The sequence below is a fragment of the Cuculus canorus genome, chromosome 23, assembly GCF_017976375.1.
Source record: "Cuculus canorus isolate bCucCan1 chromosome 23, bCucCan1.pri, whole genome shotgun sequence".
NCBI classification, from domain to species: domain Eukaryota; kingdom Metazoa; phylum Chordata; class Aves; order Cuculiformes; family Cuculidae; genus Cuculus; species Cuculus canorus.
The window spans coordinates 7,001,033-7,061,980 of record NC_071423.1 but is presented as its reverse complement, the minus strand read 5'-3'; the positions used below and the strand labels follow the sequence as shown (position 1 = coordinate 7,061,980).

The 60,948-nt window shown below is 48.3% G+C and overlaps 1 protein-coding gene across 9 annotated transcripts; it reads left to right on the top strand.

The window, feature by feature from the left end:
• The first annotated feature begins 13,364 nt into the window (after positions 1-13,364).
• Positions 13,365-38,118, top strand: TRIM29 (tripartite motif containing 29). Of its 9 annotated transcripts, none has more exons than XM_009569888.2 (9): positions 13,365-14,521; positions 22,453-22,548; positions 23,759-23,992; positions 24,340-24,538; positions 27,638-27,721; positions 31,172-31,231; positions 32,470-32,568; positions 34,498-34,574; positions 37,143-38,118. In XM_009569888.2, the coding sequence occupies exons 1-9, from the start codon at positions 13,664-13,666 to the stop codon at positions 37,203-37,205; spliced, it is 1,770 nt and encodes a 589-aa protein (XP_009568183.1). In that variant the 5' UTR covers positions 13,365-13,663; the 3' UTR covers positions 37,206-38,118. The 9 variants fall into 9 exon arrangements, with proteins under 9 accessions (XP_009568183.1, XP_053943061.1, XP_053943063.1 ...); XM_054087086.1 differs by having other exon boundaries at positions 32,467-32,568; XM_054087088.1 differs by lacking the exon at positions 31,172-31,231.
• Positions 38,119-60,948: the final 22,830 nt, after the last annotated feature.

Below are 60,948 nucleotides of genomic sequence, written 5' to 3'. Positions count from 1 at the left end.
TCCCACAGCAGCAGGTAATGAAAGCAGAGACAGGCAGGGGCTGAAGCTGGCGAGTGCTCTGTAGTCATTTTGCTGCTTAGCACAGCACTACTGTGCTCTCTGACTGCTGCCCAGCAGCAGCACTGCAATTTTGTCATCCCCATTACAACAAATCTCTTCCCAAAGCAGTGTTGGTACCCTGATGCTCTTGACGAGAGATGCTGTGCCAGCAGAGGTGCCATCTTTCGGAATAAGACGTAAAACCCAACTGTCTGACAGCCTGGACTATAGAAGTTCCTTTGGAAGCTTCTGCCAGCGTTCTCCTCCTCCCTCAGCCAAAATTCCAGGTTAGAAACCGAACAAAGCAGTAGTGATGAGCTGCCAGTATTTTAATGAGCAGTTCCCACCGACACCTTCCTGCCTCTCCCTGTGATGAAACTCCGCAGCACAGGTGCACGTGTGCTCTCCCAGAAAGGGAGCTGTATTTACTTCTCATTTGTTCAGACAGCAGCAGCTACAAAAATCCTCTCACATAACCATCACTCAAGCCGGGAAGTGGCTTATTTGGCAAGGAAATTGTCATCAAGAGCAGTTTGCTGGAGATGTTTACACTGTGTTTCTGAGAGTATAATGAGCAGGCTGATAAGATAGCGCAAGAACTGGCTAACTGGAATGAGGGGGTATATGCTGATGGGGAAGCTGCTAGCAGCATTCTGCAAGGCATATGGGAAATACCCTGCTGGCACCCTACAGAGGCAACAGCATTTACTCTTGAGCATTTATTTCAGGCTGCTTAGGGAGAAGGTCTTTCTAGGACACAAAAGCAGGGCTGGGAGAGCTGGGGTTTCCAGGATCATGGGGTTTTTTTTCCGCCCAGGAAGGAAGCTGGGGTGTTTTCCTTGCTGTAAACCCAACGATCCCTTCCCAGCATCTGGGACATTCCAACAGGGAGGAGGAGAGTAACAGGTACTGCCAAACCCCCCAGGAGCCCCAAGTACCTGCTGAAAATTAACAGTGAAGGCACTCACCCCACCAGGTCCACGTGGGACCCTGCAGGACAGGCATGGACCAGGGGATCAGCGTGAGAAGAGGCTGGCTCCAACACAGACCAGTTGTCCTCGCTGCTGCTGGTGCTTCGGGGCCTGGCTCAGCTCCTCACTTGCTCATTGGGGCTGGTTGCATTTCACATGGAGGGATTTACCTTTCTAGCACAGTAAAGAAAAGGCAGAAAGATTAAACCTAGTAATGCTCCATCCCCGTTCTCAGCACAGGCATGGAGAAGTCTCTTCCTACTCTCTCCCATCCAGCCTTCCAGGGACATCAGGGATGGATGGACACGTCCCTTCGGGATGCCACCCTGGGCAGGTCCAGAAATCCATCCTACTACCAAAGACATGGGCTTGAGATCACATCCCCTACCCCTGCTCAGCCCCAGGCACTCGCTCAGCCCTGTGCTGGGAATGGAGCTCTGCCAGGACAGGCGCGTCCTGTCCAGGACGGATTTTCCATCATTCCCCATATTTTTGGAAGCCCCTTTCCCTATGGGGCTCCTGCCACCCGTGTGCGGGCCACGGAGGACACCTAGTGGCTGGCAAGCCGGTCTGGGGGGACACTTGCCCAGGGCAGCCCACCTGCTGGAACAGGGTGGGCAGAGTGCCCTGGAGACACTCACCCCATCTCTGACCCAGGTGGGAGTTGCAGCCCTGGAGATGCTCCCCCATCACACATCTGGGGTGGGAGCAGCAGGGCCAAGGGCTGCCAGGAGCTCCTCTCCCCATCTTTAGTGCTCGCACACAAGTCCCAGACCCAGGGCATGGTCCATAGCGTGGAGGGGGAAAGTGGGATTCAGCACCTATGGCATCCTCCTAGAGCATATCCTAGCCCTTCCAGTACTGAAAGGGGCTCCCGGAAAGCTGGGGAGGGGCTCTAGATCAGGGCGTGCAGGGACAGGGCAAGGGGGAATGGTGGCTGCCCCATCCCTGGAGGGATTCCAGGCCAGGTTGGATGGGGCTTGGAGCCCCTGATCCAGTGGGAGGTGTCCCTGCCCAGGGCACGGGGTTGGAACTGGACGGGCTTTCCAACCCAAACCATTCCATGATTCTATTTGGAGGTAAGTGACAATATATTCTATCAAAGAAAAAATGCAATGACCTGTAAAGTTTTGGATGTGCAGGATGAAGTTGCCTTCCTGCTGTAGGAACAGAGCCTCTGTGCTGCAGAGGATGGGAGATATGGGTGGCCAGTGGGGCTGCTCCAGCAGCCTACAGTCTCCTCTCCGCTGCTGGGATGCTCTATAAAAATATCACTAAAGGGGTTCTGGGAGGGATCTCACCCATCACTGTTTCATTTTGCCTTGCTGTGAGGGCAAGAGATGAACAATGAGTCCAGGAAAAGCTGCACACTAAAGCCCTGCAGACGAGAGATGTAGAAGCCTTCCAGCAATGTCCAACAGACCTTCAGCCATCAGAAACACTGTTTACAAATCAGCTGCTCTTCAGCAAGACTGAAGATGTCCATCACGTGTGCCTACACACTGCCTCTCAGCCCTTCCCGGGGCCAGGATCGCCAGGAGAGGTACAAGCAAGTACCTGTAGTGGCAGAGGTGGCCCTGGGTCCCCTGGAAGGGGGAACCCACCCCAAAAGTGAGTTTGAGCCATCCCAGTGGGCAAGATCATTGCTGCCAGGGCTTATGGAGAGAGGCAGGGAGTGCAAGGCAAGGGTAAGCGCGCCCTTCCCTGTACCAGAAGAGAGCTGCAGCTGCCCCAGGCCTGCACCTTTCTCACCCAATCTTCCTCCACCCCCTTGGCTTTCCTTCCTGGGTGCCAGCCAGCCCCGTGACGCTCCATTAGGCTGCGTTTGGACTTGACGGAGCCTCAAACTTCAATGCAATTAATGTAATAAAGGCCAGCAGCCAGTGCATGCGTGGAGCCAAGCAGAGCAGCAGGGACCTGAGTTGCCCAAGCTCCAGGTGTTCCCTGCCCATGCACAACAAGCAACAGCCCTTCTCCACTCCCTGGCATTCCTGTGGCCCACGGAGCTGCAGCGCCAGCACAGGGCTCAGAGCTGCCTGGGAATCTCCCCCATTATTTTATCCTCTTTCACAACTCTACCACCAACGAGGAGGATGAATCCTAGCTCGCTGCTGCAGAAGCAGGCTCTGCCAGGAGGCAGCGAGGTGGGGAGGCAGGAATGCAGGAGCTTTTGGGCCCTCTGGGTGCTGGGCACTTTCCAAAGCTCACATGCAGCTGCAGAGGAGTTCTCTGACCTGACTGGCCATCAGGCAGGCAGAGCGACAGCGCTGGCTGGCACGCAGGGAGGGTGGCAGATGCCTGGCCTGAGGCTGTGCCCCTTGCTGCTGCTGCTGCTGCTGCTGCCAGTGTCAAGGCTGCTAACCCTGCACCTTATTATGGGTACTTAGCTCACCACAGACAGCCGCTACCACAGTGACAGAGCTGCCACCAAGCCTGGGGGAGAGCTCCACACGTAGCCACACAGAAAGCCCTGCCCTGGGGAGGGAGGTGAGAGCACAGGATGGACAGGCAGGCGTCTGCGGGCAAGGATGCAGCAGTGGGTGGCCATGCCTGTGCCCCCAAGAAGCCCATCCTCTGCCATCGAGTTAGGTCCTGCTGCAGTTAGGTCCTGCTTGAGCTGCAGAAGCCTTCAGAGGTATCTTTTGCTGGGCGGGGGGAGAGGGGAACAGCTTTTCCTTCCACCAGAGCATACAGGAGTGAAGCAAAGAGGCCCCCATGTAGATGATAGGAAGATGTAGGCTGGTTACGAGAAGGCTGAGGTGGATTTGCGATGCAGGTGACCCTTTGGGCTCAGGATGCATGTGGAGAGAGGCGGGAGCTAGGACAGAGAGCTGGGATAGCAGGATCAGACGTGAAGTATGAGCTCCTGCCATCTAAAGTAGGGCTTGGAAGAAGGTGTAAACAGGTGCCGAAGGACTGTGAGCTCAGTGCCAGTGACGTAAGAGCTACTGTGATCAACCTGTCCCCAGATCCTTTCCAAGGCATACATCAGACATTTTCCATCAGACACCGCTCTCCTCGGATGCCAAATTTCCCTCCCATTTGTGCAAGCCAGGACCAATATCCACATGCACCCACTGAACTGCAAATCCCTTCCCAAGCCCCAAACACTGAGCGGCCCCTGACAGGAGCAGAGAAGGGATCTAAGGAGACAACCTGTGTCAAGGACTGTCTGCTCCCATCTCCACGGGAATGTCAGCAACCAAAATACAGTTTCTGCGCTGCTGCTTGGAGAAAAGCAGCCTTGCTGGCCTTCTCTGCAGCCTGCCGATCCTGTTGTTTTCCCCTGGAGAAGGGGATGGCACGACACAGCTCTTTCCCAGGCTGTTGCCACCACCCTAAAACCAGAGAGTGGGATTCGGCTGCAGAGGGATAATGCTGACCAAGGACAAGCAAGTCCATGCAAGTCAAACAACAGAGCTGCTCTGATGAGTAACAGTGGTGGATGCTAACCCTCCTCGAGGTCTGGTCCTGACCCTTGCCCTGACTCGGCTTCGCTCAGGTTGTCCTGTATTTGAGGCAGTGAGTAAGGGCGGCTCAGGCCCCAGGTTCACTCTCTTATCTAGGGTCCCTATTTCTCTGTCCTGATTGTTCTTCTGTTTCTTGTTCTGATCTTTTTCTCTTTTTCCCCTCTTTTCCCAGTGTTTTCTCTTTCCTTTGTCTCACTCCCTTCACCTCCATCTCATTTTTCTTTTGCTGTCCTACTTTTTTTTTCCTTCTATATTTATAGGGGCAGGGAAGAGGGGAGTAAATCAAGAGCCACACGCGCACATACACACACATGCTGGATATTTGTCTTGCTAAGTCACAGAGTGAATAAGCGTCCTTGTTTCAACATGTTTTCCCATTAAACTTCCCAAGGGCTTTTCAGAATAAGAATTCCTCTGAACAACCAGACACAAGAGCTGAGCTTACAGTCATTTGCTGTGCGCGGTGGCCTCATTCCTCAGGCTTCCCCCCATCCTGCGCTCTGATTTCCAGGAACTCAACAATGACACAGACTGGGGCGCACCCACCGCCTCCCCTAAAGCCTCCCCACTGGGCAGGGAAGACCAGCAAGGTCAGGCTGCAGCTCCTCAAGTGCTGAGCTGTCCCTTGGCATGACGGAGCGGCAGCCTTCATGCCGGCAAAACCTCCAACTGATGTTTCCACACAGGGCAGAAGCCACAGGCAGCTGAGACCTTGCCTGCTAGGGTTCTTCCACAACCATGGGACTGCTCAGACCAGTCCTACTGCCCTGGGTCGGTGATGGCTCCTTGTCCCTCTTCCCTGCAGGAGGGCTCATCTCAGGAGGCTTCCTTCCACCCAGAGTGCCAACTCAAGACACGGAGGCTTTTTCAAGAGACAAAGAAAGATCTGGAGGAGACAGCACTTCCTCCTAGTGAGGAAGACGCTGGCCAGGTCTAGAGTTGATCCCACAAGGCCACAAGCTTGCTGTCACCCCCAGCCCCTCACCAGCCCCTGGCACGGGACCGTGAACAGACACAGCACAAGGGTAGGAAGCCTCTACCCGCTCCTCTGTCCCATCTGCAGCGCTCTGGGGACAGAGGTTGCCCCATCCTGCTCTCCCTCCCACCGTGTGGGGCTGCTCAGTGGCCACACAGAGATGGACACCTCGGGAGGGACAGAGCCACAGTTTCTGTCTCCAGGGCAAGCCAGGGCAAGGAGTGCTCCTCCATGCTCTTCATGCTACCCCTACAAGAAACAGCCACTGCCTGGAGGAAAGCTTGGCTTGATATTGCCAAATACAGGGGATTTCAGAGTAGTTCTTGTTAGGGCGACTATTAATAGCTCGCTGTCCTTTTCCTTCTTTCTTGCCTGTCCTTATTCTGCCCTTCTTCATTCGTCCATGTTTTGCCCTCCTTCTCTCCACCTGCCTCCTCCAGGCTCAGCACTGCGCGTCACGCCCTGTCCCACCAGCTTCCCTTGCTTTCATTCCCAGAGCTCTCCAGGCAGCTGGAACTTTCATCTGGTGAAGGCAAAGCTGACAGGAAAGCTGGGGAACAGCTACGGACCTGGCGGATCACAGAGGCTTGGAGCAGGGAGATGGGGAACCACAGGATTGCAGAGAAAGGGAAAGAGGCTAAGGAAAAGCACGGAGTGATGCTCCTTATTAACCACCTTTTATGATCTGTCTCGAAATGCAGAGCTTCGTCCAACCCGTTAGCACAGAGCCTCTGGACTCAGCCGTGCAACGCTAAGCCTGCTTGCAGCACACCATGTGGACTTGTCACGTCTTCCCTATCACAAACCGAACTCTTATCAGTGGTGCTCTGAACCCTTTCCCAGCCCGGGCTCCATCCCGCAGCTCCTCTCTCCCAGTCTAAGACTCCAGACAGCCGTATGACAAGGGAGGAGGGAGAGGAGCGGGCCTGCTCGGGGAGGAAAGGACTGCACAGGAGCAAATGTCAAACCTGCCTGCCTAGAGCACGGGATGGGAGGAAAGGGCCGTAGAGGAGCCCCAGGCACGTCCCAGCAGCCTTTCCCACTCTGCAAGAAGCCTCCTCAACCTCCTGTATGTCACAGATCAGCAAAATAGGAAGCAAGTTTTTAAGCAAAGGGGCAGGGGCAAAAAGGTTTCTCTTTGGGGATTTCCAGTCTCTGCCTCTGGCTTGGCTTTGGCAGGCTTTAGATTCCCGAGGCAGGAGAGAGCAGGTGGCATTCCCCTGCCTTGCAGAGTTTGACGCAGGGGATTTTTTTGCTGAGATGCAAACACACAGAGAACTAGACCCAATCAAGTAATTCCTGCTGCTGGGGACAATAGCACATCATGCTAAAAGTTGTAATTTCCAAGCATCAGAGGAAAAAGAACATCCTCACAAAGAGATCTTGGGGGCTACAGACCCATGCTACCACCTATAGCCCAGGATCAAATCTTTTTCTGAAGGAGTACAATCTGTTGCAGCCATCCAGATTTAAGTAAAATCATTTCTGCCAGCTGCAAAAGACGGTTATTACTTCTTCTAGAGTCCCCAGACGATAAGATTATATCACAGAATCATAGAGTGGTTTGGGTTGGAAGGGACCTCAAAGCCCATCCAGTCCCACCCCTGCCCTGGGCAGGGACACCTCCCACTGGATCAGGGGCTCCGAGCCCCATCCAACCTGGCCTGGAACCCCTCCAGGGATGGGGCAGCACCACTGCTCTGGACACCCTGGGCCAGGGCCTCCCCACCCTCACAGCAAAACATTTCTCCCTAAGATCTCATCTCAACCTCCCCTCTTGCAGCTTAAAATCAACCCCCCTTGTCCTCTCCCTGCCCTCCCTGATCCAGAGCCCCTCCCCAGCTTCCCTGGAGCCCCTTTCAGTGCTGGAAGCTGCTCTAAGGTCTCCCTGGAGCCTTCTCTCCTCCAGGCTGAACAACCCCAACTCTCCCAGCCTGTCCTCGTATGGGAGATGCTCCAGCCCTCGGATCATCTTTGTGACCTCCTCTGGACTCGCTCTAACAGATCCATTATATGAACTATCAGTTTTATGTTAGTAATACCTATCTCTTCTAGGATGCTTTGTTCCTGAAGGTCTCAGAGCACTTCAGAAGGTTATGAAGAGGCGGGAGCAGAACAGAGAACAGAATCATGATCTCGTAAGTTTGCATGTGAAAACATCCATAAAATCACATTTGCGCAGCTACTGAGGCTGACTTGAAAACCACCAGTGGCTACACTGCAAGGAAACCGAAAGAGAATATGCCATCCTACAGCAAAAGGTAAAAAAGCTGCAGTGGTCCTTGCCAACCTAACTAAGGAATATTCCTTCCTGATCCCAGACTTGGAGATTCTGTTTTAGTGCTGAGCAGACACCTGAGAGGAGCAACCAGCTCCACCCAACTTCCCCATCTCGGGTTGTGCCGATCTTCAATGCATGAAAAGGAGGTGGAAAAGAAAACAAAAACTGAAAAGCAATGACACAGAAACCAAGTTAATCATCAGAAAGGGGGGAAAAAATCCTTCCTGGCCTCTAGAGGCAACCAGCAGAAGCCTTGAAACACAGGCTTAATTAATTAATTAAAAATAATATGAACATGGTGCAACAAGACTCGTAAGCACATTGAAGGCATACAGTATCATCCGTACTCTGTTATGCAACGTGTGGATGACTGCAGCAAGCTCATCTTGAGTCCAGTTTGGATCCTGGTGCCCGAGACTGTGTTTCAAAGGCCACCCCTGAACTCTGCTCCTGTGATGTCTAGAAACCGTCTTCTAATTTCTCGCCTCTATTTTTAAATGAACAAATTCACCTTATTTGATCTTACACCAGTGCTGTCCTTTAATTCAAATAGATTTCCTTCTTCAGCTGGTATTCCCTTTCCTGTCCTCCACGTGAATTTAATGCTGAGTAGTCATTATCCCCTTCAGCCTTTTCGAAGTTGAAGACTCAGCATAACCACTAGAAAGGGGTCCTCCCCGAGGCAGCACATATCCTCCAGTTAATGCCCTTGTCCCGTCACACACCCTCTCACTCCTTTGGTGAATCACCCTCCTCCTGCACACTCGCTGAGTATCGTTCTTACACAACAGGCTTTTATACCCTGCCTGTAACTTGTTCCAATAATTAAGACTCCCCATGGTCCAGCTCATAGCCTCCAGGCCTGGTTTAAGCCCTGGGAAGCTTGTGTCTGGCCTGCCCCGGTGCCCTGGAGGAGATCCCCAGATGCTCACATTGCCCTAAAAAGCCAAGTCCTTGTGTCTGAACTCAGGTCCTGACCATCTCCACCGAGCTCTTACTTCAACATGGTCCCTACCATGAAAACGCATCCCCCAAACGACGGGATCCTCCTGGTTCAGTTCTCGTTCCCTTCAGCATCTACTCTGAGACACAGAGCTGATTATCAGACGGAGGTGGGGAGCCCAAATTGTCATAAATATCTGAATAAATTCACTCTGTTTTGTATAAATCACAGCTTGGAGAGTGCCTGTGGATCCTGCAGCACTGTTGTTTTTCCCCCACGCGTTCTAAACCAGGCCAGCTTTGCTGATCCACCTGGATCTGATAGGCGTGAAAGCAAGACGAAGCCTTGAACTCGTTCTGCCTGCTCTGCTGTTACAGTGGGAGCAGGTTGATGCATGGTCATTGCTCAATGGTGTCTACATGCTCGATGGATTGATTTCCTGCTTTCTTGCAGCAGGAATAGCCAGCATTACATTTTCCGAGCCCTAGACTTGTTTTATAGACAGGTATAGGAAATGAGAAAGGACTCAAACTATGCAGGATGTGAAAGGGAGGGTGGATTACTGGATAGAGCACACAATTATCAGACAGGTTCCCCGCTCCTAGTTTGGCTGGAGCTGCTGTGAGAACCAGGGCCAGTGAATCATGGGCTGTTTGATCTAATTCTCTACGACTCTCCATGACTTCACCAGGCATCGGTGTTTGAAACTCCGCTCCGGAGCCTGGCTAAAGGAGTGCCCCAGGGTTGGCTTAACTGTTTCTGTTCTATTTGGTTTGAAATGGACTCAGTTTTTTCACTTTTATCATCCCAGGGAAATCTTTGTGCAGCACATTGCAGAGTGGAAACCCTTTGATATGAACAATAAGCTACCCAACCTGGGTATACAAGCAAAAAATGAAGTTCAAAACAAGAATAAAAGCATCACGGATTATAAAACCAATAAATATCGAGGATTTAGAGGGGTCTCTTTATTTTTATTGAAAAATAAAGAGAATGAGGAAACATAATCAGAAAAATTCCATTTTTGCTGGAAGTTTTCAGTCTGTTCCAGAATCCCTGCCTCAGTTTCCCTAATTGCTACATGGGGTTAGCAACCCAGACTTATTTTGCAAAGGTGTTGTCAAGTTTAATTTGCGAACCTTTGAAAAACGCTCCGAGTTTTCAGATGAAAGGCGCTGCAGATGCCAAACGTGGGTGTATGCTCTGAGTCAGAGGCACAGACATGGGCATACTGTGTGATCGGCTTGACGCACCGCACCAGATAGGAGACAGTTGTCCTCTGCAGGAAACATGGGGATGGCTGGTGGAAAAATGACAGATGAGGCTTACACAAGTGTGAACTCATGCTACAGAAATCAGGAGCCACTCTCTGGGAGGTGCAAAGATAAAACCTGCAATAAAGAGACGTCCAGTCTGTATTTATGCTTTGAAACTGCCCAAAATACATGTGTGCGCTCCAGTCGTCTAAGTACGGTTGGGGACTGAAGCACAAACTGTCTAACAAACTACCCTTTAGCTAACAAACTGCTCTGTAACTCCAGCAATCCTCCTGGGATTCCCAGGCAGAGTTAGGCAGCACAGGCAGTGGTTACGAGCACCAATAAGACCCCGCGCAACCCTAATTTCAGACTAGTGGGAGCAGTAGGTTCCCCAGGAGAGGCCAGAAATAACAAGGAAGAGGTGAGCCCCACCTGCAAACACATTTTTGGCATGAAAAAACATGACGAGATGGGACGGGATGCAGACAGACGATGGGGGAAAGAGTGGGTTTGGCCTTGGGCTACGGAGCGAAGCCACAGTCCCAGGACGCGTGGCAGCAGAAATGGTGCATTCAGCTCTCGCTGGTCACACGTGGACCTGCCACGGTTCCACAGGTCTTTGCAAGCAGGATGTGCCCAAGGAGCTAATGCTGGGCACGTGGGATGCTGTAAGAGCGAGCCGAGGTCGAAAAGGGCCCAGGGAAAGCGGCATCAGGCAGACGTGACTGGCAGCAGTGGGGAACGTTCCTCACACACACGTGAAGGACATCCTTCCATTCTCCCTGTAGACTTGAGGGAGGTTCAGTCCAGACAACAGGCAAACAGATTCCTCTTCAAGAAATCCAGTTTACACAGGCTCCGTTGTATCACCACGTGACCTCTCTCTCTCTGTCCAACACAGAGAATTTAAGCTGAGGATTCTCCAAAATTAAGCAGCAAGGACAGATGCCACCCAAGCTACTCAAAAGCCAAAGCAGAACCTGCAGCTTTATGGAACATAGTGACTGTCACGAGGGCTGATAACAGCTCACCCAAGTCCAACTGGAGCAGCATTAGGTGATAGATGTCACAGTGTCTGATGTCTCAAGGATGGCTACACTTCACCAGTACTGCAATGAATGGAGAAGCTAAACCCATGGATTAGGTCAGGCAAACCACAACCCTAACCTGACTTATCAGAGGGTGCCAGTCTTGCGAGTGCCTCTGCATGGACAGAATTAGTGATAAACCTCCTCTCGAGTCCAGTCAGCCCAGTCTGTTTAGAATAACTGAATTAAACTCATTTATTCTGCTTTTGCATCAGTAAAACCAAGATGAAAAAATCACTTCTTAATCTTTCGACTGCCTTAGCTTCTCCAAAATATTACCAAAGTGTCAGGAAAACAGGAGAAAACAAGGCTGCCTTCTTCCAAGTTAGACCTCTTCATACAAATGCTTTTTGTTTCTTCAGCATAGCTTGGAAGAGCTCTGCTGAGCCTTTTCTGTACACGTGAGAACAGGCACCTCCACCCTCCAGTATTTTTAATTACTTGGAGATCCATAGGAGTGTCGATGTTATAAAGATCAGCTCAGCCCAGGAAGCCAAGGGGAGAGAAATACATATATGTCAGCCAATCCGCCTCTTTTATGGAATTTGGTTTTAGAACACAGCGTTGCCCTTTCCTATGCCAGTGAATGACTCTGACTCATGAAAGACTACGGTCCTAATTAATAAAAAACCCTGTCCATTAGAAAGGACTGCAAAAGGCGTAGCCTTTCCCAACAGCTATTATCCCCCAAAATACTGTATACTGAATCATTTCTCATATAGAGAGAGCTGTAAGGACAGATGGGCAGTAAGAGGGACTGGATCTATGAGCCGGGGGTCCCAACTGCATTTCAGTTGAGGAGAAAAAATGTTTCTCTTTCCTTTTCTCCCATTTTGCTCAGACAAAGCCTTTAGACACCATATCCGTAAGACAGGCACTTCTGGCTGTCTCTTAGGAGATCCCAGATGGATGCTGTTCCTGGTTTGGGCAGCACCTCTATTTCCTCCTCACCTAAATAAGAGCTGTAAAATGCAGACCTGATTTTTTTTCCTCCACTACTTACGAAAGCTCCAGAAGGGATTTTGTTACAGATCTCTAATGAGAAATTATTACAGGCTAAAAATCACATTCGCCAGCAACATCATCAGTGTATTCTGTGAAAGTTAAATTAACCACAGACCTCAGGCATGGTTAATTTACACTGTGGACATGAATCGCCGAGAATCTCACTGAAATTCAGAGTATAATCTATGTTATATTGATATGATATGAGTGGAAGATCAACCTTCTTCTTTTGAAGTCTACAGAATTCCAACAGTGCTTATTCAGCCTGGAGAAGAGATGGCTCTGGGGAGACCTCAGAGCAGCTTCCAGGACTGAAAAGGGCTCCAGGAAAGCAGCTCTGGATCAGGGAGGGCACGGAGAGGATGAGGAGGAATGGTTTTCAGCTGGAAGAGGGGAGATTGAGATGAGATCTTAGGAAGAAATGTTTTGCTGTGAGGGCGGAGAGGCCCTGGCCCAGAGTGCCCAGAGCAGTGGTGGCTGCCCCATCCCTGGAGGGGTTCCAGGCCAGGTTGGATGGGGCTTGGAGCCCCTGATCCAGTGGGAGGTGTCCCTGCCCGTGGAAGGGGGTAGGACTGGATGGGCTTTGAGGTCCCTTCTAACCAAAACCATTCTAGGATTCTATAGAGAGACATTTTCTTCTGAGATATTTTTCCTGGTTTTGTTGCAGGAAATATTTTGTCCATCTAGCTGTAAAATATTTCCTCTTCAGGGATGTTACAGGTCGGTTGAGTGGACATTTATGGGAAGGGCTACACAAGGTACACCTGAACTCTTATTTCAGTGAGAACATGCAATGAAATACATGATGGGTGTTTTGTTCTACCAGTTGTGTTAGTGGATGGCCTGTGGGAAAAACAGGACTAGCCAATTTTTACTTCAGGTCAGCTGTGCTCATCTGATACACGGTTGGGTATTTCCAGGTCTGAATGGATGGACCTTGCCCAAACCAACATCAAAATCAAAATAAAGATAATAGGGTCTTTTAAACCCAGTATTATCCGTACATTTTCCCTCTCTGTCCTCCTGAATACGGTAAGCCCTCAGGGGAACCCAGTTTAAGAATGCTTTATTCTAGGCGTTCATTTTAATTACAACCATAATTATTTTTGTGCATGAGCATGACCCAGTTAACAAACCCATCTTTGGCATCTCATGGTCTCTCTGACCCTGCCCATCTCTGCAAGGAGGTAACCTCAGCTCCTGGCAGTGATGAGTGAACTTATTTTTGAAACAAGCGGTCAAACTGGTTGCTACATCTTAATGAAAATGTGTTTTCTTTTTTTTTTTAAAAACATTTCTATGTATATAAACAGCCCTTCCTCCCAAACCTGGTTAGACAAGAATGTTCCTGGGTGTGGACTGCCTTGTATAATTAACTGCACAGCTGTAGCTTCTGATCCCCTGTAACGTCTGCTCCTTTCTTTCTCCTTGCGTCTACCTAGCATAATCCAGGCGTTCTCCTCCTCCTCGCAGGAGCTCCAGGTGCGTCAGTTGGGCAGAAACTTCTCTGCATTCCACGGTCATTCCTCGCTGAGACAACAACCAGGCAGACGTACCCGCTTTGTAGAGGGTTGAGCGACAGGAACTGGAGGAAAGACTGAGCAGTGAAGCCAATTCGCCCTGTTTAGACGATGGAAACGGGGACTGCAGCAAGGACAAACGGTACCACTGGGAAGCCAGAGGATGTGAAGAGTCCATCTGCCCCCAAAAAAGAAGAAGAAGTGAAGAAGACCACAAACACTAGTGGAGGTGAGAAGGAACCTATGAAGGGCACTGGCAGTGCTTCTCTGGAGACAGGACAAATCAAGAGCTCCCTCTTCTCAGGGAGTGACTGGAAGAGGCCCATCATTCAGTTTGTGGAGTCGTCCGATGAGAAGAGATCGACCTACTTCAGCATGGATTCAGCAGATTCAAAGAAGATGCAATATGCCAGTGGACAGATAGGAGACATGAGGAGACCACCTCTCTCCTTTGCAGAGAAAGGCGATCTTCGGAAGTCCCTCTTCTCCTTGGATTCCAAAAAGAGCTTCCTGCCTAGTGAAGGGGAAGGGAGGAAGTCATTGTTCTCTGGGGGGCAGATGGGAGACCTGAAGAAAACTTCCCTTCCTCTGGTGGAGACAGGGGACCTGAGAAGACCCACCTTCAACAAGCTTGACAGAACAGCTGGGTCACGGCCCAGGGTGAAGCTCGAGGATGTTCTGTGCGATTCCTGCATCGATAACAAGCAAAAGGCTGTGAAGTCCTGCTTGGTGTGCCAGGCTTCCTTCTGTGAGCTGCACCTCAAGCCCCATCTGGAAGGAGCAGCCTTCCGGGACCACCAGCTCCTGGACCCCATCAGGGACTTTGAAGCAAGAAAATGTCCTGTGCATGGGAAGACCATGGAGCTGTTCTGTCAGACAGACCAGATGTGCATTTGCTACCTCTGTATGTTCCAGGAGCACAAGAACCACAGCACAGTGACAGTGGAGATCGAGAAAGCAGGAAAAGAGGTAATGCTCTTTTTTTATTGTATGTTCCCATCAGTCTTTCCAATGGATCTCAATATTTCACCATAGCTTTTGCTCTGCAGCCTACAATCTCTCCTATAATCATGTCTGAAATGTAATTCTGGGATGCAGGGGTGATGGGTGGGAAGCATTTAGTGGAGAACCGATATTGCCTGTGTTCTGCTGCGATGGGATTGTTGTTCTAATGGTTGGTTCCAGCAGCATAGCGCTGGTGTTGTGCAGCAGACAGGGTTGGGGCTGTGGAGAACCTGGTTTCTGCCTCTGGTTGCACCACTGACTTTCAGCAGAAGGTGAATCAAAGCCCTGCGAGCTGAGTTTCCAAAAAACTGACTCAACTTTTGACAGTGTTTGTGCAGTGTTACCCAAAGCCAGAAGGGTGGAGCACTGCTTGAGTTCAGGACCTCCAGAATACAGGAGGTCACATCAGTGGTGCTCGAGTTACCGGTGGCTGCTAGGTTACTATTGAAAATTGCTGTCTCAGCGGCTTAGTGCGAGATTATGGTTTCTTGTTTTTCTTTTCTGTTATGGATATAACACTGTTGAGTCACACCTATGGGAAGAGTCTTTCGAAGCTTCAATGAAGGAAAAATTCTGGTGCAAACAGAAAGTCTAATCATTTCCTCTGAAGTGTTACTACAGTAGTTTCAGAAGATGGACATCTAAGGAGATGAGGCTGCTGTGTGGAACAGTGCTTCCCCTAATGAAAAGTCTTCTGTCTTTGTCTGCTTAAAGTCTCCTGCTGTTTGCTTTCTGGGTGGATGTATGATCATTCCTGTAGCTCTAGTCAAGATCAGGGTCTCACCATGCGCAGAGCTGTACGTCCCCAAAGTGAGAGCATGTCCCAGCCTAGAGACCTTCTGATCTAAGCAGACAGGGCAGGTGAAATTACAGAAAGGAGACTCATGAAATGGTAATGTAAAACAATTTGCCTAGAGTCACACGGGCAGAAACTGGAAGGGCACGAAGATCTGCTAAATCCCGGTCTAAAGCACAGTCCAAGCCAGCACTCTGATGTGGTGAACGGGCAAACACAAGTACCTGCTGCAGAAGACCTTGAGTCATCCTTAATTTGGAAGAAGCATTTAACTCTTTCCAAGGTGCAGGGAAAATTTATCTCATAAGGCTGAGAGAGCATCTTACCTTTCTCTTCCTGTGCAAATGTTTGGTCTTTTCTTGCAATGTCACCACCAACTGCAGCCTTGCTGAAACCAGACAAGGTTTCTTCCATGTCTCAGTCTCTCCCAAAGCAACCCCTGCAGGGCTTGCTGGCTCTGCTGCTTGTTTCATAAGGGCTTGCTCTTATGGTTTTGATGTCAGCTGATGCCTAACTTTCACAAACCTGTGTCTGATGCCTGCCACATTGTCCAATTCCTCTTAGCCATTTCTACTGAAAAGAGGTTAACAGTTGCTCACCGAAGAACCAAAGCTGCCCAGAGCCTTCTTCCTGTGGTTGGATGGACCCCAAACACCTTTCTTTTAAAGAGGCAACCATAGCTGGGCAGAAGAGACTTTACCTAAGATTTAAATGATGTTTGATGTCTTTCTCAGAGCCCTTGTGCTGCTTGTGTTAGCTCCATGCTTTAGTTCCTGTGCTGTTTCTGCTGCTGCTAAGCCGAAAGGATTTGGGGTTTTATCAACATGAATCATACACATGCGCAAGTTTCTCCTGACAACAAGTTTTGATCTTGTTGTAACTTGAGTGAGCATTCACTCAGACAAAAACAATTAACAGGATAGCTGTTAATGCTTACAAATGCTTATTCCTAGCCCTGATTTATTCACCTTTGGTGGAGCCTTAGCAGCAACCACAGAGAGGAATGAACATTTCCAAGTCCCTTGTGCGCACCACCTATTCTTTTCAAGTCTTGCAAATCAGCCAAGCTGGAACATGACCACAAATTAGAAGAGTGGCAAAGTGTGACTGGGGCTGCCAGCCTTCGTGGAAAGAATAAGCAAGAACCCACATCAGGTCAACCCCATTCCTGCCTCGTTCACATCTTGGCATTTAAGCAGCTCCATGGTAGCTTCTCTGCCTCCAAATCTGTGAACTGTGCCACTGGACTGGTGACCAGAACACAGCTTTATCCAGACAGACCCTTTCTCACCGTGCTAGTTGTCTAGGAACAACTGGTTTAGCTGCAAGGGTTTCCCAGTTCCTGGCGATAGGGCAACTCCAAACCTGGAGAGGATTCCAGCTGCACTGGCAGCGGGGGGATGCTGCGATGCACTTGAGCCTGACTGTCAACCTGGGTGTGCAGCAATCTGGTGGCACAAAATTATCCTGTAGTAAGGTGTAACAAGCTTGTTTCAGGTACATCTATTCCTTTTGTAGTGCAGAATTAACACAGGTTCCAGACTCTTTCATGAGTTTATCTTTGTTATTGGCCTGTAGGGAAGAGAGGTGCTGTGTTTCAGTGCTGGGAAAGCAAGGGAGAGTTTAAGATCCTTCTGTGGAATTAAGTAACTCTACTTGCTTAAGAGAAGAGGAATGCAAACAAGCCAGTATGCAGATACCTACTGGTTAGAACATTTAGGCGAGCAGCGGAAATCTTGGTATGGCTCTGTCTGAGAAAGGGAGGGAAAGCACAGCAGCATCTCGCACTCTGCAGGAGCCTGGGGTGAGGGTGCCTCATCCCCCTTTTCCTGGCGTCCTGCTGAGCAGGCAAGGGTGAAAGGCATAGGGGGGCAAACAGAGACAGCTCAGCAGAGAAGATGGACCCTTTCTGAGTTTCCACCCAGCGCTACTGTGTATTTTACCCAGCAAACCTTTAATACCTTCCCCAGATCCACTTTGCATTATTTTCCTGCTACAGATTTAAAGGCAAATTAACACCCCCAGCAGAATGGGGTAAGAAACAACAGTCACCTGTGATGCTGGGTAATAACCACACCCTGGTGAAAAGTGAAAACTCTCAATAGCACCTTGTACAGTCCCATAAAGCCCTCTGGGCAGCTTGATTGATCAGCAGAACCAGAGCCCCCCTTTCACACAGCATCCTTCATTTTGAAAGGGAATCCTTCATTCAAAACCTGTTTTACAGGGCTGTTTTCAAAATCAGACAACTTCACACGTGCTTGGCAGTCACAGAGCTGTAAATAACCTGGTTTTACTATCCAGTACTCAGCACGTTGGGTCAGTTCTAGTGAAAAGCACTTTGATTTTTTTTTTTCTTTAATTCTTTAGCTTTAAAGAAAAGTTCACACTGCACAGTGGGTTTAAAGAGGCAGCAGAGCACTGCCGTGCCGAAACGGGTGTTCCTTGTTTCAACAAAGCGACTTTTAAAAGGGGAGACTTCACAAAGCCTGAACTGGGCTTTGAAGTCAACCATCCACAGAGATGGATCCAGAGGGATTTCCATCGGAGCCCTCTCTGTATTGTTTTCCCTGTCTAAATAGAGAGCAAATAAGACTGTATCAATACAGCAGTGGGAGGATTTTTTGTCCTTTCCCAACGATGTAAAGTTAAGGCACGATGTGGCTGTGAGAATTTATCTACACCAGCTGTGGTTGTTCTGTGGACACGCTGAAAATAGATGCTCTTTCCCCAGAGATGGTGTGGTTCCCTGCAGGACCTTCCTAGCTGGAAGGCTCTGGAAGCTGACATGCTGCAAACAGTGATTTCGAGTAGGTTTGCCTGTCTGCCTATATTCATAGAACCGTAGAATCACAGAGCGAGGGCAGAACCCAAGAAAAATCCACCAGTCTGCAGGTAAGGATTTCTCTTCCAACTGTGCAGAGCAGAGCCTTTCCTGGCCTCAGCTCACACAGCGATGGGGGGCATTTTTGCAAGGATGTTGGCAGAACCTCTGGAGACTGTAACTCACTGACACCCACCTCGGCTTAACAAAAGTTTAAGTAGAAAAATGTAAAGGCACAACCATCAGAAATAATATCTCAAACCATTTGCTGATTCCTCAGCCATCTCACTTCCAATAGGAATTCATAGAGTGGTTTGGGATGTTTTGGGTTGGGCTGGAAGGGATCTCAAAGCCCACCCAGTCCCACCCCCTGCCATGGGCAGGGACACCTCCCACTGGATCAGGGGCTCTGAGCCCCATCCAACCTGGCCTGGAACCCCTCCAGGGATGGGGCAGCCACCACTGCTCTGGGCACCCTGGGCCAGGGCCTCCCCACCCTCACAGCAAAACATTTCTTCCCAAGATCTCATCTCAATCTCCTCTCTTTCAGCTGAAAACCATTCCCCTTTGTCCTCTTCCTGCCCTCCCTGATCCAGAGCCCCTCCCCAGCTTTCCTGGAGCCCCTTTCAGCACTGGAAGCTGCTCTAAGGTCTCCCCACAGCCTTCTCTTCTCCAGGCTGAACATCCCCAATTCTCTCAGCCTGACTGGGACAACTGGTTTAAACAGCTCTGCTCTGGCGTCATTATTACATTTGGTTGCTGCTGTCAGATAATTAGCACAGCTCTTCCAGGGTAGTGGCACAGGGGTGTTCCTCAATTCAGGGTTCCCAGACCATTAAGACATGATGATGCTTGTATTGCTGCCTTGCAAAAATGAGTTGCCTCACGACGCAAGACTCATAATGTCACATTGTAGGTCCTTCACAGCACACGGGCTGGGTTCAGTTGTTTAGGTGTATACTCCGAACTTTCACTTAGGCTTCTTGACTCTCCTAAGTAACTTAGACTCTAACAGGGAATCCTCTCTTAGCTCAAAGACTCTTGATGCCAGCACTTCTCAACTTGCTGTGGTCAAACTGAATGGTCTAAACCCGTATTTCCTAGATCTTATCCACTGTTATTGCTATTTCTGCACTACAGGGAGTCCCCCACTGTATTATCTTTCACTAGAAGCTTCTGAGTGTCAAGCCTCACCCAATGAATTTTATCTGGGTGATCTATCACATAAGAGGATCAGGACTGTTGACCCTAGAAAATCCAAATAATGTTAAGAAAGATAGGAGAGAAGTTTCTTCATAGGGAATGAAGCTGTGAAGTTGACTCCCTAGTACGTGTAACCACACTACTGTAAATATAACACAGGATATACGCAGACAGCTAAAACAATCTTGCAGCCAGCCCCAGGCTGAACAGGACCTTAAAAACATCATGAAATTACTTCTGCTGAACCCCCTGCCTTATGGTCCATGTCCAGAGCATCCCTATCAAATCTGCCTCCTTGTGCCCCTGTCACCAGTTCCTGTACTATTCCATAGTCTCCCTGAAGCTCTTTTCCATGGTAAGTCTAGCTTTATTGTCTATCATCCGATGAAACACCTCCCTGCAGCTCCCTTTGCCTTGTGGTGTTTGTACTGCCGTTTCCTTCTACCTCAGTATGGGCATTTTAACCTCAGCCAGACCTGGATGACTGGGCTATTTACATTCTGGCTATTGGAACTCTCTCTTTAATTTCCATTTGCAAATCATAATTCTCACTCTAAATGGTAGTGTGGATCTGTTCTTAAATAGTTGTTACATTCCATCCCAGAGGCACCCAAACTAGCTTTCTGGGTGAAGGGATATTATATCTACAACAAGCTGCTAAGTTAGCTATCACTTTTGAGTTCGCAAAATTCCTTTAAGAGCCATCTTTATTAAAAAGTACTATAAAATATGATATTGTTATCATGACCTTCCAAGCCACCACTCAATTCTTTTTCCTATTACCTTTCTTTTCAAACCCCTTGGGAGTGTCTACATGGCTATGAAAAGTCTACTCTTCTCAAAAAAAACCCTCCAGTCCCTCTCTGTATGATTTCACTCACAGTCTTGTCATAAGAATGTCCTGATGTTTAAGGATGAGAAGGGAAACAGGACTTCCCATGGCTCAGCAGATGTGCTTTTTACTTTTCTAGCAATTAATGCCATCTAGATGTAGCTCTGTGGCTCAAGGAAACAACTTGCATCACGGCGTAATTTCTCACACTGGTTACTGCTCTATGATGGATATCTGGTTGTAAAATGCTTTTATCTCATTGCATTTCCCTGCTGTGCAAAGATGGTTGCACACCTTTGCGCCTTGATGCAGAGGACATATCACAATGTACATGAGAATGGAAAAAAGCATGCATTCCTTCAAGCCACTGTCTTGAAAATGTGAAAATTATGGGATCAAGCTCATGCCTTTTCTCTCTTGAGCAGTAGTAGAGTGAATTTTCTCATCTTGATACACACATGGTTCCTTTGATGGTCTTGTACTGCCAAACCCTTCCATGTCTGCTCTGAAACCCTGGAGAGTACGAGCTCATGACTGCACTTTGTTGGCTCTCAGGGTGTATGGAGAATATTTAGAGGGTCAGTACTTTCATATCTCTCAATCAACAAGGACAATTAGAATGAAAGTTTGAGGATGCAGCTCTTCTGGCATTGAGATACCTTTGAGTACCTTTGCCTTTTTGTTCCCTTTTCTTGTTTTATAAGGCAATAAAACAACTACCAAATTCTTTCCCCTCTATAAATAGAGATTCTCTGAACTGGAACATCTAGAGTCAATGGCTCTCAGAGGCAGCTGTGCTTGGTTCAAGCTCAAGAGGATGTTCAGACACTAAGTTGACTGACACTAAGACAAGAGCCCTGATGGGCTGATTTCTTTGGTCTGAGCTGGTTGACAGTTTGTTGACTGCTCTTCATCATGTGATGCTGTTTTCTACTCTTTGAATAGAGAATTGAAACCACTTAAACTTCCACCTCGGGGGCAAATGTGATCACAAGAGAAGACCTGGGTTTTCCTGTTGTATTATGTTCTTGGATGGGTGGCAAAGCAGTGGGAACTACATTGTGTTTTAATAGCAGGGAGACCTCACTCTGTTAGTGGCTGTGTGAGTGAATTTATCCACACCTCATCTCGCTCACTCTTGGCCTAAAAGTCAGTAATTTTGGGTAACAGAACCATTTGTTAAAGGATCCCACATGAACAGCAGGGTTATAGAACTTTCCTAACACGACACAGTTCGGTTGTGGAATACAGGGAATTTCTGCCAACTCTGTAGTTCCTAAACAGCTCTGAGGGTAGATATCCCACAGCCACATCGCCTGTAGTCATAGTTATGACCAACTTGTACACACATGAAACACAGAAAGGGCTTCAAACACATAAACAAAGGCTTTGTCATGATCTGTCGGGCAGGAGTGTGGTGAATATGAACGACTGAGGCAGGGGTTGCCCAGAGTTAACGGCGCAAGGCGTTAGTAAACAGCCTGGTCGTGGTCTGCTCCGGCACGCACACCAGCCGGCAGGAGACACCATGCACCACGCCGGTCCTCCAGGGGCTCCGGTCTGTGAACCGCCTCGCACACAATTGTCTGGTCTGAGCTTCCTTGGGAAGCCAGTGCAAAACCAAATGCAAATGAATGCCAGTGAAGTTGCTGATCTAAGGCAAGTATGGTTGACTACACCTCCTCCCTCCTCCTTTTGTGCGTTTATTTATTTATTTCATTTTTTTTTTCCAAGCATTCCCCAGCTTCATCATAACATGAAAGCTCTCAATTCAGAGCAAATTAATCCACAATCCTGTCTAAACAGAATTCCTGCCGGAGGCATCGTCCTCTTGTTGCAACACTCGTCAAACGTCATTCCGTAATTACATGAAAACTGTTATTGCTGCAGAGGCACACCCTGGGATGGGCCCTTCGCTGCATACACAGCTGAATTTTGAAACAGGCCTCTTCCCCCTCCAGCTAATGACTCTAATGTGATTAAAAGCGGCACCGTGACGGTAGCCGAGGAGGTGGGTACCTCTGCTGCTGTCTTTGCTGAGGGAGGCGAATCTCTTGACCCAGCCAGAAGCTCTGGGATCTTGTCCAGTGCCAGCACATGATCTCCATTTCAAGCGGTGCCAGGAACCTGTACCTCCCAGCTGTTATTGTTCAGGGCCAAACGCATAAGTGGAGGCACAGCGCCTCTTTGAAGTAGGCCACCCTCAACCCCAGCTCATGAGACTCTCTCTCTTCCCACAGGCTGAGCTTTCATTGCAGAAAGAGCAACTGCAGCTGAAGATCATTGAGGTGGAAGATGAAATAGATAAGTGGCAGAAGGAGAGGGACCGTATCAAGGTGAGTACGGGATATTTTAAGCGCACTTCTCTGCTTCTCCCGTACTTAGCACTTTCTTTTTCGCTGCCTCACACCGTGTGCCTTTCCTCAATTTCTCTGACGTACCCAGCTCTTACTCACTCCATCCCTTACCCAGGGGATCTTATCGCTCTCCCAAACGCTCTCATGCCAAATCTTGGAAACAACAACTCCTGCTGAAGTCATCTTGCAACATACCCTGCAGGAGATCAAGAAGAGGCAGCGCAGCCGTGTTACAAAACGATCCAAGGCACCTCCCTGCCTTGGGTCCCTTCTAGTTATTCAGTCACCAGTAACCAGGCGGATTCTGAAACACAGGTGTGCTGCTTCTTTCCCTGCTAGACCGCACACAAAACCGAACTCCAGATAGACTCTGGATTGCCAAAACCAGGAACAGACGAAGTTACACCAACAAACATCTTGTTTATAATAGAACAGCTTATTTCCATACTGATATAAGGCTCCTTTATAATTCTTTCACCATGCTAAGGGTTAGAATATAGTAATGGTTGTGGGTTTTTTTTTCATTTATACCCTAACCGAACAGAGCAGTGAAAACACTATTTGGAGACACCCCAGAAAATTTGCATAATATTAATAGGCAAAGCTATTCTTCTCCCTTTGATGTGGTACACACACATTGGCTTGCCAGTTCTGCCTTTCATATGCTTTATTATTATTATTATTACCACTAGTATTACTATTATTATTATTATTGGAAATCTGACCTAGAAATTTTAACTCTGAACTCAGCCCTCCTGAGGAATATTTCAGAGGCACCTAGAGGTCAGGTTTGTAAAAACTGCTTCAGCACCTTTCATCCTTTGAAACAGTGGGAATTCGGTCTTCAAATTCTTGAGGAGCCAGAACTGTGATTTAGAAGGTTAAACAGTGTTTTTTAAATACCACCTAAGAGCGTAGTTCATGAACTGAAATAAAAGATATGTTCTTATTATCAGGAAGGCAGCATGCCCTGTCGATCACACACACAATTATTGCAAAAATAGAAATTATTTCTCTTGGCACAACCTTTCTGGTGCTGAGTTACATACCGAAGTCTCCATAGTCACAGACTAGATGCTGAAAACCCCTGGATGTTTCCCTCTGTATCGCTCTGCTAGCAAGTGACTCCTGGAGAAGTTTAATATTTCATTTCCCCTGTGTCTTTCCTGCTGCCCCCTTCCCTCCACAGAACTACACCACCAACGAGAAAGCCACAGTGGACCAGCATTTCAAAGAGCTGATCCGTGACCTGGAAAGGCAGAGGGATGAAGTGAAGGCTGCCCTGGACCAGAGGGAAAAGATTGCATCAGAGAACGTGAAAGAAATTGTGGATGAGCTGGAAGAGAGGGCAAAGCTTCTGCGGGAGGACAAGGAGAACAGAGAGCAGATCCACCAGATCAGTGACTCCGTGCTCTTCCTGCAGGTAACTGAGATCTCATTCCCCTTCTCTTTTTTCCCCATGAGGACAGGATTTGTCCCTAAGACAAATGCCCAGTTAGCATAAGATGTGTTAAACTCCCATTCAATGCACGTGTACAGCAAGAACCAACTCAGATATTTGAAGGTTTCTGTGCTCTGGTACGTGAAGAATGAACTTAGGCATGCAAACACCTGATCTTTTGTAGAAGGCTACAGCTCAAAAGCAGAACATTTTGTCTGCTCCCTCCATTTTCACTGTTCTCCTTTGCACCTCCTAATATCGTGAGCCTAACTTTATCCAGATCCCTAGGTCTGGTCTCTCAGTAACGACTCCTCCCTTGTTTTTGACAGGAGTTTGGGGCTTTGATGCGGAATTACGTCCCTCCTCCGTCTCTCCCAACATACAGCGTGCTTCTTGAAGGGGAGAGCATGAGCCCATCCATGGGACTCCTCAGAGATGACCTCCTAAACGTCTGCATGAGGCACGTGGAGAAGATCTGCAAGGCCGACCTTGGCCGCAACTTCATAGAGAGGAACCACATGGAGAATGGTAGAGTATCCTAGATCTGCCCCTTCCTTCTTTCCTCCCTGGGCAACACCTAACTCAGAGTCAGAGGAGATGAAGTGTGATGAGTGTGCTCTCACAGAGGAGAAAGTAGGCAAGGACCTAAGGAAAGTGAGAGAAACACTACCTATAGCTGAAATTCATTCTGGAGTATCAGAACTATCCTACCAGAGCTATGTGGGGATGGAACCAGTTGAACTACCAGGTATTTAAGGTGTTTCGTGAGTAGGGGACTGAGGGATCCCAACTAGCCCCGCTTCCCCGACTGCTATTTCATGTTATGGTGCTGCAGTGTTTGATCAGTTCAGCCACATCCCATGTGGGACTTCAAAGCAACACTTAGGGGTCAGCAACAGTGACCCTTCCCTCTTGGCAAAAGGCCAGTGGGGTCACTCTGCCTTGTGCCAGGCTCCAACAAGCCCCTGAAAGCTCAGCACAACAGTATCTATGAGGAAGATGGCACAAATATGCTAAGGCAACTCAGTGGTGCAGGAGCTGAATTGAGAAGGCAGTGGCAGAAACGCGATGGTGGCCGCCTCAGTGCTGCACTTCTGAAATCCTGTCATTAGCCCGTGTGTACGGCTCAGTCAGCACATTTGCTCTGCTGGTACAACATAACATTTTACAACAGCCTGTTTCAGCCACTGCTTACCTGGCTGGAACATGAAATACCCTGCAAGCACCTGTCACTGAAAACCTAATAACAGATTTTCCAAGGTCTCCATTTTCATGTTCAGGTCAAGCTATGACTTGAACCTGCATAACTCTCTGATCACGCTTCTCTGCATGTTCCACTGGAGAAAGCTTTATTTCCTGCCTTCCCTGAGCAACGGTGTTGAAGGGACGTGCCTTGCCGAGTGGTCCCCATGATTCTATAATGTTTAAGGATGGGTGACATTTAATAGGTTAATGGAGAGGTCACGGTCCACCACGGCACTCTAAGGAATCTTCTACATTTTAGAACACTCTGTGTCTCCCAGTTAGTTCCATGGAAAGAACTTACTTTCCATAAGATTAGGAGGACAGGGCAGTAGAATGGAACTCCAAAACAGAGGGAGGTTCCCTTCCCAGCTGTGCCACAAACAGCCTTTGTAACCTGGGGCAAGTGATTTAATGGCATGAAATGACCTCTTGCACTAAGAATAATAGAGAGGGGAATTAATCGTTATCTTACCAGGCTGCTATAGGGATATAATCTATTAATAACTGTGGAACCCCAAATACCAGAACAACAAAGGTCAAGAAGCTGGATAGGTAACACGAGGATAAATGGCACTCTGCTCTCCAGGAGGACGCGTGACTTGAAAAGATGCAGGAATGATCTCAAGTCCACTTCACACAACACAACGCTGTCACAAATCTGCAAGACACTGTTACTTCACAACAACTGAAAACTGGATGAGCAGCATAAAAGCACTTTGCATTCCAGTTACGATAACTTAGGAAGTCACCTTCTGTCTGCTGAGGTGTTTTTTGCCAATCCCATTTTGCAAATACATTTTACATCGCAGGGCGGTTGGAACTAGATGATCTTTAAGGCCCCTTCCAACCCAAACTATTCTATGATTCTACTTGGCCATTTGTAGAACCCAACAAGAGTACGCACGTGTTCAGTTCTAATAGCTCTGGATAAAGAGTGACTACTTCTTGATCACTTGATCACTTTTAATTAGGGTCCTTTCCATGTTACTGATGCCAAAAGTCCTCAATGGTTCTTGAAATCCATGGGATTCAAGTACTAAAACATTTCAGAGCAGGGTAACAATTAACTGCTGCCAGAAACCTGGGCACTTTCAGAAACTTTACCCAGGATTTAATGGACACAGCTTGGAGTCCACCTAATGAGCAGAACAGTGGTATCCACTCAGTTGGGAAATGTTATTTAAGGTGAGTCTCAGAAACTTCAGAGCGCTCTGTTTTTCAAACCACGGTTACACTTGAAAGAGGACAGCACTCCGCATCTAGTGACTGCAAGGAAATAACTCCACAATTACTTAATGGATTTAATTAACTCAGACTCCCCCTGAGTCATTGCAACAAATTCATTTGCAACCGGCTTGATCTTCTACTGTAAAAAAACTTCCCAGGAAGAAATATCATATTAATGGAATGAAACCTGCTTAATAGCAGACTCCAAAGGGAATCCACTCTCTCTTAGTTGTCATAACAGCTACCTACTTAATAGTGTGGCAAGGAGGCAAATAATCAGAGCGCATCCAGGGAGTTTAAATAACACAAAAATAAATTGGAGAAATAACAAAAGTTTCTTCAGTGACTTAAGAATCAAAGAATGGAACTATTTAATCATGGGAACCAAATTTACCCCCTTGCAGAGAACAACAGGTTTATATAACACTTGAGGCCTTCACAGAAAGTATTTTCATGAGCAACTGCACTGATAGGGCATCATTTCCTGCCGATCGGTGTTGGAAAACCAAGACCAGGCTGCGTAATACCTGGCAAAAGGGTATGTTTCACCCACTTTGCACAAAGTCTGAACCAAATGCCCTTGTCCAAGCGTCCAGGAAGCCAAAGCCATTTGCATCTCAGGTTTAGCATCTTTAAAAACTGAAGAAACCAACCCACTGAGCCCTCTCAATGCTGACTCGAGCTTTGAAACACTTGCAGTTCAAGACTGGCTGGTTGAAAGCCAGCTCTGTGCACAGGTTAAACACACAAAAGAAGCCAAACCCAAACCACTGCTTTTGAAGTGGGGTATATTTTTAGCCACACAGCAGTATTTTGGTAGGAAAATGCCTCAATCCTCAAGTGTCCCTATGATTTTCAGAAGATAGTGTGTCTACTGAACAGCCAAAAGCTTCGGCTGTGCTACACCTTCGAGGGACCTTTCTCTTTTACCTCATGCAGAACCTCTGGGCACCCACAGAGAGTGTGGCTCTCTCTCAGCCAGAGTCCTGTAGAGGAAATACAAAAACAGAGGAACTTGTTTTGAAAGGGCAGAACCATCTCTCCTGCAGCACTCAGGGAAGCAATTCCAGTCTGTTATCGCCCTCTCCTTCCTCCCATCCTTTTCAAAGCCACTAAACCGCCTCCTCCAGCTCATGCCCTGCTCTACTTCTCCAGGTGACCATCGGTACATGATGAACAACTATGAGTGGAACCAGCCTGACAACTTGAAGAGATTTTCCATGTTCCTGTCTCCCAAAGGTATGGCACCTTAACGGTGGTCAGGTTTCTCCAAAGACAGCATAGGAAAGAAAATTCATTAATGATTTGCCCACGTATTTGCTTTCCCTCACGCTTCCTGCTGTCCCCCAGACAAGATCGGTCCCTCTGTGTTTGTTTATGCCAGGTCTTCTCTCCAGCCTACAGAGCTTTGAGAAGTTTTTGCCTTTTCCTCTCAAACAAGTTTTTCAACTCCATGGAGGAGAGCTGGAGCGACTGAACTCTACCAAGAGTGTAGTTGAAGAATATAGGGGAGTTTTAACGTGTGTTACTGGGTCGAAGTAAGCGTTATTCCCCACCAGAAACTTACTCCACTGTGCTATCAAGTGTGAAAGCTACACTAGGGTTGTTCTGCATTAGGAATTTACTTTCATCAGAAAACATACTTTTTCCCTACAGGGAAAGTATAGAAAAAATGAGGAATGTGTCCTAAAAAAAAAGGAGTCAGGGGTTCTTTTCTGAGCTCTGACACTGACAACAGGAGCCCTGGTGATTTGCTCAATTGTTCCACGAAGACCGAAGGATGAGTCTTTAGAGTGAATGACTGTTTTCAACACACTCAGTTGTAAAACGACAGCTGCCTACTTCTAAATTAGTGTCAGGACCTCCAGAGTGAGAAACAGATAGTGCTGAAAGCCCAGGCAAAGCAATACCTGTAGAAACAGAAGAACAGAAAGAGCAGCATAAAATAAGTAACCAAACTCCCTCTGGTTCCTGGAGAGCACTGGCCCTGCCTGGATGTCCCAGCTGTTTGCAGCTGCAGAGCCAGCTGGTGGGCAGGGTGCAGAGACACACCAGCAATTAGCAGCGGCACTGCCCTGAAAGCGTATATGAAGTGCGATGTTGTTAGGGTTTCATGGGAATAATCCAGCTCCCAACACTGAGCCCTTTGTCTGGATTTCCACTTTGCCCTTCTCCTCTGTCACCAGCCCACGCCTGGCAGCTCGCTGGCAGCCCTGCCTGGCGCCGTGGGGGTGAGGATGCCATTCGGAGCGGGTACCAGGGGCAGAGGCAACATTCCGAGTTCAGTCTCTGCAAACCTTTAGCAGGATGGTTTCCTACAGGGCTCCCAAGTTAGGGACCAACCTTTTCATCTGGGGCTGCAGACGGGTGTTTACCATTGGTGGGTTCTCTTAGCATGGAGCCCATCTCCAAACACCACACAGATGGTTAAAGCCGCTGTTCTGCTCCAGATGCTTCAGGGCTTTATGTGTGTCAGGAAAACACATGTTCTGCTAAGTGGAACTGCTGGTGCTGGGGAGAGACCACAGTCTCAGCCCTGCATCCAAAACTGGTTTCGACCTTAAGAGATGGTTGAAAGTCAGTTCTAAAATCGCCTGGGCTGAACCCCTTTCTACCCAAAATGTGGGGCTTTGGGTTCTGGTGGAAACGCCTCCACGTGCTTTTGTGGCATTGGGAGTGCATGCGGGTGTGCTGGGAAGGACACCGCAGCCAATGCTATTCTGCCATCACCACTCCCGTGTGTGGGACAGGACTGGACCCTGATGTGAGAAGCCCTTTGGGGCAGAACCACAGTGTGGCTTATCTTGGCTGCTCACTGCTCTGGACCGTAGTGCTCGCACTTCCCTCTGCTCCTCTCTGGAGGATCATTTTCTGAGACCTGGGAGCTCCCTGGCTTCCAGCTGGGATCCAGCATCCCTACCTCCTGAAGGATGTGCCAAACGACAGGAAGGATGGGATCGACAGGGACTGCTCTTATTTAGTGCTGTTCATTGGAGCTGGAGGGGACACTGGCTGGATGCACTCAACGACGGGGCAGTGTGAGGGCTGTACAGTGGGTTGTGGCTCAGTGCCTTCCCCGCTTCTGCAATGGACTTTTGAATATAGAATTACTGGGAGAGTGTTTGTTCTGCCCACACAGCCATTTTTCCTGAGAGCACAGACATGTTGCCTTCCAAAACTACTCATTCTCTATTTTCTACCAACAAAGTTACTTTTGTCCAAAAAACCCCCTATGCCGATGATTGCACACATAATCTCTGCTGAAATGGGAATTGAACAGCACTGGATTCTCTACCAGGGCGAGGGCTCAAGCACAATCTCTTATGGGAACGCTTTGAGAGAAAGGAACCAGCTGCTGAAACCACACTGATGAGGACTTGGGGAACAGAATGAATCAGTAGGCAAAACAGGAGACATGACCCACTTAGATTGCCTGATGACTAGCCAAGGATTATCTGATGAATAATGCAATAGACCCGTAACTCTCTAGAGGGTTCTATGCTCTATCAATGTGTTACATAGAAGCCCAACACGGCTTCTGATCACATCTTTCCAAAGGAATTCCATAAAATGGGAGGAAAATCAAGAGCACCACCCTTTGCACTGCATAATAGGCACAGACTCCTGAATATCTCACAATACTTCTGTAACACACCCTTTTTCTCGCTAGGCTGGATCACTGCAAAGCCTGCCTGAGGCCACAGTGGCAAAAAAGTCTGTTTGCTGCACAGAGGAATGCTACCCAAGCAGCGCTCTGTGCTAGTTCCAGAAGCCCATACTAAGAAACTCCTTATATTTGAGCTGAATCCGGGCTTTCAAGCCCTGCTTAAATTCAAGGAGCCTTCTACTGCTCTTGTCATTAAAGTATCTCAGAGCATCTCCCTGCAGGGATGACACAATTAGGCAAAAGGGAGATGTAGAAGGTTTCCAATACTACCTAAAAGATAGCGAACAGTCTGTTCAACTGCTCAACACCCCTTTCTGTCCTGTTCCATTGAGCTTTCTTCTCCTGATGTTGCAAACAGTCTGGCCCAAGCCAGGAGGGGATCGGAAAGATCATCTTGTGCTTTTGGAAGTCCTTGAGTGAGGAGTAGAAGGAAGTCAGGCACCCAGAGAAGGAGAGAGAACTGCTTAAGTAGAAACACTGCTGAAATAGAAAAGCAGTCCACAGGATGGCAGCATAACAGCTCTGAGTATTCATCTCTTTTTCCCTCTTCTGGGAGTACAATGTCTCACAAGACGGGTACAACAGCACCAGTCAGCATCACAGCATGATGTCCTGGTGAAACCCTGGAGCACACGCCTGTCACAGTGGCTGAGACAATGTGTGGTTCAGCAAGAAATGTCCCTCTACTTGTGCCTCTTGAGCTCTCAGTCCAAGCCTCTGCCTGCAGGGCTCTTTGCAAAATGGTCATGTTGAGAAGACAAACCTGAGTTGGCAATTTAAAGCAGCTAACAACAGCTCTGTGGCAGCGAGAGCGCTTTGTTCTCTAAATGAGAGGTCTATTCGCCATTCCTTAGAACCCAGAGAAAAATAGACCTGGCTTTCCTCTACTCCCTGGACCCAGATTTCAGGTTTGGGGCTGCTTCCAAATTGGTGGGGACTGCTTCACAGAGCAATGCCAGGCAGAGGCTTTTGAGCCAGCTCATCAGGAGCCGACTGCTGAACTGGATGCTCTTGTTTTACAGCCAGTTTCAACCCACGATCATGGGAATTTTCCTCCTTCCAAGCGACTGAGGAAACACTTGGTACGGGTAATTCCGACTTCAGTTTGAAAGGATCTAACCCCCCGTGCCACAGCTTTCTAGCTGACTAACCAGCCTTCTCTGCTTCCCCTCTCAGCTGTCCGTTCACCTGTCAATCACTGTCGCACAGAATCATCTCCGGGCTGGGTTATCAGCGCTGTCTGCATACACCCAGACCCAGGGTCTCACTGCTTTATGCACTATGTACATAGGAGGGAAAGGCATCCCCGGTTATCATTGTTCACACAGTGAAAGAAGAAGAGGACAACATAGGTGCAATTTGTAAAGATGCCGAGATACCTAACCAGCAAACGATGGGAGTGCCACCATCCAAGGCAACCTGTGGAGGTTGTGGCAGAACCGAGTGGACTCCAAACACCCTCAGTTAGTCTCAGAAGCGCAAGGCTGCTCTCTTCCATTACATATACACCCTTTCCTTAGCTCAAGTTCTCAAAGGCAGAGCCTGCCCAGCGCCCAGTCTGTCCAGCACAATGGGGAGGGGGTGCTGTGAGCTGGTGTTCCGAGAACCAGCAGCAGCGAGTCATGCCTTTTCTTCCCAGATCCCCACCTTCCTTTCTCTTGAGTCTCGGTCTCACTGTATTTTCCTACTTTGCTTTGTTCATGCTCACAGGGTCCTGCCTTCCCTGTCAATTCAGAGGCAGCCTACAAGCATCCACTCTATCGAGGGAGCTCTCGTGACTCACAGCCACACCTAAGTCATTCCTGCTTTCCATGCCACAGGCAGCCTGTCTCCCTCTCATCGTCTCAGATTCACTTTGGCAGCCAGGACCTGACCCTAAGGAGGCCAGGAGGGGAAGCCTCACTTTAATTTCAATGGGCTTTGAGTAAAGCCTCAGCCGCTTGGAATCAAGGGAGCTTTGGCAGTTATGTTGTTTCGCCTCGTTGCTCCAGCTTCTGGAGATGCTGTTTACCTGTGAGGAAGCTGCTGCTCTTCAGTCACACCTGTACCCTGGGTCTCTCAAGAGAACGGCTCTTCTTCCCTTCCTGCATGGAGCACTGGGATCCCTTCACACTCGCACACTGTGTACACCGGGATCCCACAACTGACTGCTCTCATCTGCCTTTTCTTACTTAAAGAAAAGGAGCAATGCTATCAGTTCCCATTCTCCTCCCAAGCTGGTTTGAAGGCAGTTTTGTAGGGTGTGTTTTGAAATGCTTAGGCTTCCCCACTGCAGCACGCAACACCATGGAATAACACCACCTCTTCTATCTTCCAGTAGGCAATGGTACTAAGCTGCCTTTTCAGTTCTCCTCGGTGGGACAGAATCCGCCTGGTGACTTCAGCAAACAGTCTGACGGGAGCCTCTTCACTAAGACCGGTACTAGGCATTTAGTTTTTACCCCTTCCTTCTGCCCCTTTTTTTAGGTGGTAAGACCTTTAATCCTGTTCTTGCTCCCCCAGAGAAGCCCTGGAGCAGTCCTACAACTGGCCCATATCTCCTGCCCTGAATCTCTGATACACGCACATGTTTACATGAGCAACTTACTCCGCTGAACCAGGGCAACAGGAGTTTAATTATTAAAGTGTTGAAAAGTATTAAACAGTTATAACTAGTGAACAGTTCAAGGGTTTTAAATTTTATTTGTAATGGGTAGACATGAGAATTTCACATGACTTTAGAGGTGAAGGAACCAGTGAGAGAAAGACACTAGGAACCATGGAATGGTTTGGGCTGGAAGGGACATTACTATCTGGTCTAACCCCTCTGCCATGGGCAGGGACATCTTCAACTCGATCAGGTTGCTCAGAGACCCATCCAACCTGACCTGGAATGTTTCCAAGGATGGGGCTTCTATCGTGTCCCTGGGTGGCTGCAACCTGTCCTAGTGTTTCACTAATCTCATTGTATTTTTTCCTTGTATCTACTCTGAATCTATGTTGTTCTAGTTTAAAACCATTTGCCCTTGTCCTGTTGCAACAGGACCTGCTAAAAAGTTTATCATTCTTATAAGCCCCCTTTAAGTACTGGGTGGCTGCTCTAAGGTCTCCCCAGAGCCTTCTCTTCTCCAGGCTGACCTGCCCCAGCTCTCCCAGCCTGGCCTCACGGGAAAGGTGTTCCAGCCCTCTGACAATTATTGTGGCCTCCTATGGACCTGCAACAACAGGTTCTTGATCTTCCTGTGCTGAGGACTGCAGGGCCCCAGGTGGGGTCTCACTAGAGCACAGCAGAGGGGCAGAATCACCTCGCTCTGCTGGCCACACTGCTTCATATGCAGCCCAGGATATGGGTGGCGTTCTGGACTGTGAGCTCACATATTGCTGGCTTATGTTGAGCTTTTCATCCACCAGAACCCCCAAGCCCTCCTCAGAAGGGCTGTTCTCAATCCCTTCAACCCCCAAGCCTGTGTTAATACCGAGAGCTGCCCAACCCAGGGGCAGGACCTTGCACTTGGCTTTGTTGAACTCATGAGGGTCACATGGGCTCACTTCTCCAGCTCGTCCAGGTCCCTCTGGATGGCAAACTATGGAAACTATGTTCGTGGCCATTTACCTCTCTAGCTTCATCGGTATTTTAAAACAGCTATTGTCCTGAAAGAATAATAGCCACTGTAAAACGACCCTAAAAAAAATATGCTGTAGCTGCCTGTCCTCCTTCATCTGAGCCAGAATCACCCATTCACCGTCTCATAAACCTCTTTTCACTACCCACTAGTTCAAGGGCACCAGAGGTGGAATCCAAGAGCATCAGCACCTGCCAAGCAGAGTCAGGTCTAATTAATTTGCGAATGGGAGATGGTGAGGAAAGGCCATTGCCTGAGAGCACTGAAACCGGTTGTGATTCAGCAGGGCTGGTATTATTTTTGAATCAGAACTGAGCTGATGTAGTAGAAGGGGGTTAGGGCTTATCAAATTGCCAGAGGTACTATCATTAATTTCTGACATGAAACCCAGGTCTCGCCTCTTTGCACTAATTAAATAGCCCACAGTATTCTTCGCAAGAGTCAGAATGCTTAGTTCGGGACTTGGCCTAAATTTAATTGGACTGATTGCATTCCACCTCTCTGCATTCCTCAGACATTTTAATTAGACCTTCTTTACTCCCTTTTCCTAACTGATTGGGTGGTGGAATAGGCATCTGTCTGATGGCTGTTTTGTCCCACCCCAGAAATGGCTGCATTTCAATGTTAAGCAATGCGATACTAATGATGTGGCACTTCCAGTCCTGCTACTCATCTTGACGCTCGCAAGGAGCGACGCGGATGGTGGCAGGGATGGATCTATAACAGGCTGTTTTATGTTGTCACAGCTTACCCTTCAATAGTGAGACATCAGTCTACAAAGGTGACGCCACAGACATGGAAATCCTCTAAGCAGTCTGTATTGGTAAGAAATATACCCTTGGTGTGAAAGCACGTGCACAGCTTCAACAAGAGAACTATCTGTTCTAGGGATACCCGAGATTTAGAGACTAAGGCTTGGGTCCTTTGCAGATGGGAAAGGAAAAGCTTCAAGTCAATAGCTTCTATTATCTTCCATTCACACTGCGCTGCATTAAGATCTTGCATGATCTGAATTAAGATCATCAAGGGTTTTTTTTGCCTTCATCTCTGCAGATGAAACCTAATTTTTGAATTCTGATTATATATTTGTGAAAGATTATTTAATGTTCTCTGGAAATAAGACTTGTAGGAAGGAGAGGTCAAAAATTGAGAGCATCCTCAAACCAAAGGAAGAAAACAGAGGAAGCACAAAAGAGTTAGGAAATTGCTGCCTAAAGACTGCAGCTGATGCATCTGCTACATTTTCAAGGCCCAACCAGGAGACGAATGCCATGAAAGGGATGTTCCTTGACAGACTGTATTACTTTCAGAAAATCCAGCCTGGAGTCTCTGAATGTGCTACAGCAAAATGTTATCTCTGAGGAACAGCAAAGTTTTGCAGTATCTTCTGTCTTGTGTTTGATCCCTGCCTTTCTAAAAGATCACCTTCTTCCTCATGGGTGTGCTTAGACGGAAACTTTTCCCTGTGTTTTTAGATAACTGGCTAACCATAGAATGGTTTGGGTGGGAAGGGACCTCAAAGCCCATCCAGTCCCACCCCCTGCCATGGGCAGGGACACCTCCCACTGGATCAGGGGCTCCAAGCCCCATCCAACCTGGCCTGGAACCCCTCCAGGGATGGGGCAGCCACCACTGCTCTGGGCACCCTGGGCCAGGGCCTCTCCGCCCTCACAGCAAAACATTTCTTCCCAAGAACTAAATCTCCCCTCTTTCAGCTGTAAGCCGTTCCTCCTTGTCCTATCACTGAATTGGAGGTACTATACTAGGGAATTCTGTTCAGGAACGTGAGGTCTCCGTTGGCACTGGTGGATGCAAGCATGGTCACCTTAGCAATAAGGACCTCAGTGCGTGACAGTCGCTGTGCTCTGCTCCGATAACACAGCCCATGCTTTCCTTAATCCCCATAGAGAAAGCGTAGGTAACTTCTCCACAGGAAGTCACCAGTCTCCTTCTTGTCTCCCTTTCTCTCTCCTGCATACACTCGTAGCAGCTATTTTAATTTTATAGCCTATATTCACCAGACAGCCTTGAACCTTACAATTGAATTGACAAATACAAGCATTAAAAAGTTCCAAAATAGAAATACATGCTCTGGACTGCAGGAGCTCTGCAGGAGCTTTTATGGTCTATTGGGCCAATAATCTAGCTTTTAAAATAGTCTTAAATATGTATTTAAGTAATACACATTCTAAAAGCTCGGTAAATATGAATTTTCACAAAGGACTGTACTGTTTAAGGAGGAATGTCTTTGTAGCCCACGGGGAGTTCTTTAAAACGAAGCCCCTCTTTTCCACCTCTTAATTATATTGGAAATTAAGGCCATAAAATGAAAAGAATTTCAACAAAAGGGAACATTGAGCAGGAGGCACTGGGAGTCAGCACGGAGCAGCACGATGGGCTGCGTTTGCTCTGCCCGTGCTTTCAGCCTCCCACCACCCCTGATACTGACTGCAAGCTGCGAGGTCTCTCCCACCTTCTGCAAGCGAGATCTGGGCAGGGGATCAAACCCAAGACAGAGCAGACACTCCAAAACAGCAGCTGTTACCCATGGCCTTGGTCACTGGTGTGATAACATCCTCATCCAGGCTGAGGACTTTGCCTTGAACCAACTATCGCAATGGTAAAACGTGTTTTGTGACCAAAGCAACACCAACGAGGCTGCACAACACGGCTTTGCCACACGTTGCTTATTTTGCTGCAGATAGGAATGGAATTCCAGAGGTAGGACATGGTGAGAAGAAGTGCAAGTAGGGACTGTCGCAAACAGAACTGGAGAAACAGAAAAAGGCGATTCCTTTAAGCTCTGCCCCTGTCTCTCCACTTAACGCTTCTGTTTACACAAACAGTACTGGGCCCTGCGACACAGAGAGGCGCAAACAGAAAATACTCCATTGTGTGAGAAATTCCAGGCGCAAGAGTTTTGGTTTGTGAGCGAGAGAGCGCAAATAGAACACCATGCGCCTCAGCTGATGGCTCACATGACTGTGCATGGCTTGCACTGTGAGCACTCCCATGAGTTCTCAGCTTAGCGAGCACTTAAAAAGACACTGAGAGAAGCACAAAAATAAAGGTGACATTCCTCTTCTCCTAGAAACCTCTCATCAAACTGTGAGTCATAGTCTGAGGTTTTATGTGATGCACAGACTCACTTGGCTCAGGAACGAAGCCCATGCAAAGCATGCGTATAAATCAAAAAGCAACACCGTTTGCATTTGAGCACTCCAGCACCTGCAGGAGTGAGATGAGGTGGTGTTGCTCTACAACAGGAAGGACTGAAGGTGTTAGGACTATGTTCAGATACGTATGGTTGGGCTACCTAGGAGGGTGAAGTGTAGGTGGTCAGAAAAAAGAAGGTAGGTCAAACTCACATGCCCCAAATTCTCCATTGCAGTCACATTACCGCCCCTTTTACGTCAACAAAGGCAATGGAGCCACTTCCAACGAGGCACCTTGATTCCTGAAGATTTAGGGAAGAGCTGGCAGCACTTGGAGTGAAGACTCAGCTGCGGATTTTCATGGATGTACCTGCTACTATATTAACCTTACTGCTCTAATCTCTGCCAGGGAGAGGGAAGGTGCAGAAGGGAACAGCCTTTACTAGAGGAAACAAGGACTTTTTCCAAATCACCTAATCACCTTGAAAGCTCTGCAGGCCTTAACAACATAACCCCGTCCTCTGCTGTCTTTACTCCCTCTCTGACAATGCCCTTCCCTTCGCTTCTGCAGAGCGAGCTGCTCTGCTTCTCCTGGGAAGCATGTGCTTGGGTAGCGCTCCCCTGCTCCGCTGTACCGCTGCCTCGTTGTCCCGAGTGTGTTTATATGACTATAGCTGTTAAATCCTGGTGAAGGTCCCAAGCTGGGGGCCCCAAATGTCTTCCTGGAATGGAGGCGCCTCAGCCACTGGGAGCAGTGCCAGGCGAAAGCTCTCCCTGTGCCTCTCTACCCCATGACCCGGCCCTGCCTCAGATGGGGACCGACAGCTCTGCCACTTCCCTGAGGTCCCTGCAGGCTCCCTCCAGCCCGTGATCATGATGACACGTGTCTTCAGGGCCCTTTGTCAGCTCAGCTCTGCTCCTGCTGCCTTCCAAAAAGCCAGCCAAGAGGACCTATTCAGAGCTGCCACAGCCCAAGGCCAGGAGGGCAGAGAGGCTTTCTATCCTATTAACGTACCCCTCCAGCCACCTTTTCAAATTAAGAAATAAAGAGAAAATCCATCCTATGACTATAAGATTGATTAGATGCCATAGGTGTTGGGTGCTGTTTTTTGTTTTGTGGTGTTTTTCTTAATTCCCCTAAATCAAAATTGATTTATATATTGCAGTTCAGGTGTTTGTTTTTTTTTCTGCAATGAGAGTCAGCACCATAGCTTTTTGCTCAGGATAATGGTTTTTATTTGTCCCCTGGATAGATGAATCGCATCAGCACTCTGTTTGCAAACCAGCCAGAGCTGGTTAACCTTTCTGTGATCTCACCGAGATTATTTTCCTTCCCCTTGGACAAAGCTGAGATGTTAGGTCCATGCTATGGACAAGCCTTCCCAGGCCAGTCAATGGGAGGAGATGCCCCATTGCAGGATCAGTGCCCTCAAATGGTGATAAGCAGCTGCAGAACGGAGAACCAAGACCTGACAGCTTACTTCCCATGGTTTGCTCTGTTCAAGCAGGTTTTGGAACAGCTCCCCCGAACTTTCCTACCCCAAAATGCTTGCAACGCCTTGCTGAGAGAGGTCACACCTCTTGATCTCTGAAAATTACTTTCTTGCTAATCCCCATGCGAAGATTCTCGCTGCTTGTTAATTTGACAACTCAGACAAAACTTCTGAGGTTGACAGTTGGCTGCTCCAGAATACTTGAAATGGCAATTATTTTATAATATTTTTTTTTTTGTTTCCTTAATGACCATAGGGGAAGGGGATGGTGTGGTAGGGAAGGACGTGAAGGAAGGGAAACTGGGATAGAGTTGAAACATACTGAGAGGGTTGAGTATGTGTGTGAAAGAACCCTCCCCTTCCCTGAATCTCACTGGCTTTGTCTTGCCCTTGAGCAGGTGTCCAGTAATCACTTGGGTCCCTTGTGTTCCATTAAAAGCTTCCACCACCTCCTTTCTGTTCTCCAAAATGTGGGCACGATGCCTCTTCCTCCTCCAAAACTCAGATATTAAAATCCCTCCTTCTTTCCTGCCCTGCTGCGGTGCCAGCCAGGGCGCACAGCCCCTCACTCAGCACACGAACGGCCGGAGGAAGCAAATGTCCCCTCGCCACCAGCTCTGCTCTGCCCCACACCTTTGCATCCCCATGGCCTCTTTGCTCCCCTCGCTCCAAGGGCCTCCCTCAGACCTTGACTTCTCACACCGGCGACAGCAACGGAGCTGCTCCCCGTTGGCGTTAGCCTGGCCTCCCCTTCCAGCCCCACCGGTCTCCTCGTAGACCTTTGCAAAACCAGAGAACCTCACCGTCCCAGGGAACCAGCAGCGCGGCTTCGAGGTGTATTGTGCATGAACTGTTTTTATCATGTTTGTCTTGATCAGCAAAGCAAGAAGAATTCCACCTTCTCAGACAGGACACGGCTGCGCTGATGTAAATGAGGCCCTTCACGTGTGCAACGTACTGCAGAAATAAAGGAGAAAGCTCCATGGCTGACCAAAATACCCTGAGAATGAGGTCTCTCTCTGTCTTCTCTGTGTGTGTGCTTGCAAGGGTCTCAGAGAGGGTAAGCCTCTTCAAAATATTCTTTATACAAGGCAAGGAGTTTGGAGAACCCACTTTCCCAGCTCCTAGAGGCTTCCTCTTTACTGCTTTCTGGATATTTTGAGTCAAGGTCACGTCAGCTCAAAGAAAATTTGTACACCCTTGAAGGTCAAAGCCAGACTGATGGATGCACCTCTCGTATACTACCTTGAGGCTACCCTGCAGATACACCCGGCTAGGTTGGTTCCCCAAGCACTGGTGCTGCACAAGTCCTTCCCTGCAAGGGTGTTAGTAGATACCACTCAGCCTGTGGTGGTTGGTGATTTCAGTGTTCCCCTCTTGCCAGAGTGAAACCTCCCCAGCTCCCACTGGAGGAAAGCGCTTGCTCACACATGCGCAGGCCAAAATCAGCCTGGGAATGACCAGGCTGCGAGGACACTGCCTCGGCCAAGGCACTGTTTTGCCCCACCCCAGACCCAAGTCCTCCTGCGAGGTTGGTTCTGGGCACCATTGAACTCTCCACCCACTTGAAGCCTTTTGGGGATACAGAACCTTAGAATAATAGAATCGTTAAGGTTGGAAAAGACCTCTAAAATCATCAAATCCAACTGTCAGCCCAACCCCACCGTGTCTGCTAAACCATGTCCCAAAGTGCCACCTCTACACACTTTCTGAATCCCGGCAGGGATGGTGACCCCACTCCTGCCCTGGGCAGCCCCTGCCAGTGCTTCGCCACCCTGTCAGTAAAGAATTTTCTCCTAATATTCAATCTAATACTCCCCTGACACAACCCGAGGCCATTTCCTCTCATCCGATCACTTGTTACTATAGGGCTCCAGCTCTGCACAGCTCGAATTTCTTGCCTACATCACGGCTTCTCTCATCTCTGAGGGGGAGAATAAATCCCTTGTGGGCTGCTAAAGATGTGGATTCAAGGCCAGGTGGACGTACAGGTCTGACAGCTGCTTGAAAGAGCAACTGTACACGGGAATCGGTGGGGTAAGATCAGAGGCAGCAAGGTTTATTCATTTACTCTATGTACACCAAGGCAGGGAGCTTTCCAGAGGGTGCCCGGAATACTCCTCCTCCCAGGTACTGGACACCAGCTTAGTTTTCCCCAGACTTTGCTGACAGTCATTCCTGAAGAGCAAGGATGCTCTGAATTCACTTCAGAAGCCAGTAAATCCTCCTTGTTTATCCCACACGGGAGTTACCAGAGAACAGAGCTCAGCTATTTCCTATCAATTCCACTCACTGCTTCCACTACTGTTATTACTGTGATTAAAAAGCAATCAAAGAGAAATCTTCTTCCTGTCCTGAAATTGCTGCAAATATCTCAGTTCCACCACTTAAGCATAAAAGAAGAGCAAGTTACAAACTCACTCTGCATTCCTGGACTCTGTGACATCAGAAAAAATAATGGAGCTCATCGCCTAAGCAGTCAGAGGTGATGAGCAGGACTGGCAGCGTGGGGATGGAGTAATGAACCTCGCAGCTGCAGGGCTGCATCTCGCCTGCGTAGGGAACGCAGTCAGAGCAGCCCCAGACACGCCGTAATGAACTTTGCAGCCTGGAAGCGTGGTACGAGCTCCAGGGCGCTGCGCAGCCCGCTCACAGACCGAGGGCAGCCTGCCCAGCTGAAGGAGACAGGACTGCTCCTCTGTCTCTGCTCAGGGTTGCATTGGGGTCAGGCACCAGGTCTCCATCCTATGGAGATCCTAAGGGATGGGTGGGTGTGTGTGTGTGTGTGTGTGTGTCTCTCTCCGATCCAGCCAGTGGCTGCAGAGGGGCAGAGGACACCCGGACACTAAACTGTCAGCGCGAGGCTCCATGACAAAACTTACAGTCAGGCTGACTGAGGGGAGATCACAGAATCACCAGGTTGGAAAGGACCCACTGGATCATCGAGTCCAACCATTCCTAACACTCCCTAAACCATGTCCCTCAGCACTTCATCCACCCGTTCCTTAAACACCTCCAGGGAAGGCGACTCGACCCCCTCCCTGGGCAGCTGTTCCAGTGCTCGATGACTCTTACTGTGAAGTATTTTTTCTGATATCCAACCTGAACCTCCCCTGGCGGAGCTTCAGGCCATTCCCTCTAGTCCTGTCCTCTGTCACTCGGGAGAAGAGCCCAGCTCCGTCCTCTCCACAACCTCCTTTCAGGTAGTTGTAGAGAGTAATAAGGTCTCCCCTCAGCCTCCTCTTCTCCAGGCTAAACAACCCCAGCTCTCTCAGCCGCTCCTCGTCAGACGTTCTCCAGCCCCTCACCAGCTTCGTTGCTCTTCTCTGGACACTCTCCAGAGCCTCAACATCCTTCTTGTGGTGAGGGGTCCAGAACTGAACACAGTATTTGAGGTGCGGTCTCACCAGTGCCGAGTACAGAGGGAGAATCCCCTCCCTGGCCCTGCTGGTGACCCCATTTCTGATACAAGCCAAGATGCCGCTGGCCTTCTTGGCCACCTGGGCACACTGCTGGCTCATGTTCAGTCGGCTGTCAACCAGCACCCCCAGGTCCTTCTCTTCCGTGCAGCTCTCCAGCCATTCTTCCCCCAGTCTGTAGAGCTGCATAGGGTCGTTGTGCCCCAAGTGCAGGAGATGAGCAGCTGTGACTCCTCTTTGGAGGGCCTGGAGGTCAATGACATCAAGAGTGGTCTCCTTCCTCTTTCACTCCCCAAATTTGTCATTCCCTGAAAGTTTAGGCTTTTGGGTCAAGTTCCTTGGCCCAGAGGTGGCTGTTTCTCAGCAGAGACTTCATCCGTAACCCCCTGCTGCCCACCAGAGCCCCCCAGCCTCTTCCCCACACACAGCTCTTAACGCCCAGCCCGACGCTAGCCCAAGGCACCCTCGGTGCTGCTCACGACATCATGGGATGTTTTATCTTTGTACGTATTAACTATAAAGTTTTAAAATGAACAATTCTTCAGAGGCATAAACAAGGATAATAAAATTAATTGTTTGTGAACCTTTAAATTTTTGCAATGTTTTAATGACATAAATTTGCCACTCTCTTGCACAAAGATGACACGGAAATAAAGTGTTTAAAATTGCTAATTAGCAAGCATAAAATACAGGGACACAGTCTTAATAAAACTATTGGGATGCTCAAATAAAAGACTGTGATAGCTTCTGGATTTTCATTGTCAAGATTCTGATCAGACCTTTAGCTCTTTGGGATACAGTCCCTGAAATGATGCAGCACACCAGTGTTTCCTCCACACCACACTGGGGCCAAGAGGCACAGGGGCACCAGTTCCAGAGCCTCAGCCAAGACCAAATCTTGTTTCGAATATTTTGTAATCTTGAGGTACATCTTAGAATCATAGAACGGTTTGGATTGGAAGGGACCTTAAAGCCAATCCAGTTCCACTCCCTGCCATGGGCAGGGACACCTCCCACTGGATCAGGGGCTCCGAGCGCCATCCAACCTGGCCTGGAACCCCTCCAGGGATCTTCAATTGGATTGAAGACAACACCCTTGAACCTGGGCCAGGGCCTCCCCACCCTCACAGGAAAACATTTCTTCCTCAGATCTCATCTCAACCTCCCCTCTTTCAACTGAAAACCGTTCCCCCTCGTCCTATTCCTGCACTCCCCGATCCAGAGCCCCTCCCCAGCTTTCCTGGAGCCCCTTTCAGCACTGGAAGCTGCTCTAAGGTCTCCCTGGAGCCTTCTCTCCTCCAGGCTGAACAACCCCAACTCTCTCCACCTATCCTTGTACAGGAGGTGCTCCAGGCCCAGGATCATCTCCGTGGCCTTCTCTGGACTCACTCCAACATCTCCATGTCCTTCCTGTGTTGAGGACTCCAGTCCTAGGTGCCCCAAGTCCTGCTGAAGTTGGAGAGGGCTAAATGGGCCAAGAGATCTTCAGTCACCAAGAAAAACCTGCTTCGCTGCGGTCAGGATCTGCTCATCAATCACCGTGTCAGCTTACACCGGCTTTATCAAACAGCCCAGCATCAGAATTGCTTATGAACAGCTTCTGGGTTCCCGCAATGCAGGGGACACACACACAGAAGGAACTTCTGTGGGATCCAAGAGAGGGACCTATCTCAAACCCCACAGCAAGAGCATTAGCACTCCAGAGCCCAGCCTCGTGTTTCCCTGCTCCAGCAGTCTGACAGACCCCATTACCTTTTCACATGCCATTTGCCTGCTGTCAGGAGCAAGAAAGCTTCTTAACAGCGAACCTTTAAAGGCCACAGCCTGCATGTGTGCGCTCTTTCCGTGGAGCCTCCTTCAAAGAAAAGATTTACTTCACATTTTCTCTTCCCTCTCGGGACCTCCAGGGGACGATAGCTCCATAGCCATGCTCTCCTGCCTACTTACGGATTCTGTGAGTACTTCCCATTGCAAATCCTGGAGGATTTAATATCCACTCTGTAATCTACTGGCACCAACAGGCATTATCTAACTAAACCCTAAATTGAAAATGCTAGTCTTCCCATTCTCCCCGAGCCGTCGTGAAAAAGTCAGGTTCTCGTAGTCTGATGTAATTTACTCTCACTCTAATTAAAATACACCAGTCAGCTGTTACTGGCAAGATACTCCACTGGCTGATGCTGTGAGTGTCAAAGGCACATCAGGACCTCTGTGGAGCTGGCAGGAGGGACAGCAGTGCCCCAGGTCTCTCAGACTGACTCTGCTGTATCAGCCCTGCCTCTACTCTGTCTCCCCATCCATCCATCCACCAGCAGGAGAAGCACACGTTGAATTCTCCGCTCCTCCAATTTGCTGTGGCTCTGAGCAGTCACATTTTGGCTCTACTAAGGGCAAGAATTGTCAGTAAGGGCACTCAGAGGATGGCAGGAAGGTGCCAGGGGAGGGTTAGGTTGGACATTAGGAGAAGGTTCTTCCCCCAGAGGGTTGTGGAGCACTGGAACAGCTCCCAGGGAAGCAGTCATGGCTCTAAGCCTGACAATATTCCAGAAATGTTTGGTCAACAGTGTGACTGTTGGGGTTGTCCTGTGCAGGGACAGGAGCCGGACTCGATGATCCATGTGGGTCAGGACACATCCACCCAGCTCAGAACAGTCTATGATCCTAATTCCATGTCCTGTCCTTTACCAAGAGTCAGCAGCAGCAATTAGCAAGGAAATCGCTTAGCACCAGGTCTTGTCTTTTGTTCTATAAGTGGTGGGAACTGATTAGTGTCCACAGAAACATCCTCCACCCAGCTCACCCCCCCTGCCCGCATTTGATGGCAACAAGAGTGGCCACCTGGCTAGGAGAGCGAAAACGGATGGCTGAGCACGCAGTGGCGAGCTGGTGGGGAGCAGAACAGGCAAGAGGGACTCAAGATACAAGTTTCATGCAGACAGACACAGGCAGTGACCTAGATTTGTGACCTTAACCTTTCTCTATCACCAAGGCTTGTAGTGACAAGACGAGGGGCAATGGGTATAAACTGGAGAGGGGCAGATTGAGACTGGACATGAGGAGGAATTTCTTCACAATGAGGGTGGGGAGGCACTGGCCCAGGTTGCCCAGGGCAGTGGTGGCTGCCCCATCCCTGGAGGGGTTCCAGGCCAGGTTGGATGGGGCTCGGAGCCCCTGATCCAGTGGGATGTCCCTGCCCATGGCGGGGGGTGGGACTGGATGGGCTTTGAGGTCCCTCCCAACTCAAATTATTCCACGATTCTATAAAGAAACACACTTTCTGTAGTTCTTCCTGCCTCGCATTCCTCATATCCCATTTTGACCAAATCACCAGTCTAAACTCCAGCCACTGATATTCATTTGCTATTTCCAACTGTATTAGAAAAAACCCAAACTGTCTCAGTCCCAACCACGCCTGCTGTATGGATCGGGTTTCCACATGGATAGGGTATAGATTCTGCTCCGCCGTAATCAATCCCCACTGACACACAGCAAATAGAAAATGGAAACTTGGAGGGGGGGAAATCAGTCAGGAGATACAAGAACAACAGCAGCGTGAGAGTGAATTGCAGAGCAAGTCCATCTGGTTCAGTAACCCATCTGACAGCACCAGATGCTTTGATGGAAGATGCCAGTAGACAGATGTGGGATAAACTGTGTTTAGGGAGAGCTATTTCCTCCTGACCCCATCAGTTAGTACTTAGCTTATGTCCTTAATTAATACCACTTTTAGTATTTCAAAATCCTATTAGCTACGTGTCTGATGTGGCTCCATATTAGCGTAACAGCTGAGCATCAGGATCTCTGGTACATTCATTTCCCGAACACTTATGGCAAATGTGAATCCCTATTTTATGACCGCAGGGAACAGAAGCGCAGAGAAGGTGAGATTTGCTTAAGGTCATAAAAGGAGTTTGTAGCAAGGCAGGAACTTGAGGTCTAATCTCCAGCCAGGAGAGGATTATTTTCCTCAAACATATCTAATCCCATTTGGAATCCACTTGTCCCTTAGCTCAGAAGCGCGTGGCAGCGACGAGTTCTACAGTCTAGCCTCATAAAAATCCTTCCCGGCCACCAACTGTTGTGCAGACATCTCAGAGCATTTGGAAATCACTTGGCAGATTAAAGGCGTTATTAGCACAGGGATCACAGGGCTACAGCACGGCTCCACCTTCTATCTGAAAATTGAGGCATCACTGGGAGCCTCGGCAGAAGATATGACGGATGTAGAGATTCCCACCACCCTTTTTACTCCAGTGGAGAACATCTATTAGGACAAAAATCATTTGAAAAGGCTGAAAGGCGACCTCTTGGTCAAAATGAGGGGCTTGTCAAGGCAGCATTGGGGCAGGGGAGATCTTCAACATGCCGTTTAAATTGATACATTAACTCACCATCGGAAAACAGTGCAGACACCGATGCCCAGAATATGATTAATAAAGTTAATATTTTGTGTGTAGTGATTAGCACATGGCAGCAAGATGGAATATTACACACAATCAAAGAAATAGGGGAACCTAAACAGAATATCGTATTTTTTGAACAAAATTAGTGTGAGGAAAGGAAAATTTCCCCAGCTGAAATATTTATAATTTGATGTACTTTTAAGAAAAATAATTTTAGGGAGATATAATGACTGAATATTCCCAAACCCATTAGCTTCTGCCAAAAGAACAGCTGCATGGGAAAAACAGGGAAATAATCAAGAAGAAAAACCTCATCCCAGCATACTCTCATGTTCAGTAGGCATAAGGGACTTCTGTCTTTCACAACTAACATAATAACTCCGTGTTTTCATTACCCAGAGAAATTATTAATCCCCATTTGAACCTCTCTATATACTCCACTTCCATTTAACGCAGTCAGTTCCACCAAAATATGTAGAATTAAACAAAGGGCTAGGAGAGAAGACTGACTTAGACTGATGGAATACATGAACAAGGTCACAAATCCCTCTGTGTCCAGATAAAAACCCGGGGCTTGTCTCTCCAACCGTGGACAGTGATGCTGGACACCCACCTCTGTGACCCCAAACCCCTCAGTCTACATAAGACGGTGATATTTCATGCTGAAGCGGCCACGCGGGAGTTCAAAGCTGCGTCCCATGTTACTATGTTTTATTAGTGTGGTTGTTAGAACATAAGGCACCGCTTTTCACCATAAGGTGATAGAGTTACGGCCAGTCAACTCAGCTGTGCTAACCATGAGGAGGTTTTTAAGGGTAATCTCTTTTCATTTCATAGATAAGCTGGGCTCAGAGTACGCACCCAGTCACAGTGGCTTGGCTAATGAGCAGTAATTTGTTAAAGGAGCAATTAATTTCACTAAGAAGTCCATTCTTTCCCTGGCAAAGGGAGAGACAGAGTCCAGACTCCGCAGCTCTAGAGACACTCCTGCCACTTGCACTGAGGAAGGATTTCTCTCTTTCTGCTCATTGCAAACAACTAAAACACAACGTGGAAGTGTCACAACGCCAGCCAGGCAGTAGCACAAACGGATGCACAAAAACCGGCCGGTTTCTACTCTAACGAATGTGATGGTCATCCTCTGGGTGAGGAAAGCACTGGCCCTTCCCCTCCTGTCTGAGCCTCCCGGGGCAGACAGCTCTGCCTTCTGCGTCCCGCGTCGGGCTGAAGGAGCCCAGCGGCAGCAAGGACCGAGCCTGCAAAGTTCCTCTCCCAGACAACTGCATATCAAGTAGAAATCACACAAGCACTCTTGATAAACAGCAGGCAGCCCTGCTCCTGCCAGCTAACAGGATTAATCCAAAGGCACACAGACACAGCTGGGCAAAATCAAAACATCGAGCAGAGATTCAAATTACGCCACTTAATGGCAAAATGTCTTCAAGGCTCCCGCTTCACCCACTGCCTTTCTCCTTGCCATGGGAGGGTGGAGAAGCCACATCCCTTCCTCACCAGCCCTCTGGCAGGGACTCGCTCAGATGACAGCCGACCTCAGAGGTAAAACCCAGCCGCCCAGTTCTCCTAAGACTTGCTCAGGGAGAGTGCACAGGTTTAGTCGTGGACAGGTACGGTTGGATTCGACCATCTCAAAGGTCTTTTGCAACCAAACCATTCTATGATTCTAAGAACAACGGGCAGGAGAGAGCCGTGTCTTCATGGACCTGCAGTCACAGCTGCCAAGGGTCAAGAGATTACCTTCTTCTGAAGCAGTAGCAAGCATAGAATCATAGAATGGTTTGGGTTGGAAGGGACCTTAAAGATCATTTAGTCCCACCCTCCCTGCCATGGTCAGGGACACCTCCCACTAGATAAGGTTGTCCAAGCCCCATCCAACCTGGCCTTGAACACCCCCAGGGATGGAGCAACCTGTTCCAGTGCCCCACCACTCTCATCATGAAGAAATTCCTCCTTACGTCTGGTCTAACTCTGCCCTTCTCCAGTTTATACCCATTGCCTCTCCTATCACTACAAGCCTTTGTAAACAGTCCCTCCTCAACTCTCCTGAAGCCCCTTCAGGTACTGGAAGGTCGCTATAAGGTCTCCTCGGAGCCTTCTCTTCTTTGCAATGGCAAAGTCTGCTACAAAAGGAGAAGACACGTCTCTGTGGTTAACACCACAAAAGACTCAGGGTCTTCTGGCTCTGCTGCCAACCAGTTAACACCAGAGCGAGTTACCCAGTATAGCGTTGAGCCCGCAGTTCACCCAAACCACAGGAACCAGTCTTAACATCACAGAGAAAAAACACCATGCATTGCAGCAACACAGCAGAGGGGAAATGAAAATAAGAAGCGTACAGTGACAAAACTAGTGTAATTTTTACACGGTTGAAAGTAAAAGCAGCTGAGGTGGAGCCACACAAGTGGGCCTGTGGGTTTCCTCCTCTCCCTATAAGACCATTTGATCTTGAGACTACAAAAGGTTGAGAAATTCTATCATAGTTCATGGTTCCTGCCTGAACAGTGGAAGGGAGGGAGGAAGTGATGCAGCTGCTATCACCACTGTATATTGAAAATGAAATTCAGGCACAGGAATTGCCTTCCGGACTCCACACCTCCGTTTCATCCCGCACACATCTCATTTATCTGAGTTCTCACAAACCTCTGTGTAGAATTAAAGAGAAATCTAGCTGTCACGGCTAATATGCCAGCATCACTTCCCCAGCCTTTACAATGCTGTGGGCCAGGAGATGCAGAAAGTATTACAGCAGGCACCAGCTGGATGTGTCTAAGCAGACAAACTCGTGAATGTTGGAAATGGTTTGGGTTGGCTCTGCCCCGTAGCCAGATCTCATCTAGAACCAGTAAGCAAAGCTTTGCGTGGGCTGGCTCCATTCATATTGCATTCACTGGAAACAACAGTACCAGTCATCGAGGAAGTAATTGCCTGACTCACCTCACATGAATTTTCCTAGCAAGCAGAAGCTGAATATCCTGTCCCCGAGAGCAGAGACCTCAAGATGACCAAGAAAAGGTCATCTGCCTTCCTGCTGATTACTAATCCAGGACAGGTTACGGACTTTGCTTGAACTCCAAATGTGAGTCAGCTACTTTTAAGGGTTTCCTAACCTGTGCACTTTCAGGGAACATCCTTGGTTCTCCAGAGACAATGATGATACCAGAACCTTTGTGGTTTCAAATCAAAAGAATTCCAGAAATGCTCCTAAGTCACTGCAGCACATTGCAGAGGTCTTAGTGGGAAATAGGTTTTGTCTTAGCACAAAAGACAAACACCACCCTCCTCCTGGCAGCCCTGAGAGAGCTTCAAGTAGTTGTAGAACAGTGATGGGAAGGATGAGATGAGAGAAACAATGACCAGATTTTGAGAAGAGCACAGAACCCCAAAACAGAGAATTGTTCACCAGCTTTCCAAACTAGCAACAGACACGAAGGTACTGCTTTTAGATTGTAAGGGGTTGTCAGTACATGCTATGAATGTTGGTGGGATGCAGGTCAGCCACTACGTTCCCGTCTGGAAGCAGGTCCCTGAAAAGGCAGAGCTGGAGCTCAAGCAATGTAGAAACTCACTTCAGTGCACGTGGCTGTTTCCTCTTTAAGGATAACTGCAAGTCTGTATTTCATAGCAGAAGGGAAAGATGCTTTCTATTTAAAGCAGGTGGGTTGAGAGGTCAGGAAAGGAGGATGAAAAGAGATCATGTGAGGAAAGGTTCTTGGAGATGTAGGGATTTGAGAGTGGAGATGGGCTGGCAGACAAGAAATTATAAGGGGCAATTTGTACTAAAGACTATTCTGACCGGTCTTAAATCAGCTCTTTAGAGTCTCCCCTCGGGTACCACGGTAATTTCCTTCAGCTTTTACTCAAAGGCCAGACTTTCCTCTAGGCAACTCCTTTTTCACAGGTTTGTTTGGGTGATGTTAAATAGCAATTGCATTACCAGTAAGACCAGTTTCCTTTATTTCTGCCAATCGGCATGTTACAACTCTGTTACCTGCCATAGAACACGAGTTCCTGCCTGGAGCTGTCGTTTCAGCAGCTTTTAAAGCCCCAAATCCCATGTAAATGTGATGCAATGGCCAGATGCCCAGCTGGGCCAAGGCCACCACACCTCACAGCAGCCTCCTGCACCAATTCCAAGCAGAGTCACTCTGGCCTCAGCTCAGGGCTGCAGAGCGGGATGCTCCCTGCCCTGGGTGGCTCTGAGCACATCGCTAAGCTCAAAAAGTACCTTTGTGCGTCTGGCCTGTAACTCCTTCCAGGTGCTGTGTCTCCTCCAGGAAACGCTGTGCATTTCTGTGCCACTCTGAGCACGTCCGTGTATCTGGACGTACGGTAGCAGGACCCATACAAGGTCCTCACAGACAGAGAATGGACACATACCCCTCTTATCAGAGAATCATACAATAGGATCGCAGAATCATTAAGTTTGCAAAAGACCTCCAAGATCATCTAGTCCCACCATCAGCCCAACCCCACTGTGTCTACTAAAGCTTGTCTCAAAGTGCCATATCTACACGCTATTTGAACCCTTCCAGGGATGGAGACTCCACCACTGCCCTGGGCAGCCTCTGCCAGGGCTGCACCACTCTTTCAGTAAAGAAATTTTTCCTGATATCCAATCTAAACCTCCCCCTGTGCAACTTCAGCCCATTTCTTCTTGTCCTGTCACTTGTAATTTGAGAGAAGTAGCTATTATTCCTTGCCCCATTTCTTTTTAAGCAACACTTATCATATCGTTCTTGCCAGGTGTTTCTAGTTCTAAATCAAAAGGAAAAAAGCATCTCTCATTACTTGGTTTCTGTGTCGGGGCAGGGTGGGGAGCACCCCTGTTGAATCTATACGTATGATTTATCTTTCAGGCATTATCCCGTCTCACTGTGTTTATGTCCATGGGTATGGCGGTCAGAGAGACCAGACTGCTGATCACCTTTGAGAGCTTTCTTCATTCTTTCCCTCATGCTCCTCCTTAATTGAGTGATGCTTACCTGCATACTTAAAAAACACAACCAGACAACCACTGGTTTGCTTTGCATGTAATTTTTTTCCCCCTTTCCTACGAGACCACAAAGGTAAACCTCACAGTCCCAGCAGCAAATCAAGAAATCCTGCAGTACAAATAACTAAAAATATTTTTACAATAGTCATCTTGGTATTTACGTATTTGCTCCCAGTCTCCCCATCTAATTAGACTCTGAATCCTGTATTCGCTTATGCTGGCAGATAGTGCCATTGTTTTCATGTTTTGGGTCTAGAGGGCTACAGTATAATCCCACTTACACCTTTGGTGGAGGATGAGGCAAAACCAAAGAGAACTGAATACTCGGTTGAGGAGGAGCCTATCTACAAAGGCTGAGCATGGCCGGGGCAATGCTAACGCAACCGACGCTGTGGAACCTCTGTGCAGGGCTCGTAGGTGGGGCAAAGGCCAACAATCTCGTCGAACTCATAGATCTGCTTGAATATCTTTCATGATTTAGGAAGTAGACAGTTACAGTGCAACCCAAAGAGAAGTTACTGGGCTCCAACATTAAAAATACCATTTGCAAAATCTGTGGATGCAAGTGGAAAAACAACAAGGAGAACAGAAGCAGGAGGAGTTTCCAGCAGGGTGTGCAGGGACATGGATTATCCGTGCACTGAGAACTCCAGTGAGCAGCTTTCTCCATGTGTGGGACAAAACCAAAGTGAGGAGGATCAGTTCATACATGAGCTGTCTCCTGTTTGTGCAACACAAAGCAAGCAACCTTGAAGCAAAACGGGAGCAAATGTGGCTGTTATTTCACATCTCTGATAAATGATGGGCTTGCAGAAAAGCCAAGACATGCTCAAGAGGAGCAGTCTTTGAGATGCAGCCACAGAGACACCAGTTCAGTAATCGATGTGAGGCATTTGGCATGACAGCTTATCAGCTGGATTTGTGAGCCGGGTGTTGGCCAATCATTATAGCTTCGAGCGTGTTAGCAGCGATGTGGCCATAAATCAGTTGAGTTGCAAGGACCACACCGACTGCCACGATGCTCAGCAAAGAGTGTTGGGGGATTTGCCCCGAAGCATGATATAAGCATAAATGAATAAGAGAGAAAAATGCCTGAACAAGCTCTTAGAACAAACCTGAACTCTCCTCTCCATAAAGAAGAGCAGCTCGATCGAACTCCCTGGCAGCCGAATACCTGTCCTGCTATTAGGGTCAGGCTTATTGCTCTTGTACCTTCTGAGCCTCAGAAGTAAAAGCATAGATTATTTGGTTTTGATTAAGGGGAAAGGGAGGGGAAGAATCCAGGGAAGAAAAGAAAGCATGGCAGAGGGGTTGGAACTGGGTGATATTTACAATCCTTTCTAACTCAAACCATTCTGTGATTCTACAAATTGGGAAAACTTTATTCTAACTCATTGCCTCCGCTCCCCTGCCACCTGAAAGGATGATAATATCTAAGGGACAGGAGCAAGCTTGCTTCAACAGTGTGTGCAAAATCCATTTGCCATTCTTGCATGAAAGAGACTATTAAGATGTGTGGTATTAACTGAGCCTTTATCTGATACCTGCCAGCTTGTGTGAAAGTCTCTTTCCACCCACAGCAAGGGTCAACAGCCACCAGCATGGCTGAGATAGGGCTGTGCTGCTGGCACAAAGAGCCCATCCTTGCAGTTCCTCTGGTACAGCAATAAACTTATCAGCTTAGGATTTCTCTCCTATCGGTTAATGCATTAGTCAGAAAAGCAGCCAAGAAATAACCCTGATGTGCCATGGACTGACCCGAGAGGAGCTAATGGCTAAAGAAATTAGCTAGAAGCTAAAGAAATCCTGACTCTTCAGTCTTGACCTATTTGTTTTCTGAAATGCAGAATCCGAATCACTTTGATTTTTAAGCAAGAGATGCTCCAGGGCCGTGCATTGGCTCAAGGGGCAGGCAAGAGACCGCAAGTCTTGCGACCTTTTAGGTTAGCAGCAAACGTGCCCTGCTTTGTTAGCAGCAGGATGTTACAGGGGGCTGACAACCTCGTCCTTGCCAGCAGCCGGCGTGTTTGAGGCTGCACAGTTCCAAACCTGTAACTCGGTGATGTCTGTAAAAACACTGTGGAGGCTTGGTCAGAAACTGCTAAGCAGTGGGGAGATGGTTGCTGGCAGAGAAACCCTCTGTTGCTGCTTATGCTACAAACTTAAAGCTGACTTCTTGCCCCAAAAGTCTCTCTGTTTATGCTGCCCCTGACCAGGGAGGGATGAAATGGGGACAACCTTGCTCAATGTATTTGCCACATTTTCTCTGTGAAGGGAATTAAATGCCCAATTATATAGCTTGCCAGACTACTTAAACTGAGAACCTGCTGACCCTAAATAAGGAATGGGGTTTTATAATGCAAGAACCCATATATAGGACCGCAGGGGTCTTCAAGAAACACAAAGCTCTTCTGACAGTAAAGCTATGAAGTAGCAGCCCGCCTCCGTGCTCCTCTCCCACTGAAGGGAATTGTAAAGGAGGCAGCAGCATTAATTATTGATCTCAAATAGAATTAATAAAGAAAGAACATTTACTACAGCTGATAAAATGTTCCATGCAAGATCTTTATCCTCAGGTCAGCAGCAGAAACAAGACAACAGCATGGGGCCACCTTCATGCCAAACAAGACGTGACAGTTTGCTTCTCACAAGGCAGAAAGACTGCAGAGCTGCTCAGGATACAGAGAGAGTTTCCATCATGCGATCAAACTCAAGCCATGCCACTGCTGGTGCAAGCACTGGGCCTTACAGCTCTGGAGAGGTGATTTGCCACCCTAACCCTTGCAAGGCAGCTGCAGATCCGCAGGCAGACCTTGCAGCAGGGAGCTACGCCAGCAGAACTGCCCAGATTCTCTCTACAGATAAAGAAGCTGTAGGTGGGGTGTGGATGAAGTTGAGTAAAGCAGCTAAACCTGAAAGCCTGTGCAGGCTTGTTGCTGGTTGGGCAAGCATAACCATGCCCCATCGAGGAGGTGGATGGTACCTGGGGTTTGAGGGTGCGCTTTACTGAGCTTTCAGGAGAAGCTGCCTTCCCCCTTGCCACAGAATTTCAACAGCAAACCTCTCTGGGTACCACTGCGTTTCAAGGCTGCACTGTGTTCAATGCACGGTATTTCTCACTTTTGAGGTTAAGAGGATTTCTCATTCAGCTTGGATAGAGAGCTGCTTCCCAAGGCAAAGCCTCTCCAGAGACCACAGCCTCTGCTCACCATGGACATCTCTGACGTCGACACAATTTTTTCCCATCCTCTTGGTGAGCACACACCAGCACCTACGTAAATATTGTCATTGCACATAAATCTACATAAATTAGCACACACACACACCCCCCCGCCTCAATGTCTAGTAAAGCTCTAGTCAGCAGAAAAGAACAGCTTAAAGATAAAGGACTAATCATCAGATTGCATCAAGTCTGTGCAGTTCATTGAATTCTGTTGAAGTTACTCTGGTTTATTTGACGGGGTAATGCAAAGATTCTCCTCTTGCCTGAGTCAGGATGTTTTATGCCCTAGTTCTATTTATTTGTACCTACAAATAAAACTAACCTGCATTATAAATTATAGCAAAGGGAAGGGAATTTTTTTTTTCTTCTTCCAGAAAGCTTTACATTCATCAAAGTTAATTGTAATCGGCCGTTAGCTCCCATAAATAATCATGCATATTGCTGAGACACAGCATAAATCCACTCAAATTATGCTAACGAGTAGGATTTTGAAAAAGTTTAATCAAAGTTTTGATATGGAATCACAATCAGCAGAAAACTGCCAGTTCTTAAAGCTTGCTTGTCTGTCACAAACCCCCTAAAACCAGGGAAGCCTCAAACGTTGGGCGTTGGGAATCAAATCAGCAAGGCAATAGTCTCCCCTACATCCCTTCAGCTCTGTATTTATATCGCCATCAGCAGCAGGACAGCAGTACTGGACATCTTGCTGCTGCCTAAGCAGGACCCTAGGAACGAGAGGATTTAAGTAGGATAACAAGATTTTGGGCATCTATTCTAAATTTGGCCTTATATTGCCCTTCTCCTAACAACCTTCCTATTGCACACTAAAGAATAGCAGTAATCACCTTGTTTGGGCTTTTCCCCCTTGAAATGAAGAATTTCTTCCTAATCTGAATCTTCCCCCTTCCTTGCTGTCTGGGTGATAAAACCAAAATCACCAGTGCATCATCCTGCTGCCAGCCCTCCTGCAGCTGGGGGAGCGTGGCACTGCCCACACAGACAACACTCAAAAACAACCTCCGTGAAGCAGATGATGGGGCTGTAATTCCATGTCTTATGTTGTCAGGGAGTCACAGCAAACTCAATCAAAAGTTGAGATCAGAAGAAAGAAAAGAAAAGAAAAAAATGAGAGATGTGTGTATATTTGTGTGTGCGCGCATATATATGTGTGTGAGTCTGGGACAAAACTGATGATTGAAGGGTCCCCGTGCCCCAGTAAGAGGAAGTGTCTTCTTCTGATGAAAAATGGGGAATTCAGAATGTGCTGAGAAAAACCAGGAGCACGACCGGGAAGGAATCCAGCTGACAAATTACATTGAGAATAGATCCTTCCAGGCGCGGGAGACAACGAGTTGCAGTTATGATTGAATAGACTTGTTAATAAAAATACATTGAACAAAAAATGAAATAGAGAGCAAATCCTTTCAAATAAGATTTCAGTCCTGACTTAAATCCATGGCTTTATTTATGAGTTCCTCTGTCCTTGCTCGCTCAGCAGGATGGTAGAAGAAAAGAAGAGAGAGGTGAAAATAGACAGAAGTATGTCATGTCCCTCCCCAGGTCTGACACACGGCGATACAGCTGGGCGAGAGAGGCGGGGGCGAGTGAGCCACAGAACTTTTAAAACTATCTTTCCTCTCCAGTTACTTTAGAGTCACACCTTATTTTCCTGGAAGGAGAGACAGCCATAAGACAGCCAATCTCAGTCTCAGAACCATGGAATGGTTTGGGTTGGAAGGGACCTCAAAGCCCATCCAGTTCCAACTGCCATGGGCAGGGACACCTCCCACTGGCTCAGGGGCTCCGAGCCCCATTCAACCTGGCCTGGAACCCCTCCAGGGATGGGGCAGCCACCACTGCTCTGGGCACCCTGGGCCAGGGCCTCACCACCTGAACAGCAAAACATTTCTTCCAAGATCTCATCTCAATCTCCCCTCTTTCAGCCCAACGGCTCTGTACGCGCAGCTCTGTCCCACTGCAGCCCAATGTTTCATCTTTAAAGCAGCAACATCGACCTCAGCCCTTTGTTTCTTCTGCTCTTGTGTTCTCCCTTACATCTTCCCCCTAGAGTCCCATGGCAGGACCTCACGTCAGATATAGTGACCTGGAAGCTCTGTCAGCCAGGACTGGGAGCTCCATCAGCTCGTGCTGGGGCAGCTGGGAATCTGTGGTGACTTTTTCTGGAGAAGCTCTCTGTGAAGCACCAGGACTAAGGATTCTGCAAGCCTCAAGCACTGCACTTTTGCATTTCACAGGTTGGTTTTTTCCAGCTTCTCAGCGGTGTAACGAACAGGCCATCACTGAGCCTCATTAGCACTCATTTCAGGCACATGTTTTCATTTTCAGCTATGGGAAACACCTTTAGCATCATGTGGGAAGCATTAAATTAGGCCATGATATGGGGCAAGGGAAGCGCAAAGACACTGCAAGGAGATGTGAGAAGGGATGCAAATTGCACAAGGCTGGGACTGCTTTAAGGCTGGCAGCTCTGCTACCTGCTGCTCCGAACGCATCACGCTCAGAGGCACACGATCCCCACGGATTTACCAGGCTCAGGCTCAAGCTCTGTCTGGCTTTCTCTCTGCCCGCTCCCTTTTTTCCAGCCTCTCTCCAGTCCAACTCACAGGGAGTTTCAGCAAACATCAGCGAGATCACAGTCCGTGGCATGAGAAAAGCAACAGAAACCCATTCTATCTTCCGAGTGACTCCCCTACCCTTCTGCTCAAAGCCCTATACTTTATGAACTGTTTTTCTGCCTCTTACACGCTGACCGAGTCCTGCTCTCCAGGTCCCACTTCCCATTTGAGACCCACTTGCACGTCGCCTCCCAAAACAGCTTAATGGAGTAGAGGGAGTTTGCACAGGAGCAGGATAAGGGGGGACAAGCTGGAGGGCTTTGTTGTTTCAGAGCGCTCTCTTGCCTGCCTAGAGGAACAATTTTGCTCCCTGGAATCCTTCATCCACCGGGCCTGTGATGGAGAGCAACACTGCCAGGGTGTGCCACCTCCCAGTGATCCCACCTCACCAAAATCCCAGCTTTCCCACCCAAACCAGCCCTATTACTCTTGTCTAAGACCATCAAGACCCACATCGTACAACACCCGCCCTACCCACCTCTCTGCCCTTGCTCGGCGTTGCTGCCTGCACTGCTTTTTGCTCCCTTTTTGGTGCAGAAGCATGGTGAGCACCACTGGAGGGCCCACAAGTTGTTTGAAGGAGCCTATCCTATATTTGCCACCCCCTGGAGTTAAAATATAATGAGATCTATAAATAATAAATAAATCAGCAATTCTTTTTCATGTCTCTAGAAAGGCTATTCTCTAAGGCTACACAGCTTTTAGAATTTTTAATGGCAGAGCAAGGGGGGAGCCAGAGAGTTTTTCTTCCCGATTTTAAAGATAAACACACAATTCGTGGAGGTGAAGCTTTCAGAAAAGAAAAACCAAGAATATGAAATCTGATGAAATTGTCTCGTTCAGTCCAGCGCAGAGGAAACACAGGAGGAGAAAAGTGGATTAAAGTTTTGCTTGGAACCTCCTACAAGAAACATTTACTCCCACGAGACAAACAGATCAAGGTCTTTTAATGCATCTATCTACGGCAATATGAACAATTCTGTTCCGTGCAACAGGGTGGTTGAAAATATGAGCTCAGTGTCTGACAGATGTATAAAGAGGGAGACTCAATAGGGAGGAGGAAACCGATACAGCCTTATTAGCGTGGGGCTCGTGAGCCTTTCGGTGCTGGGGAAGCAGGACAGACTGCCTTTAGGGTCGTTCAGTTCAATGTACGGGGCAAAGGCTATTAATAATACAAATGCCCTGTATCAGAAAGATGAATAGACTAGGTCCACACAAGCAAGGTATCTCTGATGAAACTAGGAGATACGAGTTGAGAAAGAGCAAAAGAAAAGCTGATATTGCACCCTTAGGTTCTGTCTCAGTGAAGCCTCCTCTGCCCGCTTCCTTCTTAATGAGACATTTTACAATGCTGATGAGAAAATTCCCTGGTGGAATGGAAGCACTGAGGTGGAGACTAGGGATACGCTGAAATTTATATACAATGAAATAAAGGCAGGCACACAGGAAGGGGAGCAAAGGTAGAGCGATGGAAGGGAATCAAGTTGACTTGCTCTGTTGCACAGACCTCAACATTTGCAGTCTCTCCATCATCCTTCTGCTCCCCCTGAGAGCACAAGGCAAACCAATACGCACGCCTGTGTTTTTTATTTATGAGAACCTTCTATTCAGTTACCTCTGGTCCAGCAGAGCCTTTTTGCTTTTGTTTTCCCGAGCATCACAACAACACAGCTAATCCTACAGAATACTATTAACGTAATCAATATGATTATGCCCATGAGAGAACGTCAGCCACTGTAAAACAACAAAGCCAAAGTGATCCAGTAGCGGAACGAAAACAAGGACGGGAGCTTATTTTTGGATTTGTTTTGTTCTTCTGTCATTTTCAATCCATTTTTCCCTGCACTGGATGAAATAGAAATAGATAGAGTCGAATTCTCAGGCACTGCCAAAGAAAGCCAGCTTTTGTTATGGCCAAACACTAGACCTTCACTTAAGTATCTGCTCTTCAGGCAGTTTGAAAAACATACCCGAAGCTATGAATTCCCCCTTGAACAGAAGGCAAGTGCTGCCCAAGCTGCCTGTCCAGGTCAATGTTTGGCTGTTGGATTATCTCTACAGTGGAGACTTTCAAACTGAGCTGATTGCTGCTTGGCTGGATCACAGAATGCTTTGCACTGCAAGGCACCTTTACAGGTCATCCCGTCCGATCCCCCTGCAGGAGCAGGGACAACTTTAAGTCTGTCAGATTGCCCAAAGCCCCATCCAGCCTGGCCTCGAACATCTCCAGGGATGGGGCAGCCACCACTGCTCTGGGAAAACACACCCTCACAGGAAAACATTTCTTCCTAAGATCTCCTCTCAATCTCCCCTCTTGCAGCTGAAAACTGTTCCCCCTCATCCTATCCCTGCACTCCCTGATCCAGAACCCCTCCCCAGCTTTCCAGGAGCCCCTTTCAGCACTGGAAGTTGCTCTAAGGTCTCCTCACAGCCTTCTCCAGGGTGAACAACCCCAACTCTCTCAGCCTGTCCTTGTACAGGAGGTGCTCCAGCCCTCGGATCATCTCCGTGGCCTCCTCTGGACTTGCTCCAACAGCTCCATGTCCTTTCTTTGCTGAGGACTCCAGAACCGGGTGCAGGGCTGTATAGATGGGGTCTCACCAGAGCAGAGGGGCAGAATCCCCACCCTTGCCCTCTGGTCCTTCTGCTTGGATGCAGCCCAGGACACGGTTGGCTTTCTGGGCTCCAAGCACACATTGCCGGCTCACGTTGTTGTTGGATGATGCGGGCAGGGCAGAAGCTGAGTGCCGCCGTCCCAGGACAGCCTTTCTACACAGACTGCAAATGACTGGCACAGACCAGGGGCCCCCCTTGTAGATGGCAAGCGCTAGCATCTCCTCACACTTGAAAAGGCTTGAAACAAACACAGAACAAGCAGAGCATCCAAGATTTTGAAAACACTTCCCTGCACAACTCTAATTAAGTGATTTTCTAGTGCTCCCACAGCCATACCTGGCGGAGAACTTGAGTCCCGTACTCCTATTCTGAGACTCTATTTGTGGAATGAGTCATTTCCTGCCAATTTGGGAAAACCTGGGGTTTTGCTTTTGAAGGCAGTGCATTTTCTTTCTCGAGCGCTGCAGAAGGCAGGAGCTGTCGGGGGGATTTGTCTCAAATAGAGCTGTGTCTGCACTTCGGGTTGCTAGGCAGGTTCTTCCAGTGCGATCATCGCTCTGGTCGGAGCTATCAGCCACCCCGTTCACAGCTGCATAGCTGGGAAAACTTCAGTTAAAGTTCTCCTTTTGGGGGGCAGCATCTCCGAGCCTGCACAGCCAGTCCCTTCAGTCTTTGCCGTTAAATCTCCCATTCCTGTTTCTTCTAAAAGCTCTGAGATGGCCCCCAGAGGCCATACAAGAAAATAGAAATTGAATGAAGATTAAAATGCTGATCTAGAGCTGCTAATGCCCCTCAGGAGTTACACAAACATCCTCTTGGAATGAATCCCATCTGGATAACAGCAAGAAATGTTCAAGAACAAACCACGAAGGTTAGTTAATATATTAGCTTTCTCTAGATCTCGTATCCTCTTTGACTTTCACCCCTTTTCACTGACATTAAGGAATGGCTTTGAGACCACAATCAGTAAAGCTCTGACAGAGGTCTCAGGGCTTCGGCCAGGTGGAAGCTGCCCCTGCTCTCAGGGCTGTAAGAGTCACAGGTGGGCTGAGAAAGACTGGATGCTCACCCAGGACACGACAGTGGCCAAGTCGCCTCACCTCCCTGAACGTCACTGTTCTCAGAGGGTGCAGGGTTACAGCAGAGCTGGGAAACCAATGCCATTTAAGAAAGGCTGTTCTCAAAATGCTCAGAAGCAGGGAGAGCTGCTCAGGTGAGCAGAGGAATCCGGCTTGTCC

What these genes read in the sequence shown, in the direction of transcription:
- TRIM29 (XM_054087086.1), top strand. Translation starts at nt 13,664, where the DNA reads ATGGAAACGGGGACTGCAGCAAGGACAAACGGTACCACTGGGAAGCCA. An exon ending in AGCGACTGAGGAAACACTTG is followed by an intron (nt 31,232 to 32,466) that starts GTACGGGTAATT and finishes TCTATCTTCCAG; the next exon opens with TAGGCAATGGTACTAAGCTG. An exon ending in CCTCTAAGCAGTCTGTATTG is followed by an intron (nt 34,575 to 37,142) that starts GTAAGAAATATA and finishes TCTCCATTGCAG; the next exon opens with TCACATTACCGCCCCTTTTA.